Raw genomic sequence first — 72,089 nt, 5'->3', positions numbered from 1 at the left:
AGAATTGGCAAAACAATACGGTAATGTTGATTTGATTGCAAACACCGATGAACGATATATAAATTACTCTGTAAATTCTGGATACGGGTATGAATTTGATGGTGACAAACCTAGAAAGTTCATAAAATTCTCTTTCGTAGACACGTTTAGATTCATGGCGTCATCTATCGAAAAATTAGCGAAAAATTTAAAGAAAGAAGACTTCAAACATACAAATCATTTTATACAGGATGGAAGAATATTGAATGAAATTATAGAAAGACAGCCAAATGACGAAGAAGAAATCTTTAAAATTCTATCTGGAAAAGGCATATTTCCTTACGAATTTATCGATAGTATTGAAAAACTTGATTACACAGAACAGCTGAAAATTCAAGATTTCTATTCACTTTTGACAGACGAGAGCATATCTGAGAAAGATTATCAACACTACTTGAGCGTTTGGAACAAATTAAAAGAGAAAAATCTTGGAAATTACTCTGATCTCTATAACATTCAAGATGTTCTATTGCTCGCTGATATCTTTGAAAATGTTAGGAATATTTGTTTGAATTGCTATAAACTTGATCCAGCACACTATCTAACAGCTCCCAGTCTTGCATGGGACGCTATGTTAAAATTAACGAAGATAGAATTACAATTAATTAACGATTATAACATGTATTTAATGATCGAAAAAGGTATTCGCGGAGGCATTTCTCAATGTATTAAACGATATGTTAAAGCAAATAACAAATATTTGAAAGATTTTGATAAGACAAAGCCCGAAAACTATTTACTCTATCTCGATGCAAACAACCTTTATGGGTATGGTCTTATGCAAAAACTGCCGTTTAGTGATATCAAGTGGATGGATCCTAAAACGTATACAAAAGAAGAGTGGAAAGAAACAATTTTGGAACTCACTGGTGACGAAAACTATGGCTATATTCTTGAAGTCGATCTTGGATATCCAACAAATTTACACGAACATCACAAGGATTTACCTCTTGCTCCAGAACATTTTTAAAAACAAACTTTGCACAACTCTACTGGATAAAACTGAATACGTTGTTCATTCGAGAAATTTGAAGTTCTATTTGGAATAAGGTATGATTTTGAAACATGTGAATAGAGTTATTGCATTCGATCAGAAGCCTTTTATGAAAGAATACATTGATTTTAACACAAACATGAGAACCAAAGCTACAAGCGACTTTGAAAAGGACTTTTATAAGCTGATGAACAACTCAGTTTTTGGAAAATCTATGGAAAATGTGAGAAACAGATGTGATATTAAGCTTGGAAATGAAGAATTTTCAATGAAACAAGCTAAGAAAACAAATTTCAAATGCTTTAACATCTTTGACGACAACTGTATAGCGAGTCACATGTACAAACAAAAGGTTAAATTTAACAAACCGATTTACATAGGATTTTCAGTTCTCGACCTCTCAAAATTGCTAATGTACGAGTTTTATTACAACAAATTAAAGAAGTTTGATCCAGATTTGAATCTGTGTTACATGGATACAGACAGTTATTTTCTAGAATTGAAACGAGATCCTTTTAAAATTATTAAAGAAAATATAGATGACTTTGATACAAGCGATTTTCCAAAAGATCACGACTGTTTCACTACTAAAAATAAGAAGGTAATAGGGAAATTCAAAGATGAGTTAAATAGCGAAGTTTTAGAAGAATTTTGTGGTTTAAGGTCTAAGATGTACTCGTACAAATATCTAGACAAAAATCCAGTTAGGTGTAAAGGAATTAAGAGAAGCGTTGTAAATAAAACAATAAATATCGAAAACTTGAAGAGATGTTTGTTCGAAGATAAAGAAGAATTTAGGGAGATGACTGTAATAAAAAGCTATAAACATGAATTGTACACAGTTACCATAAACAAGCTGGCACTGAACGCTAAAGATGATAAGAGAATCGTTCTAGAAAATAAGATCGATACAGTACCTTATGGCTATAAAAATGAAGCAAAATCTGATATATTAGATGAGTTAAATAAACTTGGAAACTTTGACATGTAAATGGAAGATGATTTGATTCACTGCCACAAATGCAAGAAAAAAACGAAAAATATAGATTCTAAAATCGTTCAAACTCAAAACGGGTTGTATAGAATTGCAGCAAAATGTTCAAAATGTAAGACAAATAAGAGTAAATTTATAAAGAATCCAAATGAAAAAACAAGTAAAGAAAGAATCTAAGAATAAGGAAGAAATCGAGATTGAAGCTAGAGAAATTCATGCACCGGTACGAAAAAAGTTTAAAAAGAGAAAAATTATAACATTAGGAATTGACGATTTATGGGCAGCAGATTTAGTTATAATGTCTAACTATTCAGATCAAAATGATGGATTTAAGTATATGTTAAATGTTATTGATACTTTCTCAAAATATGCTTGGTCAAGAGCTATCAAAAGAAAAAACGGCAAGGATATTTCAAAAGCTTTCGAAGATATAGTAAAAGATGCCATAAGGATCAATCACAAACCTCCAAACTTACTTCATACAGATAAGGGTTTAGAGTTTAAAAATAAAGAATTTAACGATGTTTTGAGAAAATACAACATTAAGATTTATCATACTGAAAACGAAGAGAAATCAAGTATTGTAGAGAGATATAACAGAACTCAAAATGAGAGAATGAAAGTAATTTTTGAGATTAATAAAAACTTTAAATGGATCGATATTCTTCAAAAAATCGTAAAGAAATATAACGATACTGTTCATAGCACAATCAAAATGAAGCCTAAAGACGTAGATAAAGATGCAGAAAAAGAGTTATTAGAGTCGGTTTTTAAGTATGTTCCACCAGAAATTCACACGAAAACTAAATTTAAAGTCAATGATCATGTAAGAATTGTTAGTAAAAAACAAACATTTTCGAACAAATATAAGAACAATTGGTCAAGAGAAATCTTTGTGATTTATCAAATTAATAACACAGATCCTGTAACTTATAGTATAAAAGATTTAAATAATGAAGAAATAACCGGAAAGTTTTATGAATATGAATTGAGAAAGTCAAAGATTTTTTCTATATAAATGGAGGCCCAAAAGAAATGTTCAATGTGCAAAGAATTAAAAGGTTTTGAAGAATTTTATAAAGATAAGAGTAGAAAAGATGGAATTATTTATAATTGTAAAGATTGTTATAGGAAGTATCATAAAGAGCTGTATGATAAAATAGAAAAATTAACTTTGGAAGAGAAAGAATGTCTTAAATGTAAAGAAACTAAAAAAATTTCAGAGTTTAATAGTGATCACTATAGTAGAGATAAGAAAGACTCATATTGTAAAGATTGTGTAAAGAAGAATCACCATAGATTATATTATGAAGATACTCAATGTGAATGTGGAAGAACTATAAAATGGTTAAATAATTATCAAAAACATTTACAAACAAAATATCATAATTCAAGAGTTTAACATTTTCATCGTGTAATAATTTGTTCTATATAAATGGAGTCTCAAAAGAAATGTACAAAGTGTCAAGAAGAGAATAGAAAAGACTGTTATTGTAAGGAATTATATGATAAAATGAACAAATTAACTTTAGAAGAGAAAAAGTGTTACTTTTGTAAAGAAATTAAAAATATTTCTGAATTTAATAACTGGCAGTATAGTAAAGATAGAAAAGATGCTTTTTGCAAAGATTGTGCTAAAAAAATTTTCAGCGAAAGTTATAAAAACGAAATGCCTTGTGAATATGAAAAAAAAAATTCTACGATGGTTACCTAGTTATGCTAAACATTTACAAACAAAATATAATAAATCGAGAGTTTTTAGTAAAATTTAGAAACATTTTCATCGTGTAATTTAGATATTCTATAAATCAGTCGAGATTCTGCCATATTTGTAGTAAAATGATTTCCGTTGTATAAAATATTCAAAGATTCTTTCATTTGGTTATAGAGATTTATACTATTTGGATCTCCATGTCTTAATAAAATTTCCATTTCTGGGTAATCAATTTCAAGTTCTTTCAATCTTTTCGGTATTTCTCTCTTTTGAGCTCTGATAACGTAATAAGGCCATTCCCACATGTGATTCTTCTTAATTAACACAAAAACATGGTGTTTTTTCTTATCAAAATCTTTACAAACAAGATCTGGTTTCATTAAGTCAATTTTTACACTTTGTTTTGCAATTATTTCCGTTTTGATTTCATCTTTAATTTGCAAGTGCTTAACTTTGTCCTCTAAATATTTAATCTTGTTTTCAAGTTTGTACACACCAAATTTACGAATGCTTGGTAAAACATCTCTCGTAACCCATTGTTGAAAGCTTTTTGCTTCTATTTTATGAGATCTTAAAATTAACGAATAAAGTCCTGATTCATTAATGAAAATAGTATCTTTGTGAATATTTGCGAGGTGGCCCTCGAGGGCTACCTTATCTTTTAGATAAAAGTATTGAGATTTGTCACCTTCATCGACATTATTTCTAATCGCTTTTTCTGTATTGTTATATTCCAATATTTCTGCAACATCTTTAGCCTTAAACCAAAATTCATTATTTTCGTCAACAATTGTTAAAATTTCTTTATTATTGAATTTTAGTTGATTATTTCTTAGATCTATGACTGACTCCATTTAGATAGAAAAATTTAACAAGCAATTTTTATTTTGAGAGACCTGGTTCATTAATAAAAACAGTACAGGGATGAAGATTGTTAAGGGGCCATTCGAATAGACCCTTGTTTTTTAAGTAAAAATATTGAATTTTGTCATCATCATCAACGTTTAATATGATTGCTTGTCTAGTGTTTTTCATATTCTAATATTTCTGCAACATCTTTCGCTTTAAACCAGATCACATTGTTTTCGTCTACAATAGTTAAGATATTCGTGTTATCGAATGTAAGTTGGTTATTGAGCAGATCCACAACTGACTCCATTTAGAAAGAAAAAATTTAACAAGCAATTATTTGAGTGTAAAGTCCAGATTCATTAATAAAAATTGAACTAGGATGTAATGTTTGTAAGAGTCGCGATTCGATACCCTTGTCAGAACGTATGTTTTTGAATATTTTCTCGGGGTCTATGGGATAGACTCCGGTGATTTATACATTTAAGGGCTATTTTCTCGTCATTATCGTCATTTTAATCTAATCGCCTCTCATCAATCTTAAATAAATTGTTGTTTTACTCTCATTATTTAATAAATTTCCCTCAGAGTCTTGAATAGTCAGAACGATTTTTTGAATTCTTTTAATATTTTTTCTAATTGGAATATAATCGATTTCATTCGGTTTTTCACTGATTTTTGATCCATAAGCAACATTTGGGAAAAAAGTGTACAAAATTTCAGATTCTTTGTGTAAATGTTCGGTATGATTTTCAAAACTAGGTTCAACGAGATTGCAGTGCACTTCAATTACATCGAACGGTCTAAATTTTGGCGTTTTATTTCCTAAATATACCTGATTTGGCTCAATAGTTTCTTGAACAAACCCTAACAAATCTACAATAATTGCTGAAAACATTATTCTTACTGGTGATTTTATTTGAATTTTATTAGAGAGATAATTTTTTTGCATTTCAAACTTGTTTTCGTCAAAGTTTAAAGATTTATCTGATTGTTTGAATGTTTTCAGATAATTTTTAAGGGAATTTTTTATTTGATCGAAAGTATAATATCCTTTGTTTAAACCATAATATTTTGTTATGTTCTTCTCACTAAATCCTATACAATAAGGAGAACTTTCACTAATATTTATTACAAAATTGTCAGAATAAAAACCGCTTAAACCGATAAAATAATTTGATTCTTCCTCTAAGTGTATAGGATGTTCCAAGTTTAAAACTAATTTAGAGCTTTCTGAAGTCAACTTGAACAGCTTCATTTTCGCAAGCGTTGCTTCAAGATGAAAATCTTCTATTTAAATGGAGAAATTTTTAAAGCAAAAAGATCAGATAAAACTTCAAACGTTTGAAGAAAATAAGAAAGATCAACCAATCAGATTGTTAATTGTTGGTTCAAGTGGATGTGGAAAAACAACTTTATTATTGAATTTTTATCTACAATAGGTTGATTCCTTATTCCAATTTGTATGTTTTTAGTAAATCTTTAGAACAAGACGCCTATAAAAAATTACAAGAAAGATTTGAAAATATTGAGAAGAACTTAAGTAAGAAAATATCATATTTTTATAATGCTTCTGAGGACATAGTTCCGTTAAGCGAATGTAAACCCAATTCGTTAATCGTTTTTGATGATTGTATTTTGGAAAATCAGGACGTTATTAAGGAATATTTCGTAATGTCTCGTCACAAAAACATATCTTGTATCTATCTTTCTCAATGCTTTTCAAAGGTTGATAAACAAGTTATTAAAAATAATTTGAATATGTTGTGTGTTTTTAAGCAAGACGATCACTATTCGAGAAAGATTTACAACAATTATGTGGGATCTGATATGAGTTTTAACCACTTTAATGAATTGTGTGATAAAATTTGGAAAGAAGACTATGGATTTTTAACTATTAATCTAACTTTGAAGCCTAAAAATGGAAAAATATTTGAATAAATTTTCTAACATAAATGCTGCTCAGTGGTCTCGATAAAATATTTGTTACAATTATTTTTATATTATCTTTACTTTTTATTTACATTATGAAAATAACAGAAAACGGTAAATCTGTTCACGTTCCACGTTCACGTTCCACGTTCACGTTCATGTTTCACGTTCATGTTTTACGTTCGTGTTTACGTTTCACGTTCATGTTTCACGTTCGTGTTTACGTTTCACGTTCGTGTTTCACGTTCGTGTTTCACGTTCCACGTTCACGTTTTACGTTCCGTGTTCACGTTTCGTGTTCACGTTTTTACGTTTCACGTTTCAAAATTTTCCTAAATAAATGGCGAACGTAACTTCAGAAGAAGCAAAAAAACTTGATCAAATAGAAAAGAAATTAATCAAAGAATTTAAAGAACAGATTCGAATTGATGAAAAAGAACAAGAATTTATTCAAAAAATTAATCAACCTGTAACATCTGCAATAAAAAATGTTGAGGGCAAAATTGAAAATGTTTTAAGCGATAATCAAAATTTGATGAATTTGGTTCCAGTTGTACGACAATTTGCTGATATTTCGATACCAGAATCTGAGTTTGAATTGCCAAAATTACCATCTTCAACACCATTTAGACCTCGAATCATTGAAGACTCTACCATAGTTGAACCAATAAGTCCTGGAACAACGGATATAATAATTGGTGAAATTGGTAAAAAATTTCTTTCTTCCTAGAGCAAAGGATGATAAATTTTGGTTTGTATTGGGACAGAAAAAAGAAAAGTTTTATGATTGGAAATTTGCCCGTGAATTTTGAGCATAATGATATCATTATTAATGAAAAACATATGAAGGAACTCAAGGTTTATGGAGATTATTAACAGGCACTGATGTTCCAAAAGACGGTTTATATTCTGAAGAAGACTTGAAAAAGTATACTGAAATTTTATGGAAATCTGATTCAATTTACAAAAATAATGATCCATCAACTAAGAAACCAAAGTCAAGTAAAGGTAAAAAATATCTCAATTTGATTAAACCAATTTGGGAAGAAAGAATCGAAGGATCAGGTGTGAGAAAATACAGTGATAATAAGATTGAATACAGATATATCGACGATTTGACAAAACTCGATGGAATTATTAATTATATTTATGCTCAAGAAAAGGCTGGAAACAACAATTTTTTGAACGAAAAGAAAGCGATTAAAGATTTTATTTCGAACAAACTTGACGAAATGATTGAAAAACCTGATGGAATTAAATATTTAAAACGAGTTTTGCCGGCAATAAGTTCATCTATGATTGAGGGTAGCGGACTTTTGAATGATTTTATCAACAATTTACCTTTTGAATTACACGTACCAACTTATCAGTATCTGGGGCCTGGCACAAAACTCGAAAAAAGACTAAAAAGAGGAGATCCTGGTATAAATAAATTAGATCAAGCTGCTATGGAACACGATATTTTTTATGCAAAACATAGAGACACAAATTCCAGACATATCGCAGATAAAGTTTTGCAAGATAAAGCAATGGATAGATTTTTATCAAAAGATGCTAGTTTAGGTGAAAGATTTGTTGCGCTTCCAACAGCTGGAGCAATGTTTTTGAAGAGAAAACTAGGAATGGGAATCGAAGAGAACTTGAAATTTTAACTATATAAATGGAGGTGAACGTAAACTTCAGCAAAAATCAGAAAGAAAAAATAAAATCCGCTTTTAAGAAGAAAATACCCGTTAGTATTCAATTTAAAATAGATCAACTAAAAAATGGCGAAGATAAGATATTTTTAACAAATAGACAATACAATAAACTCGAAAAACATAAGAAAAACAATAAAGGAACCAGAATAGAATTTTCTTATAATCAATTGAAAGAACTTAAAAATGGTGGACTTTTGAAAGATTTATTAGATTTTGGAGAAAATATTCCAGTTGTTAAAAATGTTGTTCCTTATGTTCGTAAAGCTGCTCCAATCGTTAAAAAAGATGTGATTCCTATTGTTCGAAACATTTTAAATTGGTTAGATAAAGAGTTGGAAGATGTTACAGGATCTGGATTAGATGAAAAAACTTTGAATTACGTGAAATCAAACATCGGAAAAAAAATTTGAACCCTTAACATTCGGAGAATTGGAAGAAATCTGCAAAAATATTAAACATTTTAGAGGAATCTTCATGAGAGATACATTACCTGAAAAAGTTAAGAAATTTGAATGTGGAATTGTGAATTTAGACTCGATTATGGGAAGTGGAACGCATTGGATTTGTTATTATAAAAATGATAAGAATACATGTTATTTTGATTCGTATGGAAGAATTGAGGACAAACCACCTATAGAATTGATTAAATATTTGAAAAAATCAAGCGTCTACTACAATGATTCTCAGATTCAAGACTATAAAGATCCCCCAATTTGTGGTCATTTATGTGTTTTTGTTTTGAATGAACTGAGTACTGGTAAAGATTTTAAAGAAGTTGTTAACAAATTATTACTTAATAAATATGGATTCACAAAATATTTTTGACGTATTTGGAACACAAATTATTCAAAATGTAGATAATAGTTTGAATTTTGATAGTTTGAGAAATGAGTTTGATAACAAGTTAGAAAATGTATTACAAAACCTTCCAGATTCAGATATGTTTGCTGTCGAGATTGAAGATTTTAAAGCAGAATATGATAACAAACTTGCAAATTTCATGAGTTCAAATGAAGTTGCTGATAAAATAAAAACATTGGAAAAAGAAGTTGATGATGGTGTAAAAAAATTATTTACCAATTTAATGTCTCATATCGAAAAAGCTGATGAAATTACTGAAGCGATCAAAGTTGAAAAGAATTATGTTAGTTTGGCTAATAAGAAAAGAATTGTCGGTGTTCGACCTGGTATTGACAAACATGATGTTGTTGTTAAAGAACAAATTTTAAAACCTCTAAAATTATCAGAAAACATCGATATTGTTGATTTACATGATCCGAATGTTAAAAATGCCTTAGATTTTAAAGGAAAAAGAATTAGCGGTGTTAGTAAAGGAATTAATCCATTTGATGTTGTTGTAATGATTCAATTAGAAGATCCTATTAAAATGTTTAATGAACTAAAACAAAATTATGAGAATCATAAACAGCATGTTAAAGATTTTACAACAGAAGTCTATGAAAAACTTGAAGAAAGAAGTAAAAGATCTATAGAAAATTGTGATGAAAAATTTACAAATTTTGAGGAAAATTTCAATCTATATAAAGGCGATCTTTATGGAAAAATAACAAACTTTTTGGAAGATTTCGCTAAATTTCAAGAGGGTTTAATGAAACCGATAGAAAAAATGGTGAAGTTTTTGAAAGAGTAGTTACTAATCAATCTTTACTTCATGATAAATTAATTAAACTAGAAGAAAACTTTGGCGAAATTAATGAAAAAGTTATAAAAAATAAGCAGTCTTTTGATAAGTTTAGTTTAGATGCCACAAAAACTTTTGAGAATATTGATCATAAACTCGTTGAATACAACGATTTATATCTCGATAAAGTAAATAAACTAGAAGAAAACTTTAATAAATTTAAAGAAGATGTCGATAAAACTTTTGAAAACATCGACAACAGATTTAATGGAGTAGGCGGCTATGATGACTAATTTTCCTTATATAAATGGCGCTCATATATTGTGTGAGATGTAAAGAGAAAACTGCCACAAACGATATAAAATACTATGCAAACATTAACGGAGTTAAGAGAATATCTGGAAAATGTGCTGAATGTAACGCTAAAAAGAGCCAATTTATAAAAACTTGATTTTGAAATTTTTTTTAATAAATAGAGATGGCGGGACATTACAGTGCTTTCGATCTTTTTATAATGCAACACGAAAGAGATTTGAAAAAAGAACATTGGGATGACATTTCTCAAAAATATGAATTATCCGAAGATATGATGAGATTATACGTAAACAAATTGAATTGGTATAACATTGCAAAATATCAAACTTTATCATCAGAGTTCATTCAAGAAAATATACATTATCAATTAAAAGATCATATGTCTGTTCTTTGTCTCTATCAACACTTGAGTATAAAGTTTTTGGATGAAAATAAAGATACAGTTGATTGGAACAATATTATAGATAGCGGTTACTATCCTGTGCAGATTTTATTGAAATATGTGACCGAGATCGCAAAATTTAAAGAAGAGAATCCTGAATATGACGAAGTAGATCATTAAAAATTACTCTAATCTTTTTAATTATTTTACTAAAATTTATATCTTTTCTTATAAAAACGTACATTAGATCGATGAAAAAATGATACACGATGTTTAAAATTTCTAAATTTTCTCTTATTAAATGGCGGACTACAGAAAATATGCTAGTGATATTGAAAGGGCGGAGTTTAAAAATTTCTATCCAATTAGTAAACAACATTTGAATGAACCGAATAAAAGAACTGAGTTTAATATTGATTTTGGAGATAACTTTTGCTCGTCTAACTTCCAGTTTTATATTTCTGGAACTTTAACAAAACAAGATGGTCAAGCATATCTTGGAACTGATAATGTTAGATTAATCGATAATTTTATACCGTTTTTATTTTCTAAGATTGAAGTAAGAAAACACAATAAATTGATAGAAGAAGTCGAAAACTGTGGCCAATTAAGCACAATTAAAGGAACTATTTCGTATTCAAAAAGTGATGTTATTTCTCAAACTTCTAATGGCTTTGAATCAGATTTTAAATTTGGTGTTTTTGAAGCAGCTGGAAATTTATCTCATTTTGGATTAGGATTTTTTGAAAATGTTACTATTCCGATCTATAAAGGAGGATTTTATCTAAGTTTTATAAGAGCAGAAGACGATGATGCGATTCTGAAGACTGCAACTGGAAATGTTATGCCTGTTGATGGAAAAATAACAATTACAGATTTTTTTATTAGAGTTCCAATGATTGATTATAAAACCACGAGTAAAATTAGGTTGATTGATGAAATTACAAAAAGTCAAAACATTATGTTTAATTTTCTAGATTGGCAATGTATTGAACAAAAAGGTATTTCCGGAACAACTTATTCGTTCGATATCACAAATATTTATAGAAATATCTTCAATCCCAAGTTCGTTATTATAGGTTTTCAAACAGGTAGACAGAATAATCAAGAAAAAAATCCTTCAAAGTTTGATAGTTTGGATGTAAAAAATATCAGAGTAAAATTGAACGGTTCTTATTATCCAGATGAATTACAAAATTTAAACATTTCAGGAGGTCTTTTCAGAATCATGTATCAGATGTATCAAGATTTTAAGAAAGTTTACTGTAATAATAAGGAAATGTATTACAATCCTAAAGAATTTTTAGCGAATAGACCTATTTATGTCATTGATACAACAAAGAGTTTGACAAATATTTCTGGTTCAAAGAACGATATAATTATCAATATGGATTTTCAAAAAGCTGTTACAAACTCGACATGTTATGTGGTTGTGGTTTCTGAGAAATTTTTAGCCTATGATGTGATTAAGAACGATATTAGAGAAATTCAGTAAAAATCGCGTTATTCGTCGGATAGTTTTAAAACTTTACAGAATTGTTAAAGACATTGATAAAAGTTTACATTTTAAATTGCATTAAAAAATTTTGAAAAATAGGGATGATATTAGGAAAAAAACTATTTCAAGGTCATGGACCGGAAGTGGTGATTTTAAAAAATACTTTAATATTTACTGATCCTATATACCAAATTTCATCAAAAAAGCTCCAATAGTTCTCGAGATATAAGAGTTTAAAGATAAGGGATGATTGGGGTAGATTTTGAAAATTTTGTTATTTTCATGAAATTTTAAGTTGAACTCGTTTGTTTTTGAAGTTTCAGATTTTTCCGATAAAATTTTTTATTTTTCTTTGAATATTAAGAAATAGGGGATGATTTCACCCTTATGGATAAGTTAAGTCGAAAGAGTTAAGTATTTACTATATGTGTACCAAATTTCGTTAAAATCGGTTGAGTGGTTTTTGAACAACAAGGTTTGAAATAAATATTGATATTCACTTATTTAATATACATTGGAAACTATAACAGTTCTAGGGAATTGAGACATTTCATTTTAACATGTTGGTAACACTACATCTCGTCTTCATCTCTTGCTGGGCGTTGGCCACGTATAGCTAGCCATGTGTGATCCTCCTCTATTTTAACGAAATTTAACAAGATATATCATTATTTAGAAGATTCTAATGTATTTGCAAGTTGAAGAAAGAAGATATAGACTTTATATGAAGTAAGAAGATTGTGTGATGTTCTGTGTTTCTTGTTAAAAGTGAAGTGAAGTGTTCCACTGGGCGTTGCCATTCATAGTGTTATTATATTTTATAAGTTACTTTTATATTTGGGACTCGAAGAAAGACGTTACAAGAAGATTGTGAATTTGTGTAGACATTCTAAACTGTGATAAAACATTGTGTGAAAATAGTGATGTAAAGTGTTCATTTGTAATACAGAATTAAGTGTTTTTACAGTGATTTCATTGTCTCACACGGCGTGAGAAAAGCAAGGTCATTGTTTGGTGTCACTACTGTCCTTGTACCACACACGGCGTGTGCAAAGCAAGGTCAAGCGTTAGTGACACAAACGCCTCTCACATGTTTCAATAAAATGAGATTCGAGGTCAAGCGTTAGTGGTACAAACGCTCACAGCAGACGTCACAAATCTACAGTTGATTGAAATAAAATATATGATACCTTTCTTCTTCTCCCATTCCCAATTTCTTAGAAGTTAAGTAGATATCGCAAAAACACGCACACTAACAACACTCATTTTGTATGTCTTTAACAATAATTGATGATGTTCATATTATTCTCTTTCATTCCTTCTAAAACTTCAAAAATATACTCTTTCGCCACTGAAAAATCCCGATTTCTCCCGTAATAATCTTTGTAATCATAGACAAAATATCCTAAATAGTTGTACAATAGAATGAAATTATTTCTATTTATCTCTGTTGTAGAAATGTAAACACAAACATTTGCGCTGAAAAATTTATATCTCGGCAGACTTAGTTCCATAATCTCCATTTATAAAAAAATCTTTTTGTTTAAATGGAAGAGTATAATGCCAACTGTTACAAGTGTTCTAATAGAGGAGAAATTATCGATAAAAGATATTTAGTTTGTAGAGGTTGTAATTTAATTTTGTTAGAAAGACCTAAACCTAAGAAATTTCGAAATAAATTAACACATTTGAATAACCTGCTTACAAAATTGCAATATGGAGACAAGAAGCAAACAAAATTTGTTACAGAATTTAGAAAACAGAATAAAAATTTTTACTTATCTCTTGGAAAATTATTTTCCTTTTCAAAGAATACATTAGGTTTGTAGGTATCGATACACACGTTTATTATGAAAAGATATTACCTGTATTTTTTCATTATCTGGATGTTGAATTTGTTTATGATTTTGAACCAGAAATCCTCGATGATTTTATAGTACATTTGGAGAAATTAAACGAAGAACCTCTTGAAAAGAATGCGGTTTTACTCACATTCTCCCCGACTTCTCGAGTGAAGGTTAGCGAATTTCATTTTTTTTCCGTCTTTAAATTTTTTCTATTTAAATGGAGTTCTTGAAGGAGTTAAATGATATTGGAGAATGTAAGTTTAAAGAGTATAAGAAGTTAAATGAATTGGAAGAAAGGAAGAAACATAGAATCTTGAATTTGGAGAAAATGAAAGATAAATTCGGGTTTACAATAATTGCCGAGTTGGAAGATTGTAAAGTACACTTGCCGAACAGATTTTTGACTGTTTTGGATGAGAAAAAGATTAAAGAATTAAACAAAAATGAAAAATTACACTTGGTTGTTACTGGAAAGAAGACTATAAAAGATAAAGACTGTGTTACAATTAACTTTGTAGAATAAAGATTTTTTATTAAGATTTTTTGATTTTTTCATTAAAACAGCTTATAAATGTAGAAGCAAACATTGAACAGTAAAACAGCTAAAGATTCGGTTATTTAACATTCGTGCTTTCCTGTTAGATTTTATTAGATTTGTTTATGGTTCAATGGACAGTATTTTACATTGATTTTCTGTCTGTCCCAAAAGTGGTCTAGAACCGGCATATTCATATCTACTTATATATATATATATATATATATATATATATATATATATATATATATATATATATATATATATATATATATATATATATATATAGAAAGAGGGAGAGAGAGTTCTGTTTCAAACCGTTTACGAATAACAATATATTCCATTGAAATTTTCGCCCGTTATGTAACACCCTGTATATGTTGGCTAGAATTTAATCGTAAAAGCGTGCAATACATTAACTCAACAAATACTATTCTACAGATTTATAAACTATGATATGAACAACTAGCAAAAGAGTGCATGAGAGTACAGGTCTTGCAACTGCCACCGATAGAGAAATAGATAGAATGTTGTATAAAAGCGGTACTACAGTGTATTCTATTGAAATTGAGAGATATTGAATGGTCGATGTGTAGAGCAAAACTCCACACTTTGTCGTATTATAAATTTCACAGATTAACAACCATGTTAGTAACAGGACAGCGTTAAACTTATAATTAGAGGTTTGAGTGTGGCCAGTGTTTCACAGCGTTACACCGCCAACAACTGTGGGTTTTGAACAGCAAAGTGGTAATTGCATTGGTGGTAAAGTTAGTTAGAGGATTACTCAATGAGTTCAGTTCAATTATACTTTTTTGGCTTTTACGGGATTTCTGAAATGAGTAGTTTATTAAATTGCAGTGAGAGCGTGTATTATATACAGTGCTTTTTAAACTGGTAGTCCACTATACATTTCACCCAATACGTATTTAATTCATGAACAAAAAAAGTCATAGAGGATGCCTATCGCTATTCCCTCCTAACTAGGGGTCAAGTGTTAGATGAGCAGGCTTGTGGATTATCTCAGTATTATTTGATTAATGGTTATACCGAGTAACTTTACTTGTCTGTAATTGCTCTTGACTAGTACTCAAGAGATTTCTATTTGCAGGCTGAAGGATCCTGTCACAATAACTAGTTGCCGTAGTGAATGACGACATGTCTGTACTACCTTCTGACTAGAAATATATAGATTAGAGAGGCGATATATAACTAGTAGCCACAGCAAATGACTTGAAATGTATGTAATTGGATTTTGAGGCGGCCTGGAGGATTCTGTCACTATAGAAGCCTAGTGAATGATTTGACCCGTCTATATTACCTCCTGACTAGTATTATGAGATTGGTGAGGCGAGCTGAAGGGTCCTGTTATTATAGTAGCCTAATGAATGATTTGACATATGTTACCTCCTGACTAGTATTCAAGAGATTGGTGAGGCGGGCTGGAGGATCCTATCACTATAATGGCTTGGCTTGTCTTGTCTATATTACCTCATAACTAGTATTCAAGAGATTGGTGAGGCGAGCTGGAGGATCATGTCATTATAGTAGCATAGTGAATGATTTGACGTGTCTATATTACCTCCTGACTATTGTTCAAGGTATTGGTATTGCAGTTTGGAGGCTAACTCTAGTAGCCATAGCAAATGACGACCTGTGTCAACTACCTTCTAAATTGATATCTATAGTTTGGATAGGCGGGTTGGAGTATTCTAACACTATGGCTAGAAGCTATAACCGATGACACCATTTGTCTAAAATCTCCAGGTTTGAGCTTTCTGATGGTGTTGCACTAAAACCCAACATGAATGAATATGAATATGAATGAATTGTGAAACAGATTGGACTGAGGATCCTGCAATATAATTCTTGGGTTTCGTCTTGTCTGTCTCTAAAACATCGTGATTAGGAATAAAGTGATTAATGAGGCTGGGTTGGGGTATTGCATCAAAACTCTTGGCAAAGTGGATCACCTGGCCTCAACGACTACTACCTCCTGACAGCGACTGGCGAGGCGGAGTTAGGGATTCACAGTCTGCCAGTGTGTAGCGCGGAGTTCGCCAGTGACCGTCTCGCTCGTCCCACTCGGCCGGCCGTCCTCAGTTCGCAGGTCAGTTTCTCTTTAACCTACCAATATGGAATAGAGAATAAAAACATAAACACCACATTTCTTAATGTAATGGGATGATATATATTTATATTGTATTAGAACACAATATTACATTTATTTATTAACAAATGTCATCCAAGAAAGGTTACTAACGTTTGGCGTGAATGAATGAATAGATATTTATTTCCAAATAATATAAATTAAAATAAATTTATGTCCTACATAAAAATAAAGAAAGTGTTCATTATATCTTAAACATAAAAAGACTAAATGTGTATATATATATATTTAGACGCTAATTTCTCTAAAAGGAATTCCCTTTAGGGAAATCAGCGTCTACATGGGCAAGTAAGCCTGTGTGTATATCCGAGCCATTATGGTGCCAATAATTGGAACGAATTTCAGAAAAAACCAAATAATTGTAATACATTAAATTTTTAAAGTTTTTAAAAAGTAAATACCTAAGAAATGAAATTAACAATAACATTTTAATAATGTTTTAGTGTATGATCTTCTAATGTTGATACTTTTTTGAAAAGCTGCAAAATGTTTTTGTACGTATTTGGTTGGTTTTACACTTAAAGATACAAACCCCAGTGATATAAACATTACTGTTATCAATGCCTTGCGACATAATTTACTGGCTGAAACTGTCGAAATATACTTATTTTTAAGCTCTAGAACAAAATAATGTCATTTATAGACTTTAAATTGGATTTTTTACAAACGGGCTGTAAATAAATGGTAATAAATTAATTAACTACCAAGCGGCTTTATATACATGTGAATAAATTATTATGGGTTACGAAACATTTATTAAAGATAGGCTTACGTTAATCTGTAAAACGAAGCACTTCATTAGAATAAATACTTTAAGTTAAGCAGAGCTAATTTTAATACGTGTCGGTATGATATGGGGTAACAGAAGGGTTAACAATATAACATTTGTTTTTCCTAAAATCATATTTTTCATAACTTGGTAGATTTAAAACCAACCGTAAGGCTAAACCTAAACGTTAAATCAGCTTCCCCTAACTATATAAAGGTCCTTATAGACGACTTTGTCTAACTAGTTCACCGATGATAACTATTTACAACATTTTACTAAACCCATATCAGCATTCCTACAGCGAGTGTTGCTGTTTAAGCAAAGCGCGTTTTCTTGTTGTCATACTTGAAGAAATAGTTCATTAATAACTTGTGAAGATCGAATCAAAATCGTTTCTTTTTTTGCAAATCAAATATTTTATTTATGTAACATAATACATGAGCTTGGTATTTTTGATAGGCGGATCTGTTAATTTACCCTTAGTGTGGAATAATACTTTTATTCTTTATAACTACTGATAAATTTTGTTTTTCGCTTTCCTTCATTTCGGGGAACTCCAAAACGGAAATTCCCACAAAAATCTCAAAGTCAGCTTTTATTACCATATTATTTTATTGTATTCATTTTATTTGGAGGAAAGTAAATTAGCAAGGGGAAATAGGTTATAAAATATCATGTGTTTTCTCACAATACGCGTTCATCAGCATTTCTCTTTTCTTCAAATTTGTGGATTTTATGCCGTTTTTAGATTATGCAGATAATATACGTGGAGGAGATTGAAGTTGTAAGAGAAAATACCGTATGAAAATACCAAGTGCATACTAAAGTTACATAAACATTTCGCTTTTCCTCAAGGAAACCCGCTAAAGTCAGATTTGACAACCGTAAACTTCAAAAGGACAAAAATATTGTTATCATGATTATTGACAAGATATAGTACACCACACCACGTTGCGTAACAGGATTGTCCGAGGTTGCATGCAACATTTCAAGTCTATCTGTAACAAAAAATTTAGTATTCAGATCTAGTCATCCTCGGTATTTTGACTCACGATACATTTTTGCTCATTAATGTAGATCACATTGCTATACTATTATGTGCTAGGTCTACTATGTCAAATATTAAGATTTGATATCATAACAGTCTGTTTGTTAACACATTCGTTTATTCTACGTTATTTTTCTATTATAATCATGAGGCCAATGTGAAACTGTTTCCAAACGCCCAGCCGAATCCCATGGAGTGACAATGCACGTTCATCACACTCATTGTGCCTATATATAAAATCAAGCTTCATACAGAATCTTCAGTTTATAGGTAAGTTCGTTCTCGAATATCATGTAGAGAGACAGGCCTACGGCTTCACTAAAAATTACCCAATGCATTTTTTTTTTGATGTATGCTTAACAATGTTATGTCTTAAGTTTCTTTTACATCTAAAGAGAAGGATTTGAAAGATATTAATCTGCGAAACGTATCGTACTGTTGTTGTAAATTGCAACAATGGCTAATGTCCGAAGTCCCGGTATTCTTTCAAATCATCCATCGCCAAAAATAACTTTAATGGAACAACTAAGATAGTGCTTAGCTTCCCAAGAGGGATAGACATATGACGCGATAGACTACATGGTATGGAATAAAATGTATTTGTAAATTCTAAAAAAATTTTTAAGAAAATCAAACTTTAAGCAGCTATTCAATTACTAAGAAGAGTGATATTTCGTTTTTCTCTCGTAAATTCAATGAAGCGTAGGAATGGCCCTTAGCAAGAGTTTTGAAGAGGCGAAATATCAAATACATCGTTAACATATCATGGAATAAATCAATTTGAAACATTCACGAAAGCAGATTATAGCCATTGCTTTAAGTGGTCAACTTATCACTCTTCAATCTATGTATTATTATTTGGGAAAACATCGAGGTACATGTATACTTACTATTCAATTGCAAAATTAGCATACCCAGCATGGGCCTTCCGTGTACAAGGCGGCACAAGAATGATGAGTTCTGAACGAGTTTCTCTACACAAAGATGTTTGCCAAAAGGCGATGCTAATTTTCTATACTCTTTACGCCACATCATTAATCAAGACATGGCCGGAGCCAGGGGGCGTGTCTCCGACAACACCGCCGTCTGGCCCGCCCACGTGGTCTTTGCTCTGTGCAATTGTAGATTCCGGTTTATAGATAGATTCGGCACACTAAAATACATTTCAATACAGAGCACTACGTTTACTTTTAATAATTATTTAAAATAGATGTTTGAAACAGAATGTCAATAGACTGAAAATGTATAAGTGTGCAACTGCTGGATAATGGAATACCTCTTTACCTGATTAAATTGCCTTGACGCTAGGTCTTCCACGTAATCTTTGATATTTGAAGATTTCTTGTTTTTAATTTATTTGACACACTACAATACATTTCAAAGTAGAGTAATACGTTTACTTTAAATTCATATTTAAAACAGATATTTGATGAACAGAATTCCAATAGATTGAACATTTATAAGTATGCACCTGCAGGACAGTTGAATACCTCTTTACCTTGATTAAACCGCCTTGCCGATAGGTCTTCCACGTGGTCTTCGCTCTAGTTCAATTGTAGATTACAGTTTATAAACAGATTCGACATACTACGAGATTCGCAGACGTAACGTTTAATATTTACTAATCAATTCAAATCACCTATTTGGATTTCAAATTTGACAACATGATTTACAAATTGTTCCTTTACTTAAATAAACTCCTACAACAATAGCTCATTGTCATTACGCACAACTTGGTGTTCAAGACGCATGTTGTTTCTCCAAGGCATTTCGAAGCATTTGTAATATTTGGTGGAAGTTAAAATATGAAATAAAAAGTATTTGCGTTTTTGCTTGTAAATACGAGTTTAGTCCGTGGATTTTCAATTTATTTATCAGTTAAAGCTCTTTAAATTATAATTTAGTTACCATCAGTTGTAATAAAGGCATATTTCATTTCATTTCAGTTGGCTTTTATTGTAAAGATAATATTCGTACAGATGATTCTAAAAATGCATTACTCAATTAAATTACAACAGTTTGTGTAAAAAAGACTTTTACTTATGGAAATAGCCAACTTCACTAAAGGTCACGATCTTATAGCTAGCTGATAATTTGAATTGTAATTAGGTAAACGGACGCTGGCTTGGTGTTATATTTATTACTGCGCAATGATCTCTTATTTATAATTATGTTACGTGATCTAACAGCCCATTTACCAACTGATTTCTTACCTATAAAAACATAATATAATGTATGTAACTCACGGTTTGACCAAGAACAATGATAACCCATATTACACTCTCCATTATTTTTGAAGTATTGCCAACCACTCGTTTATATCGACCCGTCTTGAACAAACGACCTCGTTGAGACTTCTTTTTCGTTTATTTGTAATGGAAACAATCCTTTTAATTGCGAAGAGAAGGTATAATGGGTATTATCTCCTAAGCGGTCCCACACGTCTGGAATACATTTGAGAAGTAATAATTTTCGAAACATGAAAACTTAATTTATTCGGACCAGTATAAATTATTCGCATTAACTATTCAGGTGGGTCCAGAACACGTGATTATTCACAGTTATGAGTCCTGACAAGGATAAGAACGTCTGATGTCATCCACAATCATTATACAATGGTGCTTTATATTCAGTGCTCAATCCGTTCCTAACCTTACGCCCTCATCACCAAAAACGTTTTAATGTCGTTAGGAAGGAACTGTTGGGTATTCGAGAAACTCATTACAACGAGTTATATCTTCTTAAAGCATTTTATTGTACGAACAGAAAAAAGGCGTTGCTTGGTGTGGCACTGGCATAAAGAATCTTAGTGTGACGTGGTGTGACAAAGAAAATTTTTCGTAGTATGGTATAACGTGGAATAGCGTAGTGTAGCGTGTTTGACGTGGTGTGTCAAGGGAATAGTTAGCGTAGTATGGTATGGCGTGGACTAGCGTAGTGTGGCGTGTTGTGACGTGGTTTGTAAGGGAATAGTTTTGCTTAGTATGGTATAGCGTGGAGTAGCGTAGTGTGGCGTTTTGTGACAAGGAAAGGCTTTGCATAGTATGCTATGACGTGGAATAGCGTAGTGTAGCGTGTTTGACGTGGTGTGTCAGGGAATAGTTTAGCGTAGTATGGTATGGCGTGGAATAGCGTAGTGTGGTGTGTTGTGACAAGGAAAGGCTTTGCGTAGTATGCTATGACGTGGAATAGCGTAGTGTAGCGTGTTTGACGTGGTGTGTCAGGGAATAGTTTAGCGTAGTATGGTATAGTGTGGAATAGCGTAGTGTGGCGTGTTGTGACAAGGAAAGGCTTTGCGTAGTATGCTATGACGTGGAATAGCGTAGTGTAGCGTGTTTGACGTGGTGTTTCAGGGAATAGTTTAGCGTAGTATGGTATGGCGTGGAATAGCGTAGTGTGGTGTGTTGTGACAAGGAAAGGCTTTGCGTAGTATGCAATGACGTGGAATAGCGTAGTGTAGCGTGTTTGACGTGGTGTTTCAGGGAATAGTTTAGCGTAGTATGGTATGGCGTGGAATAGCGTAGTGTGGCGTGTTGTGACAAGGAAAGGGTTTTGCGTAGTATGCAATGACATGGAATAGCGTAGTGTAGCGTGTTTGACGTGGTGTTTCAGGGAATGGTTTAGCGTAGTATGGTATGGCGTGGACTATCGTAGTGTGGCGTGTTGTGGCGTGGTGTGACAAGGAACAGTTTTGCGTAGGTGTGGAGTAGCGTAGGGAAGTTATTGCGATACGGTGTGATGTGAAATGACGTGGAGTGTTGTGGTGTGGACAAATAACAACCTCCAGCTCAATTTTTTAAGCATCTTCACTTCAAATATTCTTAAAAGCCAAGAATCAGTATTTCACGTTTAATCTCACAGTTGACTTAAAGTTGTGAAACAAAATTGGTATTTTACAAGCAATCAATTAAACAAATAAAGAATGTAGGTACAACCTAATATGTACCTCTTGAACTGGTAACAAACCATTTTTGGCACTCGAAGTACAATTCCAAAAATATTATTCTATAACTTACTCGAAAACCGTACTAAGCAAATATTATACTGTACTTTAAAAATAATGTTTAAGTCTACTGTTTAATGTTACTTGTAGCTGTTATTGTGTTGGACGTTTTTGACACTGTATAAAGCACGACCTAACATCACCTTAAATTTATATGTTTATGAACAAACAACTGAAAGAACTTGTCATATTCATAAGTAAATATGTGGTCATGGTTTTCCCGCACGAATTAATTAATACTTATTATTACACTTTTTAGTGAGTTAAATTAAACATTACAACATATTTCTTAAGGAATGACACTAGTTTTCAACACTTGTTCATCCCGTATAATTTACGCAAGCACTCAATAAAACGCCTGAAATATTAAAACAAATAGAAATATTTTTAATCTTTTGAAAAATTGAATTTTTACGTATAAGACTTATTTTTTTTATTTTATATAAATATTTTCTGATGTGACTAATTTCAAACGAAATTTTTGGTTATATAAACTTCTACGTGATAACTTTAAGATTACACATAACATGATTATCCATTTAGATTATTACCACTTAGGAAATCCATAAAGCGACCACGAAATAGTTCTCATAAAGGTATTTCAAATATCTCCATCTTTCTTAATCTCCTCATTACTTTATTTAAAGCTTTTTTTAACGTGAGCCGTGCTGTCAAATAGTTACAAAATTATGTTTCATCTTTACATTTATGTTTATTTTTTAATGTAATTTTAATTCAGGTTTTTAAACAAATTTTGTTTTCATTGTGAGTTATAGTCAGACAAACTGTGCATACCCCAAGTGAAAAGTTAGGTTGCACATACTGCAGACTTGTGTTTGGCCAGTGAGGTCCGGAAAGCTGAACTAAGCTAAGCTACAACACTACGAGATTAGCGAGCAATGCGTTGGAAGCTGAAGATTTTGTGTACCCTGGGAACATTCCGGTCGCATAAAGGGAATGTCCTTGGATACACTTGTCGGGAACTAAGCTAAGCTACAACACTACGAGATTAGCGAGCAATGCGTTGGAAGCTGAAGATTTTGTGTACCCTGGGAACATTCCGGTCGCATAAAGGGCATGTCCTTGGATACACTTGTCGGGAACTAAGCTAAGCTACAACACTACGAGATTAGCGAGCAATGCGTTGGAAGCTGAAGATTTTGTGTACCCTGGGAACATTCCGGTCGCATAAAGGGAATGTCCTTGGATACACTTGTCGGGAACTAAGCTAAGCTACAACACTACGAGATTAGCGAGCAATGCGTTGGAAGCTGAAGATTTTGTGTACCCTGGGAACATTCCGGTCGCATAAAGGGAATGTCCTTGGATACACTTGTCGGGAACTAAGCTAAGCTACAACACTACGAGATTAGCGAGCAATGCGTTGGAAGCTGAAGATTTTGTGTACCCTGGGAACATTCCGGTCGCATAAAGGGCATGTCCTTGGATACACTTGTCGGGAACTAAGCTAAGCTACAACACTACGAGATTAGCGAGCAATGCGTTGGAAGCTGAAGATTTTGTGTACCCTGGGAACATTCCGGTCGCATAAAGGGAATGTCCTTGGATACACTTGTCGGGAACTAAGCTAAGCTACAACACTACGAGATTAGCGAGCAATGCGTTGGAAGCTGAAGATTTTGTGTACCCTGGGAACATTCCGGTCGCATAAAGGGAATGTCCTTGGATACACTTGTCGGGAACTAAGCTAAGCTACAACACTACGAGATTAGCGAGCAATGCGTTGGAAGCTGAAGATTTTGTGTACCCTGGGAACATTCCGGTCGCATAAAGGGCATGTCCTTGGATACACTTGTCGGGAACTAAGCTAAGCTACAACACTACGAGATTAGCGAGCAATGCGTTGGAAGCTGAAGATTTTGTGTACCCTGGGAACATTCCGGTCGCATAAAGGGAATGTCCTTGGATACACTTGTCGGGAACTAAGCTAAGCTACAACACTACGAGATTAGCGAGCAATGCGTTGGAAGCTGAAGATTTTGTGTACCCTGGGAACATTCCGGTCGCATAAAGGGAATGTCCTTGGATACACTTGTCGGGAACTAAGCTAAGCTACAACACTACGAGATTAGCGAGCAATGCGTTGGAAGCTGAAGATTTTGTGTACCCTGGGAACATTCCGGTCGCATAAAGGGAATGTCCTTGGATACACTTGTCGGGAACTAAGCTAAGCTACAACACTACGAGATTAGCGAGCAATGCGTTGGAAGCTGAAGATTTTGTGTACCCTGGGAACATTCCGGTCGCATAAAGGGAATGTCCTTGGATACACTTGTCGGGAACTAAGCTAAGCTACAACACTACGAGATTAGCGAGCAATGCGTTGGAAGCTGAAGATTTTGTGTACCCTGGGAACATTCCGGTCGCATAAAGGGAATGTCCTTGGATACACTTGTCGGGAACTAAGCTAAGCTACAACACTACGAGATTAGCGAGCAATGCGTTGGAAGCTGAAGATTTTGTGTACCCTGGGAACATTCCGGTCGCATAAAGGGAATGTCCTTGGATACACTTGTCGGGAACTAAGCTAAGCTACAACACTACGAGATTAGCGAGCAATGCGTTGGAAGCTGAAGATTTTGTGTACCCTGGGAACATTCCGGTCGCATAAAGGGAATGTCCTTGGATACACTTGTCGGGAACTAAGCTAAGCTACAACACTACGAGATTAGCGAGCAATGCGTTGGAAGCTGAAGATTTTGTGTACCCTGGGAACATTCCGGTCGCATAAAGGGAATGTCCTTGGATACACTTGTCGGGAACTAAGCTAAGCTACAACACTACGAGATTAGCGAGCAATGCGTTGGAAGCTGAAGAGTTTTGTGTACCCTGGGAACATTCCGGTCGCATAAAGGGAATGTCCTTGGATACACTTGTCGGGAACTAAGCTAAGCTACAACACTACGAGATTAGCGAGCAATGCGTTGGAAGCTGAAGATTTTGTGTACCCTGGGAACATTCCGGTCGCATAAAGGGAATGTCCTTGGATACACTTGTCGGGAACTAAGCTAAGCTACAACACTACGAGATTAGCGAGCAATGCGTTGGAAGCTGAAGAGTTTGTGTACCCTGGGAACATTCCGGTCGCATAAAGGGAATGTCCTTGGATACACTTGTCGGACTATAAATACAACACGTGTTATCAACTGTTGCCAACTGGTACAAGAGTTAACTTCTACTGTTGATCATCACTGGTGTTGCTAATGCTACTGATAAGTTACCACCTCACTTTCTACATCCAGTGTACTACAAACTGAAAACATAAAAAAACTTATACAATCTTATGATTATGAAATCAGGTCATGTTGAGTTCTCTCACTACGATGAATGTAACACAAATGCAATGGACTCTATCTGCAAACTATTTAAGTATAAATATCTAGCTGAGGATGGAGCCATTCTAGACTTTTCATATATTCTAATAAGATTAACATTGGAACTTTGGTAATTCATGGCTCAAAGACCTACGTATAGTCGGATACATTTCAAATCCGTAAAAAAACACATTTAGATACCAAGGCTTTCGATCGATATCAAAATAAGCTACAGGCTATAAATATAAAATAATTATTTTATGTACTTGCAGTTGCAGTAAAAAAATTCTTTTAGTAATACAGATTTTAAATTATCAAAACTATGCAGCTATATGAACAAGTATATTGTGTTTTATAATGTAATAAATTAGCATAATAATGTTTTTTACAATTATCAAAACCTTTGGAGCTATATGAACAATCATATTGTGTTTTATAATGTGATAAATTAGCAGAATATTGTATTATCCTACGCATTAAAAAAAATATTAAAAACACCAATTCTCGGCAGACATGCACTCAAGTGATATGGGTTATATGATTAAATTACGTGACAGTGCACAATTCAGATGGATTGGACAATATCCATTAAAGGCACTTAGTGCTACACCTACTGTATCTGCAGTGTCTGTGTACTAAGGTATCATCCACTCTATTTCAATTAGACGTATAAAAAATCAGGCCTAGTTCACATGAGGTAATTGTGAATTAAATATATGTTGCTCTGTTCATTTGTTGATTTGTAAGCAAGTGATGTGCTAGTATTAATAAATAAGAAAGAGTGCTAAAAACTCATAACTAATTGACAATTTTATCTACGAGTCCTTCAGTAACATTTAAGTCATAATACTAGTCTCGGTGGGTTTTCTTTTCAAAAGCGCTTAATTGTACGATTCAGAATGGACATTATACCTCTTTTGGGACCCAACGTTAAACTTCTATATATTGGTATTGTTATGTGCATATTATTTCCGATAGAACAGTTTCATATACAAAATGAGAAACACAAAAATATTAATACACAATATTAGTTAAGAACTGAAGGTAAAGATGTAAGTCAACTGTTTAAGAAATCTCTGCTTTTTAATACAACTATTAAGAACCTAAACTTAATTTCGGTTCTTCAAATTGTATGTTTCCTGCATTTTTGTGAATACACTTTAAAAAAAGTGTAGAATTTTAGTTCTATAACAACTATGTTGGAACACAACATACTAGGCGTTGCTTAACAATCTTCGTTGACATTTCATTCAAAATATCCAATAGTTCTATACTTCATTTCATTATCCAGAAGGCGTTCGCTACGGACAGATGTGTGTCTAACAGTCATATAGAAAAGACAGTTTTACATCCTCTGGCAGTCAAAAGAGAAAGTAATTACGTTAACCTGCTGAATGATAGGCTTCAATGATGATCAGCCACAAATTGCATGTTTGGGCATGTATTGTCATAGAACTCGTTCTTGTCTACTCAGAAATGAAGTTGATTAGTCTACAGATGAGATAACTTCTCATATAGAGTGTTTCATGTCTATATCATGAAATATTCACATTTTTATTCATTAGCCTGGGTTTCTTAGCTGTGTTTAAATTAAAAAACGCCTACACATGATGATACCTTAAGATATTTTGGCGTGCATTGTAATAAATAAATGTTACATGTGTTAATATATTATATTCACAAAATATCGTATGTTTGCATCAGTGTACAGATTTATTTATACTGCTATTTTCTCGTAATCATAGATACCTGAATGACGCTCAGTCAAATCTCTTGAAGTGACATGCGTCCTAATCTAAGGCAGTGTTGTTTATTAAAAAAATTAATCTTTATGCAGAAATTAATTTTTTCCAGCCCTCGAGTTATAGGCTTCACTAATGCTTAGCCAATTATAATATGGCACATAAATTTGTAAGTTACACTTCCTTATCATACTAGCAGTAAATTTCAAACATTCTCTTGTACAGTGAAAGACTCTTGTTGGACGCTGAAGTCTGTCTCGTATTATTTGGCGTTGATGCCTGAAAGCAGTCGTTTATAACCTTGTTTACAGACTAGAGGTCCGGTATTCTTGCTCCAGAAGCTGTAATTGATAAAAGCTGGACCAATCTGCAAGTCTAATACGGCGGAGTTGCCCACCGCCCTATCAGAATAGGCCCCTAGGCTCTCGCGGTCTGCGGACAAGGTACTGGCTGACTCGTCAGCTGCAGGCCCACTTCACCACAGTGTTTATGTACTTTCAAATGTTAAACCAAAACTGGCACAGTCAGTTGTGTACAGGAACAGACAAATAAGAGGGCTAAGCTGTGTCGTGATTGGCTGAAGCTTATCTGATCACTAATCAAACTGACTTATCAACGATCAGCCTTCTTTATAACAGACTGACAAGGTGTCGATAATTTTCATTCATTAAATCACTATATAGTTTCATTCACCTGTATTTACACATCACTAGTCCTCCGAGTTTCCGTTGAACTTTTGCATACTGAAGATAGCTAGAGAGCCATACTTCCTACAGAAACAGCATACCAGAAATAATTTTAAATTTTAATTGTGTTAACAATATTTCAAAGTCGTTTGAAATGTATCAGATATAAAATAATAATAACATGCAAATATCCCTGTGTCTTATTTATTTATTTCTGTATTTTCAGTCGCATATCCAATATTTAACAATTTACAAAGTAAATGGAAAATTGTAAAGTATTAAGAAAATATATAAAAATATTAACCATGTTTATGAGAACATTGTAAAAGTTAAAGTATATAACAAAAGGTAAACATTAAATACAGCCATAAAAATACAACATGACCTACAAAATTATCACTAATAACAATGAAACATAAATATATCTATAAATACAGAGAATTCTATAATATACGAAGCTAAAATCAATAACAGTTTACGAAATAAACATTATATCAACACGACTAGTTGACAAAACGAACTATCAAAAAATCTGCAACAAGGTAACAGTAAACAATAATAATAAACTTACCAGCAAATGAGTAAATGAATAAATAAGACAATATACAGATTGTTCAATAAACGACTTAAAAGATAGTAGTCTCTAATGTATTTCGAATACGCATGAACTTACTGGGTTAACTCCTTCACTGCAATGATCGTCAGTCTGTCAGTAGTCTGTAAAAATATTCAAACCCATAAAATTTAAAATAATAATTGCGAAAATGGTATTCTGCAACGTAATGGTATTATCTCCATGTAACATTTTTACTGAGAAAATATTATAATTAATTACAGCGATCTCTCATAAGTGTAATATTAAAAGTAACAGAAGGAAAAGATAGTTTGGTAATACTTCTAAAAGTAGCATGAGACCTCCTACAACACGATTAATTTTTTTCTAATTTACTAGTACGTCCTTGGGCATTTAAACATGTCGTTTACATACTCCTAAAAAAACGATGTTCCTCACGAAAGAGGTTAATTCGGATTATTTAAAATCAAGCAAAACACAAGTAAATTATATTAAATAAAGCGGTTTAATGGGATACAATCTTCAATAATAAGCAACAAAATTTAACCTATAAAACATATCTTACACACGTGTGAGAACCGGTAATATTGTCACGTGCCACTAACTCACGTTCAACAGACGTGTAATCAAGGCAGCAGCGGTACAGTGGCGCGGTGCGGCGGTATCATTTGGAGTTACTTCACTAAAAAACATATGTGTCATTATTATTATATTTTGCAACACCACTGGTTACATGATGAACACAATTTATTGCTCAAATTTCCAAAGCCCTACCAAGACTAAGCCGAGCTGAGTGTTAGCAAAAATAACTTTTTCTGAGTTTGTCTGTCTGCACTATTTCTTGATAGTTTGTCTGCAGTAAATAATGATATAATAATGTTGGTGCAGACGTGTTGATAGAACTAACAAGATAATATGTTTGTTGTGGTGTGTCAGATGTCTTCAGCAACCTGTCATGCAGTTGGCGGGATGTCTGGCTCTGGTAGTGGCGGTTCTGGCAGTCATCGTCCACTCCTGGAGGTTTGACCACAGTAAGTATTAGCATCTGTATTACAGTATTACACAACACATAATACTTCCCAGCTCCGCTAGCACTGGTAGTGGCGGTTCTGGCAGTCATTGTCCACTCCTGGAGGTTTGACCACAGTAAGTATTAGCATCTGTATTACAGTATTACACAACACATAATACTTCCCAGCTCCGCTAGCACTGGTAGTGGCGGTTCTGGCAGTCATTGTCCACTCCTGGAGGTTTGACCACAGTAAGTATTAGCATCTGTATTACCGTATTACACAACACATAATACTTCCCAGCTCTGCTAGCACTGGTAGTGGCGGTTCTGGCAGTCATTGTCCACTCCTGGAGGTTTGACCACAGTAAGTATTAGCATCTGTATTACCGTATTACACAACACATAATACTTCCCAGCTCCGCTAGCACTGGTAGTGGCGGTTCTGGCAGTCATTGTCCACTTCTGGAGGTTTGACCACAGTAAGTATTAGCATCTGTATTACCGTATTACACAACACATAATACTTCCCAGCTCCGCTAGCACTGGTAGTGGCGGTTCTGGCAGTCATTGTCCACTCCTGGAGGTTTGACCACAGTAAGTATTAGCATCTGTATTACAGTATTACACAACACATAATACTTCCCAGCTCCGCTAGCACTGGTAGTGGCGGTTCTGGCAGTCATTGTCCACTCCTGGAGGTTTGACCACAGTAAGTATTAGCATCTGTATTACAGTATTACACAACACATAATACTTCCCAGCTCCGCTAGCACAGGTAGTGGCGGTTCTGGCAGTCATTGTCCACTCCTGGAGGTTTGACCACAGTAAGTATTAGCATCTGTATTACAGTATTACACAACACATAATACTTCCCAGCTCCGCTAACACTGGTAGTGGCGGTTCTGGCAGTCATTGTCCACTCCTGGAGGTTTGACCACAGTAAGTATTAACATCTGTATTACAGTATTACACAACACATAATACTTCCCAGCTCCGCTAGCACTGGTAGTGGCGGTTCTGGCAGTCATTGTCCACTCCTGGAGGTTTGACCACAGTAAGTATTAGCATCTGTATTACCGTATTACACAACACATAATACTTCCCAGCTCCGCTAGCACAGGTAGTGGCGGTTCTGGCAGTCATTGTCCACTCCTGGAGGTTTGACCACAGTAAGTATTAACATCTGTATTACAGTATTACACAACACATAATACTTCCCAGCTCCGCTAGCACAGGTAGTGGCGGTTCTGGCAGTCATTGTCCACTCCTGGAGGTTTGACCACAGTAAGTATTAGCATCTGTATTACCGTATTACACAACACATAATACTTCCCAGCTCTGCTAGCACAGGTCCTTTTACATTTAGAATATAATTATACATGTGGCAAGCATTCGACCTGCTTTTCAGTTCATAGTAGAGTATAATCGTTTTCCAAACGATTATAATCTGCATTAATTGGGAGCTCAGCTTAGTTCACTTAAAATAATTGCATAGAACTGATTTTATACCTTTGTGGAAATTGTATAATATTCATCGGTTCTTTTATTTTACGATATTCTCCGTTGTGAAAAATGTAATATAAAGTATAAAATTGTTTAAATTAATAAAAAAAAATTGAAAAATCTGTACCGAAAAAAGATATTTACCAGTTATCATAGTTTTTATTAATGTAACATTGATTAAAATCCACAAATGCTTCATTTTATTTTAGGATCATAATTTTATGTTAACCATTTATTTGGAAGCTTCATTGAGTCATTTGTACCTTCTAACCACATGGTTAGAATGGCAATCTTGAATTAATGCATTTTAACTTTTAATAAAGTGCATTAATGTGTTTGCTTAATACACTACAATTCACTGGTTTTACTTCATTGTTACCTAAACTTCCATGTTTATTTAATCAAAAGCTACTATTTATGTGAATGTGCCTGTAAGATGTAAAATGAACGAATGAAATCTATAAAATATAATACACTGTTAGAATCCCAGGGTTAGTAATGCCAGTGTTTTGCATACTTTGAAGACTATATATAATATACAATATTTTATTCAACAATTTAATCAGAGTTAAATAGTTATTATAATTTTATTAGATTGTTATAACAGTTCCTTCGTTAAGTCATCACACTGGGGAGACTTTTCTGATTTTTGTCCAGGGTTTTTTTGCCAAACGATCGTGATCGGGACAACACTCTTCGTGGCACAGAGGCGGAGGTTGCTCCAAGAAAATGATTTAACACAGAATTCTCTGTAACACTGTTCACTGCGACATCCGATGGGTACACCTAGGATTACCATTTGCGAGTCATTAACTAGCCTGCGTATTAATCAGTGAGGGTGTTTTGGACTCTCCTGTTTTAGCTCGTCCGGTACATCAACGATAAAAACAGTGCAATGTCGTTTATCCGGATTTTTAGCAACCAGAATTCCGGACAAATGAAATTCCGGATAAACCTGGAATACGGTGGAACACAATAGATTTTGTTCTTCCAATATAAAATTTAATGAGAGTTAAAGTGTCATTTTATTTACAAATATTAATTGTGTAGATCTGAATATAATTTCGAATAAAATGAAACTGTATTTACGGTTTTGTAAAAAAAACGCTTGATAAACTTGATTGAACTGCTTTCGGAATATAAGGTCACATAACCGTTTCAAGACCACCACCGCCCCTGATGAAGTGTCGGACTGTGGATCAAATTAAACTATCAGCCGGTCTAACTACGCTGTGACTTCAGAACACCTCATGACACCTTTCTGGCTGATCATTATCAGAATCTTTTCACTATTGTATGTTGAAAACCAAGATGCTGTCACATCTCCTACATAGGTTACAGCACCGATGCTACTGTCAGTGAAAAGACGATCAGTTATATCTAACACAATTACAATTCTGGGCTATCGTGGTCTACAAAAACGGAGGTAATTTGTTATTATGTTTCACACATTATTCTGAACGCCGAACATGCTTTAATGAATTACAAAAATCACTGGAAAATTCAACAGAATGTCTTTTTTGTTCAAATTTGGGTTCTCTTATCTATATAAAACCGTTTCGGGTAAAACAGAGTTGCAGATAAATAAGATGTGAATAAACGAGAGTACACAATATATATAACGGAGGTTGAAGGCTGTGGTTAAAAAATCTTAGATATTGATGTTAATTTATACATATTATGTGAAATTTAACCAAAAACAAAAAAATTATGGTTGCCTGTAAAGTCGGTTTTACGGGCGAAGATTGTACGTGACAACGTCTTTTTCTCTGTAGAATATTTATTGATATGAATATTATTAAATTGCACAATAGGAACAAGGAATTGAATGAAAATAAGAATTGCACAAATTTTAACTATAGAAATATATTTTGTTTACTAAAACATTGTACATAATTTGAAATTAATTAAAATTTGTTATTGTAAATGGTAAAGTTGAATAAAACATTTACTAAAATTGGAATTTGAAATTCTTGCTAAACACAGTTAAATTCTAACTCCGCGCGTGGTGATTGGTCGGTTTAGTTCGTTTGTTTGGTCGCACTGTTATGACAGGTTAGAGGTTATAATTTGTTATTTTAAATGTTTGACTAGCAATACGCGCTGTTTCTTCTCAATCGACTGAATTACGATTGATTGCAGAGTGATTTAAACTAATAATTTACTTAACACTATCAACATTTGTCAATAGTATGACATAACCTATAAACTCAGTTTCTCAACTTTTGTGTCAATCTAACAATTAATCAATCAATCATAGTTTACGATAATGAAATATCAGTGTACAATTATTTACCTTTATTGTTGTAGTTGTTGTAAATGACGAATCTAAGCACTCCACATTTTCACGAATAAACATAGTTATCTGCTTTATCCCGTGCGGCGGACCCACAGTTATCTGCTTTATCCCGTGCGGATCCCGTGCGGCGGACCCACTGGACGGGTATCGTAACGTTACCGGGCGTTACACTTTTTCATGAGTGACTCCGAGCCGCAACCTAATTTAAGACGTTGTCACGTCAAAACAGTTTGAATTTAACATCGATGTCTAACATTTTTTTAACCACAGCCTTCAACCTCCGTTAGGATCTCCATTTTCGTAAATACGAGAAAGAGTGTTTTTGACTGAGTGTGAATTTGAATTTGAAGTTTACCCCACTCAAAAGCGGAGACAGTTTACAGATGAAGTAAATGGCTTAATAAGTAATACAGAATTTATCTCATTGAGAGAGCAGATAATAACTTGTTAAAAATAAATCGCGTTATGATTTTATGAGATACATTAAACGAAATCAAGTTCCACAACGATAGCTATTCACACAAGGCCTTCTAGCTGCGGGTCATCTTATACGGGGATATAGTACATTATAATAAACCTATGTGAACTGAAAATCTCAGATTTTTTATACCTGACTGAGTTAAAAACCACTTCCGGCCCAAGTGAGGTGGTATCCGTTACATAAATTGGCCTGTCAACCACGCTGCCAAAATCCCGCAAGCTGAGTATTTATTAGCGTACACCCACACTTCGGTATAATATCGCCCACAGAGCGGGTCAAACTTGTTAAAAGATAAATCCTGTTATGATTTAACTTTGCGTTATTTAGCTATTTAATAGTTAACAAGGCGAGAACGTCTTCTCAATATTAAGTAATAATACAGTAAATTATAAATTTATTGAGTTCTCAACCTTTTTTTTTTTTTTTTTATGACTAAAGCCAGTAACGAAGTTACACTTCTTGCTTCACCCTTCTGACGTAACCCTTCTGGCTGAATCTAATTAATTCGGGGTTGTTTCAGCAAGCAGATCGGTAGTAGTATCTCGTGGTCAACATTCGTGATCTACATTCGTGATCAATATTCGTAATAAATATTCGAAGGAACCAGCTTGCATGCAGTTGAGCGAAGTTAAAGAAAAACATTTTTATGAAAAATTATTTGGAATTTTAGGTGTTCTGGAGTTTTAGGACTGTATTATCTAAAGACTATGCAAGTCAGCCAGCGATGTTGTGTGCTTGCAAAATTTAAGTATTTAACTGGGTGTTATAATAAATTATTATTATCAGCTCTGAAAGATATTATTTATTTATTAGTGTACTTTGGTATAATATCATCAAGGGGTCAGGTAAAGATGAACCCTGTCACGATGACATGATATAAAGTAAGCGAAAGCCAGTTTCCCCATAAGACTGAAATAAGTTTAAATTGTGTGAAGCATAAGGCTTATCGTAGATTCAAGACTGATTTCAGCTAAAGGAGCTCTTAAGACATCTAAAACAACCTAAAGTACTTTGAAATGCTGATCAAATTTGCTGGAGCAGCACAATATTGGTGGAAGGAAAAGTTTCCTCGTAAATGATCGGTTTTATCAGGTACTCATCCGTAATACTAAAGACAAATAGACACTTAAACGAGGTCGTATGACAACTCCAGCTCCAAATTTTACATGTTATTGAAATAATATTGTTTTTTTTTATGCCAAAGAATCTTCATTATGAATTAATTATAAAATTTAACTTCAAATAGAAACTCTCAACACACAATTTGAGTTGGATTCGGTGATATCATAATAAAATATTCAAGCCCATTTCAGTTTTAAGCATAACATATTTTTGTGTAAAGCTTTGTCAACATTAATGGCGGAGAAAATACAATGCGTTAGGAGAGGTCACACAACAGGTTTCACTTAGGCAACATGCCAAATTACAAGTCTAGAGCTGGGTACATGTGTTGCAGATGAATTTCTGAAATATTCTCGTTAGTACCATCATGGGTACATATACGACCAATGTAAGCATATTGACTAACGCTCAGCCAAATTTCATGGAGTAACAAGCACGATCATTGAACTCGATGTTACCTTTACATAAATACGTTTCATTCCAAATCTGTAGGTCAGTTCGTTCTTCAGATACCGCATGGATAGAAAGACAGAAATAAAATTAATTTTTCTATCGTCTCGGGCTATAGGCTTCGCTGACGCTCAGCCAAGATCATCTATAATAATTCCCTTCAAATTAACTTTCAGTTCCTGTGATTGATTTTTAATTGCGTTTCCAACTGGAGTAATCATTCATTATTCGTGAATAGATCACTGAGCAGCCTTCCATTATGTAGGCAGCAATCTCACCGCTGCGTCGTAATGGAAGTTGCGTTTCGCTCATTTGTGGCGCCTTATAAATTGTGTAATAGAAGTCTATTAGGAGGAAGGCTGTACTATAAATTAGAACACGCAGTTATACATTTTCTCCTACATAATTTGCCCGTGTACAATGTTGGCATCATCTTTGTCGACGACGGATTGCGTGTTAAAATAATGTGAGAAATAAAATGTGTCCAGTATCACCTATCAATCACAGAGACACAATACTTATATATTTTCTTAATTATAAATTCCGCCGAAATTTTACATCCTCTTCTAACTTCTGCTGCTTTCTGCGCCCATGATTTTCGTGCTTGAAGCTGTTTTCAAAATTACGCGTACCTCCTGTGATTTTTGCAGTAAACCTTGCTTTGTAATAAGATCGATGTACTTTCACTACGCAAACTTCACGTAAAATGCATATAAAACTGTGCAAGAGATAATATTTAGGTTGTAGACTTGTGCAAACACGTATCAATCGATGTCTGTATAAGTGATGTAAGCTTTATCCTAGCAGGTTAAATATTGTATTAGATAATAGCAACAAATATTTGTGACCCTTCGATACCTGCTCAAGGCGATCAAGGCTGTTCTCTTGCTTCTTCCAGTAGTATGACATTTAATACCCACCGCAGTTAATGAGAATACTTGTCTAACAATAAAAATAAATTAAATATAGCGGAATAATCCTAAAACAGTAACATTGCTTTGAAATCCCAAGAAAGGTGCACATTTTCAGCTCGTTGGCGGTGTGGAAATATTTATCGATTACAAAAATAAAACAATTTTTAAATACACATACATTAAAAGCACAACATAAATATCATAAGATCCCAAAATATCAAAAAGGTTTTAAATAATAATAATATTAAAGAAAAAAGAAAACAACCCAAGTATGGAACTCTACATTCAACTGCACCAGTCCCTAAAAATATTACCGGTTAGAAGAAAGATCCTTGAGGCATTCCCAAATTCTTAGCAATGTCCTGTGCTCGTATCTATAAGAATTGATGTTCCCCTTGTATAAACTTATCCTCGGTCTAGGTAGATGTTCAATAAAACAATGTCGGATGGTCATTACAATTTTCAATAAGATTGTTTACCACTACGATACTTAATTTTGACCTGTTCACATCTGCATCTAGTTACTACCAAAACTTGTACAGGGCAGTGGGAGGTCAGAAAGATTTACATCCCAGGATGGATTCGGAATGTAAGGGCTTCGGAATGTACAACGAAAGCGATTCAAATATAGCAGTTTCTGGTGATTTATACCAATTGAGGGATGCTTCAAGACGAGTCTCAGACATACGACCCAGACATTAAGGGCTGTAGAGGCAAGTGGACTACTCAAATCTAAGATATCATTTGTAACTGATCACTGCCTTACGAATGGGAATATATTGGAATGGGAAACAGATTTTAAGTGTCACAATGCTAAAAATATATTAAGATAACTATCCGTAAGTTCTAAAGTCGTATTATTTATATTCAGTGTTGAATTTTCCCTAAAAAGCACTATATAAAATATCTATCAGTATTCACGGATAATGTTTAAAATGTGTGTTTAAACATGTATTTATACTAGGTCATTAAAATCTATATTTTATAGTGAAACATCATTATTTGAGACGAGTATTTTCTAACTTTAGCCACATGATAAAAACGTAGCCTTAGCCATTGCCTTGATTATGACAAGTTACATTTACTTCAATCGGGAAACAAAATTAATATTTTCTAGAATATATTACTGTGGTTATTTTAATTAATTTTATTTTTATTTGATATTAATTTAGTTGTTTATTTATGAGATACAATTTATCCATTATAGTTCTATCAATATTTCTGAGATGATGAATTTTTTATTTAGTTCTTTTCGAGTATCATGTCATACATCAGTAAATCTTAATAACTTAGAAAAACTGGAATATTTTCAACATTTCTCTGCTTTATAGTAAAGTAGAAAGTAATATTTATAATATCTATACAGGGTAATCGGACGTAATATTAATATTTAATATTTATATTTATAAAAATTGTGTTTCACAGTGAATTTTAAAATAGGGTTCCAACTTTCGGGCTATGTTTTAGCAAATTGAAAAAAAGGTTCCTTTGTATGTATTGTATGTTTGTATACATTCAGTATGTATTCTAGCTGTGCAATTTTTTCTAAGTATCGATTAAAACTATTAAATTTAAAATTGTGAATATGTGCTACAGGTACTAATAAAGGGCTGCTACTGAAAAAATAATAATTGTTTTTTTTTATTAAAACATAAAATAATATGTCTACAAATAAGTGACAGCTAATTCTTGGTTTAAATCGAAGGGACTACTTTGGCATAGTGAAATTTTAAACCAGTTAACTGGGAATGTCATTAATCATTACGTAGAGCTTGTATTACAAGCGTTTTCAAAAAAAATTAAATTTGTAAAGATATAACAAATTATTTGGTCACCAGTACATTATATACTTGAACAGCCAATCAGTAAGGCCTATATCATATTATAACATAGTAATATATAAACAATAATAATGTGAACAACAGGTAAATTACTAACTATGAAATATAACAATATTATAATTGTGACATTCCATTTTTAAATCAAATAAAAGTATTTACAAAATCGTAAATAATAATAAAAGTAAAAACTCTAAAAAATGTATACATACATAAACTAGTGAGTGTAAATAAATAAGCTAAATGTTTAAGAAACAACACTGAATGAAAACGATAACGGTGAAAATTAGTAGCAAGCACGTAGCGTTCCGCTTCTGCTAAATTTATGATGCCCCCTCCCCCCACCCTACTTGTATGACTCGTGAACAATCTGGCTTCAGACCTGGTTGTAATTGCTATTACCAGGTCCTATCTTATTATATACTATAGATTTGAAAGAACACTAACATAAGTAGTTTGTTGAAAGTGTCCTCGTCAACCACCCCAGGTGGTTGACGAGAGTTGGTTTGAAAAGATAATATGATTTCAGACCTTTGCCATCGGTATATGGTACAACTTGTGAAACTACATTTACAAGTGTTATACATTTTGTAACATATAACGATGGAAAATGGCAAAAATCCTAACATCAGTAGCCATTTCAGACTAATCACCATCCTAATGATATGGGAAATGCCTCCTCTTGTTATGTGTGAAGGGAGATCTTTCTGCGCAAGTAGTCTTTCAATTTCACTAAATGTGGGGAAAATAGTCCAAACCCATTTTAAAATCCACAGCTTTACCCCTAGGCTACGGTGAAGGTCGATGTCTCGATCCTTCTATAGAAGCTTTTCTTCACACATTTCTTTTACAGCTTTTAATAATTGTATTGAACGGACGATTAGTCAAGGTTTACCTGGAATTAAGCATATTGGTTTCAAAGAAAATGCTCTTACATAGCTAGCTAGCTAGACAGTTTCAATCTCTCACATAGTACTGACGGAAAAACGTTACAAAACATAGGAATATTCTTGGAAAGTTTCTAAGTTTAAATTTAAAAAAAATATTCGCTTGAAGAATACTTAAGCGTATACGAAGGTTTCATCGATTCTGGGGTGTAAATTGTGAAGGAGTACACAAAGACAGGTTTAGTCAATGACCAAATATTTTCAGCTATATTAAAATAGAAACAATGTGTGCTTGCTCTCAGCTTAATCTGTGTTGTTTTTTTATAAAACTAGAGTTTATACTTACGAAGGAAATATAATTACGTAACACAACATGTGCTCTTCATCGGTTTTTGTTACTATTATCTATGGAAACTTGGAGAACTGCGGTTTGTTTTTAATGTCTGATCTAGTCTCTCGTTTCTGTTGACGGTACTTATTAATTTCGACATGACAGTATTCTTAAATAGTTTTTTTTGCGTTTAGTTCTTTTTATCTATTTCCTTTAAAAATCTAACGTGATTTTTTAAGCTCGCTGATTTTTTAAGCTTAAGTGAAATCGGTTTTACGTCAAATGACTGTCAAATTAAGTTAAAAGCAGGCTGATGAATATTAGATTGCATAAATGTAAATATAAGGTTAGATAATTTGAGGCATATGAAACTCTTTACAGTGTTTTCACACTGAACTGTTCACACAAGATCTGTTGGCTCACCACCGCAACATCAAGTCAGACTTACATCGCAGTCCATTAGGAACCTTACATTTCGAATTTTGGTTAACGGTAAATATATCTGGGACAGGCTAATCTCTAGAAGACTACTGTAAGTACTTACAAGCAGCCTCTAGAAGCCTTTGATTACAGGGATCTCCTAGTTCCTATAATCCCCCCAACCATTGTACTCGGTCGGACAGAGCTTAGCCTCCTAGCTCTAATCCAGAGCCAGTTGCATTCAATATATAGAAATATTCACATTTGTGTGTGTGTGTGTGTGTGTGTGTGTGTGTGTGTGTGTGTGTGTGTGTGTGTGTGTGTGTGTGTGTGTGTGTGTGTGTGTGTGCTTGCGCGCGCATAGATGTATTATATACAGGTTTCAGATTTTTTAGGATTTCATTTTATGAATTAAAAATAAAATGATATTTTAATTATTTTTAACTTTAATTTATTCTTAGATTTTTTTATTTCCAAATTGCGCATTGTTATTGATGATTTTTAGGACTTGCATTGTGTTGTCTGCACCAATAAATGAAATGAAACTAAACAAAATAGCTTCAGGGACATCTTATCACTGAATATGCTAGTATACCATTTCTTGGCCATGCTAACTTCTAGAAAACCGTCAAGTGAATCACGTGGTATCGAAAAAACGTCTAGACTCTGCATGTCGAACAGATACTGCAGCACCTAGAGTCTCAAAACGTCTAGATACATGAATAACCTTGTGTCGTGCATCCCAACAAACAATGAGCCACATTGTCCCGTGAAAACGTATGCTCTCTAAAAGACCGTCAAGTGAACCACGTGGTCTTACAAAAACGTCTAGACTCTGCAGTATAACATCTCTCGGCCAGGCTAACCTCTAGATGACCACGTTCTACAAATCTTATGGCCTACCAAGATTGAACAGCTATAGGAACCTCTAAATTCTATAATCCTTCGGGCATAGAAGGGATTCTCCAGGTTCCTGGAATTTCCTGAACATAACGACCACTGGAGTCATGAAATGGCTTGGTAGATGTACTCGTATTGCGATACATGTAACTGTCAGACGTTTCTGACTTCCAGTATCCATTTCTTAATGCACCATCAATGCATCTGGAACTGAAAATTATGTCAGTATTAATTACATTCTAGACTTCACTAATACAGTAATTAAAGAGCTTAAAGCTGGTGGTCTAACAGCTGTCCCTATTCAAGCGGTTAATCGTTCTGCACGAGCTAACCGAAAAGACCGCAACGTCTAGCAAACAAGGTTTACAGTTCACCTTGATTACGAGTGGGATAAACCAATCTGGGAGACCACAACGAAACCGAGACAGTCGTGGTAGTCATTCCACTTTATACTAGCTACTTGCTTTTCTCAAATTATTTACATTAAAAGTATTTTCACACAAGGAAAATTTTTAAGAAGTCAATAAAGCCATTGTATTTTTAATTATACCACGTTGAGAACATAAATCATTTACAGGTAAAAATCATAATCAAGTTAAGTATAAATCTACGACTGCCGCACTCAGATTATCCGGAAGATTGTTACATAATCTTCATAAATCATGACCAGCATTCCAGACCCACACAGTGAACAATGAGAACATTACGCTGCCTTGTATGCACGACATATTTCCTAATTTCTCACTTATTTATACCATCAGAAACATTCAGAATAAAATACTCTTAGTATCCCCGTGTAGCTTGGATACTCTCATAAACCTTATTTAATGATAGATTTCAAGATAGTCACGTTTCACATTAAATGTGTGTAAGATACCTCCACTACTGCGCAACGACCTAAAATAGACACTTTTAAACAACAAGCAATTGTAAATTAAATAATGTTTCTACATCTCCTAACGTTACAATTAGGCATCCGTTAAAAGCTATTGAGGTGGGTTGTATAATGTTTAAGTAATTTACAACAAATTTTGTCACTATAACTATTTACAAAATTTTGAGGTTTTCAAAAGGCGATATTAATAACTTTTTTATATTATGAAATATTAAAAATGTAACAGTTTATATCAAATAAAATGTTTTCGTTATTTGTATTCGACGAATTTAAGTTTCTAAATTTATTTTTGTGTGTTCCTCTTGTAAATTTTAAACACATACTACAGGGCTCTATCCCCATGGCTTTCAGAATTACAATTTTAATCTTATGAGAGTATTTTTGTTTCCTTTAAAAGATCTGATTACGCTTATAGCTTGCTCAGACAGATATTCTCAATCCACAAGCCAACAATATCTGCTGATTGCTTATAAGATGTAAACTTATCGACGGTAGATCGCAAATCCAGATGTATTGTAAGCAGTTCTCTCGGGCGAATTAGACCACTTACCGTCATACGGAATTCGACCTTCAAACTTGAATGATAATAGTATACGAGTACTTGGCCTAAGGACTTGCCAAAAAGTAGTTGATTACTCAGTTGATTACTCAGCTTCGTTCAATACAAATTTTCAAGATAACAACAGTAGTACTTAGGCAATGAAAAGATAGGGTTTAAAACATTTAACTAGCTTAAACAACAAAAATCCTAATCTTATTTTATGTCATTTTTCAAATATTTCAAAGATAATTGTTTTAAATTTATCAGCTATCCGATAGCAAAATGTATTTTGTTATACAGTAAGTCTCAAGATTATGACCGCTCAGCGTTTTGAAAAATACGTAATGATACGAAGTTATATTACCAATGCAGATAAACATGACTGCCATGTAATACGTAAGTTATTCCATATAACTATATATTATTCCAATACGGCCGTTATTTATGTAAAATCCACCTTTCACTAAATGTGCTGGAAGGAATTTTTCAAATAAAATATGAATGAATATGTCCATTACTGAAATGATTTAAACCTTCACCAACAAATTACTAAAACAAAATTAACTAAAAAGTTGTAATAAAAACATTAGGTCATACAAGGTTCTATCTGATTGGAAACGCTTTCTATATACGACATACAATAATGATTACTTAAAGCAGTCTGGAAACAAAGAAGAAAACCGATAATTTTTAAACAAGATTGTTTTAAACTGATACTTCTATGGTCGCTTTAATAATATAAGATATATAAATTATACCATTAGCTGCAACTAGTAGTGGCTGGAATTATCTCCACAGAATATAATATGCATTTGGACCATTAGTGCATTTTTAAGGAAATAAAAAATGTTATATACGGGGTATAAATAACGGTAAATAAATTCTGTAAAGCTGACACCTTGAATAACAATCGATTTTGAAGGAGTTAATAAAGAACTAATCTAAAGACTCCGTAATTATAAAAATATTGAACAATAATAGAAGAGGTTATAGAAATTTTGAAGCTAGTAGAACTTTGTTATTTATTGAAATCGTCTCCTTTTTATCGTACTCCATTTCATATGGCTGATAGCAACGAGAAAATCGTAGAATAACAGATTGAGTAGAGTTATATGACATTTTAATATGTTGCTTAACTGTCCTCAAGATACCGCAAGAACGATTTGACTGAGCGTCATTAAAGCCAGGCGCTCAGACAGAGTAGACAGAACAATTCCAGTGTTTCCTTCAAGTATATATGACCATTTATTTACTGTATAATTGCCTGTCTGTCATTATGCTTGCAAGAATACAATAAGCCAGACTTGAAACTTTGCATGTAATATCAGTAAAGCCGATACTTGGTATGGCATACGTACAGATGAATGAAATAACGTATTATACCTTGTAATAAGTAATAATAATCTTCAGTAATTGATAGTAGTTTTATTTAGCTAGAACCTTCCACCAGCACATGAAAAGACATCTAAACGTCAGAACTATTGAAAGATTGTGTCAAAAGCAGACCTGAGACCCATCTGTAACCCTTGGGGAAAATGTGACAATGACATGTCTATTAATCTTATTTGAAATATCATTTTTACCGTAAAACTTACCAAAGTCACTACCGATAAATCCACTCCTTAATAAGTTTTTGTAATGCCGTACATTTAATATAATTGTTCAAACTATTATTTTATATATATATATATATATATATATATATATATATATATATATAATGTACATGTAAATGCAATATATAAAAAACAAACTTTGTTAAGAATTTTAATGTATAAACTAGAATTAAATAGCCCTATTTTAAATCAATTTAAAAAACGTGTTGTAAGTATTAGACATAAACTAAGTCTGAGATTCTCTTTTAAGCAGATAACTAAGTTATCACATTGTATTACATCGCTGATGGTACTTAAATTCCATCTAACTTGGTAAACTAACTTTACTCGGTCAAAACTTTCATCTCAACTTTATTTGCCTGGTTTCCAAGTACTTGTAGCCCTAATTTCCTTCCATTTGTAAATATTTCCTAGTAAAGTGCTTTACCCGATCGTATTTGCGTACAATATTTTAAAACCCGAAGATTATTAGCTTTTAACAATCTTCCAGGGAGCAGAAAACATTTTCCAATCAAATAACTACTTTGCACAAAAAGTTATATTAAATTAACGTATTAATGACTCAATATAAATAAATTTAATAATGATTAATTGCTTGAAGATTTTAAACAATTATTTTTATAGAATATGGATTAAAATATGCCCACCTATACTTATACAGTAATGGTGTTTGTGTGAAATGACGATCATGCAAAATTATAGAAGTATAATCCTTCGAATTTGATTGCTTTTGTAGATACTGTTAACTAAATATATTGTTCAGACAAATTTGGTAGAAGAAGTGTAATGGCTCTTCTATTGATGATTTAGATTCACACATTTTATATTTTATAGAGGAGGCTATTGTTCTGAGGTTGAATCAAATGTATTTCAATTTAATAGATTAATAGGATTTTGGACATTTGCCACGTCTGAGCCTGTTCTAAGTCTTGAGCCCAGTTCTCCTCGGCTCACTTTGTGTATTTATATACAGGGTGAATATAAATTCAGGCCCCCCTCCCCCCTACTACTTTTTCTCTAGGTAATATAAGGAGATATCATTTGGGTAGTGGTGCAATATGAAAGGAAGTTTCATTTTATGATATTGAAATTTTTTTTGTCCCCCAAAAATACGAAATTTTGGGGGCAACCCAAACATTTCAAATGTAAACCCCTATCAAGTGACCCCTCATTTTAAAGAGCATGAAAAAACTTAAATAGTAGTGAAAACCAAGAGATTGCTATCTCTTTCCTAATCCGAAATAATAGCACAGTATATACCAAAACAATTTTAATAACTTCCACGTCACGAAGTCAAATCAAATGTTCAAACTGAAGCCCTCCTACTATTTGGGCAGTGTGAGACAAGCGTAGGGTGAACGCCTCTCTGATGTTTATGAAAGTCTGAGGTGGTATTTGGTTGCAAGAATTAATAATCCTGTTTTCTTAAATCTTCAATGTTTGCTACTGGTGTTTTGTAAATTGCAGATTTTATGTGACCCCATAGAAAAAAGTCCATGGGTGTAAGGTCCGGGAGACCGTGCAGGCCATTCTATTACACCACGCCTACCAATCCACTGACCACGTAGCTGAGTTCCCAGGAAATGTCGTACAGCACGATGATAATGTGATGGGCACCATCTTGCTGGAAATGAACGAGTTCTTCTTCAAATTCATGTTGATTCTACCTAATAACAGTATTTATTGCAGGAAAAATTGATTCTTGTAAACATTTCCAAATACAGTTGACCATTGAGATTTCCATTAATAAAAAATGGTCCTATAATGTGATTCCCAAAAATCCCGGCCCAAACATTAACTTTTTCTGGGTACTGCGTGCGAGAGTTCACGGAAAACATGGGGATTTTCTGTGTCCCAGTACCTGCAGTTGTGTTTGTTCACATCTCCATTGACGAAAAAAAACTGCATTCATCCACTAAATACAACGTTTCGAACAAACAATGGATGAGCAGAAATTAGTGCTTCCATTTCGTCACAAAATTGTAGACGACGGTCTGGATCGTCTTCGTTTAACTAATGGATAAGCTTAATTTTACAGGCGTGAAATTTATTTTTTTTTTAGTAACTTTACCACAGACATTTGGGAAACATCACAAAGATTTGCTGCTAATCTGGTGGACTGCTGCGGATCTTCAACAAATTGAGCAACATATTTCGAACTGTTTGTCACCACCTAAAGGAGGCCGACCCTGAGCGTGGGGCATCTTTGATGGAACCAAATTCTCGGAACTTATTTACTAAAGTTCTTAAGTATTTCCTTGTCACAGGTCTATCAGGATGTGCCAAATTAAACAGCCTTTCTGCCTCATGATAATTTTCATTCGAAGCCCCGAAAGTAAATATCATTTCTACTTTATCTTCGTGGACTACGTGCCATTTTTACTCGTATCAGTATTAGTTAGATAATATTATTTAAAACTCACAATGCGAAAGTGCATCTAAATAAATTATTGTAATAACACTAAAAACACATATAACCTTCTCAAAAATACTTCACGGAACAGTAAAACCACACAATACCACTGGATAATAATGTTCTACTAAGATAATAACTACTCGCTACCTTGGCTTGACAAGGTTCCAACTAATATTTTTATGAAAATTGAGTTTATTTTGCAATTATTCTATTTAAAAAAAACTCTCTCTTTCTAATGCACTAACTCTCATTGTCGTATGTTTCATAATAATAAAGATACGAAAGTGGACAATGTTCCAGCTGCATGATCAGCTGTTGGTGTCAGCTCTACTGTCTATTTTTATAAATAAATAAAATGCATCAGCTGACTCATACTGCTTATTGTGTTCTGACGATTTATTTACATTGAGGTTATGTATACTGATGATAGTCCAGTTGATTTTGATGTGAATATTTCTTAATTTTTGAAATTAAAAAATGGCACAGAGTGATTTAGAAAGTATTCATCCAGTGATTTATTTGGAGAAATAAAAAAAAATATCATAAAGAAAGTATTACTTTCTGACTTAGAGAATGTCATTAAATGTCCCAGAGCATCTATAAGTTCATTTTTTCTATACAAGAAAGTTATATGTGTACAATATGACAGCTTACAGTGTAACATTGTGCTATATGGAATGAGACAATGGCTGGAAGGAGTGGGAAAAACATTGCAAGCGCAAAAAATATTCTTCTGGGAAAAGTTTTTTGTGCACAATATTTAAATAAATAAAAATAGCCTTAAATGGTTTCTGTTTACTTTACATCCTTCTGGAAATTCCTATCCCAAAAAGTTGAGAAATTATAGTTTTGATAAGCTTTTAACTGCAAAATTGCATATCCAGAAATCATTTAATTACTTAACTTAAATAATTTTATTTTACTAGTGGACAGGTGTAGCTATTGACCCTCAAGAACAAACCTACTGAAAATTACGCAATAATTACAATTAATGTACGTTTTTGTACAATATCAAAACTTTGAACGAGATTTTCTCAAAATAAGCAAAAAATGGACTAGTTTTTACTAACTGTACTTCGAACCGGGAAAAAGCCCAGTCACTCATTTGACAATAAACTCCTTATCAGTTTACTTTCTAATATTGGATTCTTCAATCCATTGCATGCCTCACTCATTGAGAACACAAAACAACCAATAAAGCTGTTTCACGCAGATGGAAACTGTACCCAAACAAAATAAATTTAGGTGTAAAGACTTAATTACAATTTTTATTGGCTATGTTGTTGGAAAAGAGATAGCGATCTCTGGTTTTCACCACTATTTAAGTTTTTTTCATGCTCTTTAAAATGAGGGGTCACTTGATAGGGGTTTAACATTTGAAAATTTTTTGGGTTGCCCCCCAAAATTTCGCATTTTTGGGGGACCAAAAGAATTTTCTCAATGTCATAAAATGAAACTTCCTTTCCACATTGCACCACTACCCAAAGGATATCTCCTTATATTACCTATAGAAGAAAATAGAGGGGGGTCCTGACTTTATATTCACCCTGTATGTATATGTAAGTTGTTGGTTATGGCTGGCGCAGAAGGCACTGACTGTGCTGTTTGAGAGCGCTCAGCATATCCTCTTCGGAGTGGCAAGGAAATTCTTTATTCTTGCAAGTTAGAGGAAGTAATTGTGGAAATTTTTTTACCTTTTCAAGTTTTATTGTTATTTCTTTTTTAATTTTCCCTCTAACATGCTGGCGTAAGTTTCTTTCTCCTATTGACGAGGTCCAGGAGAGGAGCTCTTGCCTCCTGCTGCTCTCTCATCATGGGTGGTCGCAGACAGTTTCCAGGGGTTTCCTGCTCTGCTGGAAAGCTGGCCTCCATGATCAGTTTAACACCACTAGACAACATTTGTGATACCCTGATATTTTTTATTTATTTACTTATTTATTTTATTATTGTTGCCAGTTATTATAGTTTATATTTTGTTATTTAGTTTTAAATTCAGTTTAAATGCTATTTAGTGTTGTTTCTTGGTTTTCATTAGGAGCCCGCCCTTAGCAGAAGGATACCGGGTAGAATTGGCAGTTCTTGTTTTAAATTATGGATGTTCCTAATTGATTATGCAGGTGCACCTGAGACACATGAACGACATATTATGTTAACTGTAGGAATGATTTTTTTTTTAATTCTTTGGCCACAATTGTCATTTCGACAGAGAAGTTCTTATCGGTTAAAGAATTTTTTGTTCCTACTCTGTGGTGGTGACTGCGAATTAAAAAATTAATCTGAGCGCGCTATCCACGGTGTTTTTTCGTTTTTCCTTCTAGATTTAATTCTGATCCGCCATCCCGTTCGCCACCATGGGGGCTCGCTTCCTAATTGTGTATTTTGGATGTGCGAACGGAGATTTGCGGTTACACCGTTATATGTTACAAAATAAAGCAACGTTTCAAGGATTGAAATCTAGCCTCTTAGCCAAGTAAGATAATAGTCAGTACCATAGAAGGAAAAGAAAATAAAGATAATAATAAGAGACAGAAAAGAGTCAAACGCCTAAAAACTGCTTGGGACAGGAGAAAATGGATCCAGGTGTTCACACTGCTTAGGATTCAAGTCAAGAGCACGAGAATTCAATAGCACTACCACACGTTACAACAACACGGGCGAGTATTGAATACTGTAACATCATTTAACTTAAAACTACCATAGAACAAAGAATATTTCAATTTGCTTCACTATTTTATTCAGATATGATCCCATATCATACAAAATGATCACAATTACAATATTGTTTCCCTGTCATTACAGTCGTAGTATTGTAAGACTTACTCCAAGTATTGTCACAGAGCCTAGAATATATGGCGACAGACTACCTCGCAGAGTGTTGCTGCCCTCCCAGAGGCAGGTCCAAAGGAAGATCATCGTGTACCACAACTTCTTTCGCACCCGGGTCGACCCCAAAGCTTCCGACATGCTGGCCCTGGTAAGTGTCTCTTACACTGGTATTGGTCGTAAATCTCATCTTCACACCAAACATTAGGATAATTAATTTATTGCTGTAATAGATTAGTGTTTACATCTACATATATTGGGTTTTCTTGCTAATACTTGACTCAGCTATAATGTGTGTATACCTTGTGACAAACTTTTTCTCTCACCCAAGTCATTCGAATACAACAGGCGTATACTCAATTGTTAAAAAATACATCGGTTATGATTGCTTTTTATTGTGTTGCGTTTAGTCTTTAGAGGATATACAAACACCTTTTTAAGGGGTTGTATTCAATAGTTTTTTTCAACAATAATCACACTAGTCCCGGCGTATGGGCCGCAAACCCAAAAGTATTTCAAGCTAAAACATTTCTAATAATAACATATTTGGTTTTTTAAAACATAATTTTCTTTTGCAGTGCTTCAAATTCAATAAAAATGTAATTCTTGGCAATTATGAAATTATTTTTTTTCCCCGTCCTTTAGTAGAACAACTTTCGTAAATCATACAAACAACACTTGGAGAGATTCACGAATGTATTTGGCCTCGGGCACAAACACATGAAATTTCGCCTCAGGGTGTAGGTATTACTATCTGACTTGTAATAGGCTATTGGAAATGACAATAGTTAAAATTTTTATTTAAGTACTCCAGGAGTTATTACTTGGCAGTTTTTAAAATAAATTATGACTAGATATTAAAAAGATTTAGCCGCTTCGAATGGATAAGAAATTAATAACAACGTTAGAATCTTTTGAAAGAATATTCAGCTCATTTCGACCTGTAGTTGTATAAGAATGGTCAAAAAGTATTGCTCAATGATGGTACACAAGACATGCTGGTATGTCTGGCAATGTATTAATTGACTCTGACAACTATCAAAGCAATTTTTAATATAATAATATAGACTCAAATAATAACTAACTCTTGAATTTGTCTTCTATGGCACGTATTTTAGACGTTCCTTTAGATTTTGTATTAACTTATTCACTGAATAAATACTAATTTTTAGAAAGGACATTCAAAGTGCAATTAGCTGCAATAATATTTTAAGTATCGTTGCCGACTCGGGAGAACCTCAAGGCTCATACTTGGCCCTTTTTTCTTTAAATTTATCACAGGTAAGTTTATCTTAGGTTGGGACGATGCTTCTACAATCTATTTAGTGGTCACTAGAGTGGTATTTCATGTACCTCTTCAATCATCTATTACAAAGGGGGACTAATCCTTCATTGTTCATTGTATGTGTTTGGAGGCAGGTGTATCAAGTAATACTACATCATGCAGGTTGTTGATGTTTACTTTGAGTTCCAATCTGATTTTTTTCTAAACAAGTAAGCAGCGTTGTTTCGAAAACTAGTAGAAACTTGGGCCGTTTTATGTTAATCCCGCAATGATACAAATACTGGGTCGAATGGCATATACCATCTTGTATTAGAAGATTTAACTTCCTGCTCTTCAGTTTATGGTACTGAGGTAAAACGTTTGCTTTCCTACAAGAATCTGTATTGTCACAATCTATGTAGAGAAAATATAGATTTAAGGGTACATATAATTTTCTTTTTCTTTCAAGGGACCTCGTCACTGTTTCGTCTTTTGGGCTATATAACTCAGTAATTAAATGAACGGTATCTAAAAACACAACTTTGTAAGTGGTTTTTTTATAGCGCCTTTTTCAAGTGTAAAAATTATATTTGATCTATATAACTATAATAACATTTACATTTTTCGACACATGTGTTACAGGAGGACCTCAGGTCTGCTTTTGACACTTAATTTTCCAAGAAATCTATTGTTTATAGGTCTTCATAAATTGCCGGTGGAAGAGTCTAGCTATATAAATAAATTACTATCAAGTATTGAAGAGTATTGTTACTTGTTAATTATTGCAAGGTAGGAATACGCCGCGTCACGTGTCTAGTAAAGACTTCGCTATGGTTACATACAAAATATCAAGTATATCAGTGACATGCATCTTTATCATATGGAATAGCATTCATATTTCACATGACATCATGTATATGTCTTGAGTGATTGATGTTTTTTTTTTAATATTATTTTTCATTAGAAAAAACTTAATAAATATTTTCTACATCCAATATTTACTTCAAAATATAAAATAATTTGAAATTATTTGTAATTAATATGACAAAGTAGCAGTACGCCACATCACCTGTTACGTAATAGACTTCGCTGATGTAACATGGAAAATATGACTACGAGTATACCTCACTTCATTAGGCTGATGTATTACAATATCATACGTTAAAACTTTATGTGATTTTACTCAATTTGTTTATAAATTTTACAATTTTCTCATTGGCATTACGGATACCCATAAGACCAATGACAAATTTTCTTAAACCCTTAGGCAAATCTCGTCGAATGACGCATCATCTTCTAACTCTATGTTGCCTAGATAGAAATGAAGCTTTATGCAAAATTTCCTATTAGTTTTATTTTTAGATTAAGTTATCCGAAGGATATCATGCGGTTAGATAGAGAAAAACTTTGAACTTTTGAGTAATGGGCTTGACAAACGCTCAGCTTATTAGTAAAAAAATTATAACTTAGGTTTTTATTTTCAGGATAAAAATAACTACAAAATGAAAGCAATATCTTTTGGAATTCGATAGGCAAATGCTCAAATCGTAGTTTAGTTTTTTGAACAATACCATCTACATTCGAGCAAGTAATAAAACGGATTTTGGAGACTGAGAAAACATGATCAATGCAGAGAAAATAAACTTTTTTTTCTAAGAATATTTGTTTTGACAGACAAGAGATATTGTGGATCTTAAGACTTACAATGAGATACAATCGAATTGCAACTACTGTTCCAGACTTCGGGACTTGCGAACATGTTCATCTGCACCAATCGAGTGTCTTGGTACATCACGTACTCAATACTTTCAATGCTGAGTTTTAGACTGATGGACTCGCCACTACTGTTCCAGACTTCGGGACTTGCGAACATGTTCATCTGCACCAATCGAGTGTCTTGGTACATCACGTACTCAATATTTTCAATGTTGAGTTTTAGACTGATGGACTCGCCACTACTGTTCCAGACTTCGCGACATGCGAACATGTTCATCTGCACCAATCGAGTGTCTTGGTACATCACGTACTCAATACTTTCAAAGCTGAGTTTTAGACTGATGGACTCGCCACTACTGTTCCAGACTTCGGGACTTGCGAACATGTTCATCTGCACCAATCGAGTGTCTTGGTACATCACGTACTCAATACTTTCAATGCTGAGTTTTAGACTGATGGACTCGCCACTACTGTTCCAGACTTCGGGACTTGCGAACATGTTCATCTGCACCAATCGAGTGTCTTGGTACATCACGTACTCAATACTTTCAATGTTGAGTTTTAGACTGATGGACTCGCCACTACTGTTCCAGACTTCGCGACTTGCGAACAAGTTCATCTGCACCAATCGAGTGTCTTGGTACATCACGTACTCAATGCTTTCAATGTTGAGTTTTAGACTGATGGACTCGCCACTACTGTTCCAGACTTCGCGACTTGCGAACATGTTCATCTGCACCAATCGAGTGTCTTGGTACATCACGTACTCAGTACTTTCAATGCTGAGTTTTAGACTGATGGACTCGCCACTACTGTTCCAGACTTCGGGACTTGCGAACATGTTCATCTGCACCAATCGAGTGTCTTGGTACATCACGTACTCAATACTTTCAATGCTGAGTTTTAGACTGATGGACTCGCCACTACTGTTCCAGACTTCGGTACTTGCGAACATGTTCATCTGCACCAATCGAGTGTCTTGGTACATCACGTACTCAATACTTTCAATGCTGAGTTTTAGACTGATGGACTCGCCACTACTGTTCCAGACTTCGGGACTTGCGAACATGTTCATCTGCACCAATCGAGTGTCTTGGTACATCACGTACTCAATACTTTCAATGCTGAGTTTTAGACTGATGGACTCGCCACTACTGTTCCAGACTTCGCGACTTGCGAACATGTTCATCTGCACCAATCGAGTGTCTTGGTACATCACGTACTCAATACTTTCAATCCTGAGTTTTAGACTGATGGACTCGCCACTACTGTTCCAGACTTCGCGACTTGCGAACATGTTCATCTGCACCAATCGAGTGTCTTGGTACATCACGTACTCAATACTTTCAATGCTGAGTTTTAGACTGATGGACTCGCCACTACTGTTCCAGACTTCGGGACTTGCGAACATGTTCATCTGCACCAATAGAGTGTCTTGGTACATCACGTACTCAATACTTTCAATGTTGAGTTTTAGACTGATGGACTCGCCACTACTGTTCCAGACTTCGGGACTTGCGAACATGTTCATCTGCACCAATAGAGTGTCTTGGTACATCACGTACTCAATACTTTCAATGTTGAGTTTTAGACTGATGGACTCGCCACTACTGTTCCAGACTTGGCACAGAGAAGCGGCGAGATCTGCCCAGGCGTGGGCAAACCGCTGTAAGCTGCTCGCCCACGACTCCATCTCAGGCCGCTGGATAGATGACTTCGGGTCTTGCGGGCAGAACATCTTCATCAGCACCCACCGAGTGCCTTGGTAACCTACTTACAACACGATACTACAGGATACAAGCGACACATTTGTAGTATTTCAGTGGATGTAACATTTTTCTACGAACTGTAATGCACTCTTGTAATTAGAGATTGAAACATTTTTATTTCTGTTCTCTGTGGAGACCAGCATAAAATCAATGATGTGAACAGATACCCTGAACACCTTGGGGTTGGATTGATTTCACCCAAAATTGACTTATATATTCCCATAGAACAATAATAACCAAGGATAGCTTATAACAGGCTTTCGAGCCAAAGAGGAGCAGTCCCTTTAAAAACTGTTTTATACGCAAATATTATAGTAGTTTTGATATACTTCGATGTCCAGATTCATTTGGATTGCACTGCATGGCTACTAAGAGGCCGGACAGACTTCCTCTGTAGTCTAGGTATCTCTGGGTTTGTTTTGAGCTTCTTCGTTGCCGCCATTCTTTTGAATCTCTTCAGACGGGTTACTCCAGATTCTAGGAGTTCATAGTTCAGACACTAGACTAACATTGAGATTAAATGTTGCTAAATTCAATCATTTCTTTTCGCCTTAATTGAGAAGAGTCATCTCCAGCGAATAGAATGTAAACCGGATCTGCCAATAATAATCTTTGGCTGTGGATAAGTTTTAAAAGGACTGTGATTTCTTGTGATTGATTGGAGATGGACCAACCAACGATCACCTATGGGTTCTAGCTACGGTATATAACATTTAATGTATTTAAAATAGTATTTATTTCCAAGTATGTTTCGTATCACATAATAATGTTGAAGACCAGATATAGTACCTGCTACTAGTAGAAGTGTTTGTTTGTGTTTTTTATTGCAAAGTTCATGACTATGTTAAACCGATTGAAAAGCATTTCCATTTAAGAAATTAATAGATTCAGTTATCTTCTGCATTTTTCTCAGTCAAAGAAATCACAAGCCTACGATCGCACTGAATGTCACAGACCGAGTTCCTTTCTAATCCCATATTCTGTGTTCATGTCCAGGTTCTTTGCCATCAAGACATGGTTCTTGGAGCGGCACAACTTCACGTACGGCTCCAGGGGCAACTCGCTAATGAAGGTGGGCCACTACACACAGCTGGTGTGGGCGGCCACACACAAGGTGGGGTGTGGCTTCTCCGAGTGTGGCGGCCACAAGAAGTACTTCAGCTACGTCTGCAACTACTGTCCCATGTAACACATTGTAACTATATTCTGTATTCTATATTCAGTTTTAAGAATCTAGCATTACCTTCTAGTTTCTGCGTTATCTTTATTGTAAACCAGAACTCCTGTCATAGTTACAGTTTCTTAAGCAGCTCCATATATTCGATGTGACTTACCTAGGGATTTTTCGCATACCGAAATAACTATTTAAACTCTACAAGAAAACTACATTGAAGTCATATATCACTGTTCTAAAGTTTTTCTATATATATATGTGTGTGTGTGTGTGTGTGTGTGTGTGTGTGTGTGTGTGTGTGTGTGTGTGTGTGTGTGTGTGTGTGTGTGTGTGTGTGTGTGTGTGTGTGTGCGCGCGCGCGTGTGTGTGTGTGTGTGTGTGTGTGTGTGTGTGTGTGTGTGTGTGTGTGTGTGTGTGTGTGTGTGTGTGTGTGTGTGTGTGTGTGTGTGTGTGTGTGTGTGTGTGTGTGTGTGTGTGTGTGATATATATAATCATAAAATTACTAAGTTAGTTTTTTGCAATTATATTTTATATTGTACACAGACAAATACCTGTTGAATGAAAAATTTAGTTTTTATTCTACTAACAATGATAGAAGGACTTATATTGCCTTAAATTTATAAGATCTTGTAGTTAATATAGAGAAACAGGAAGTTGGGATTAAAAGTTAGTTCAATTTATGGTCCAATTTTGTAATACACAAATAATTGTACATTTGGGGATGGTTAATACTGTAGTAAAGTACGATAGAAAATTGATGAGAAATTGCACTACGACAAGTACATATTATTGTAGGGTTACGAAAAACTAACGCCAGGACCAAGAATTATAAGACTCAAATAACCAAACGTCCCTTAGTTACCACTGAACCAGCGTTAGTACACTATTTATACTAATTAGGAACTTGGTACATTTTGGTATTAGTAAAACAAATTAACTTTAATTAACTATATTTTAGTATAACATGTGTTTTTAATAAAAATCTGATTTCGGTAAACTGGGGTTAAAACGTACTGGCTTTCAGCAATTCACATCTACTTCAAAAGGAGTGGGGAGGGTAGCAAAGATTTTAATTGACTGAAGATCAATAAATTGGGGATCAATGTATCTCATATTCTGCTTGGAAGCTGGCAGTTTATGATAAAGCCAATTAATCTTCAATCGTTCATATCGATTGTTGATATCATTTGTGATATCGATTGGTCATATACGTTGCTTTGAGATTCAGCCAGTCATTATACACACCCATATCTTCCACTTATCTGTTATAAGTTGAGTGAGGTTCTGAAAATGCAGGAACTATTATAAAAAGTCAATTCAAACCGCCTGTTGCAGAGGCAACCACCTGGAGAGGCTAGGTCAGCCGTACAGCCGCGGTAAGCCGTGCAGTGGCTGTGCCAAGGACTGCAACCGACGAAGACTCTGCACCAACTCCTGTTGGGCCGCTGACCTCTGGGCCAACTGCCAGGAGCTGTATCGTACTTGGCCCAACTGGCTGTGCCGCTCCCAACACACCAGCCAAGGCCGACAGCGCAGAGACAATTGTAAGGCGACGTGCACCTGCGCTGGCAAGATCAAGTGACTCGTTGATCATCACTTGGCACTCTTTGGTCACAACACTAATCTTTACTGTTCTGGTTCCAGTTATAACACTCATAGCAATATCTGTTAGAGTTCCCACACATAGATTTTACGCAAACCACTTTATTAAATCAGCAATGTAAGTGGACATTTACCACAGTTTTAATCTTGATCAAGTGTCCAAAAATCCTAAAAAATAAAGTTAAATGTACAAAAAATTTAATAATTCTATTAAAAATAGTTTTTTTTATTTGTTGTGTGCTTGACTGATATCTGAGGATATTTTAACACATGAGGAAAAGGATGGCTTCACTCTAAACGTATTATTACATGTTTTTATAATTATAACTGCGTAAAATGATCCCAACACTGTTTTCCTTTAAACCATTCATTCATTGCCACTGACAAACTTCAAATAAAGAAATGTGTGGCTGAGACAACAACTTGATACATTTTCCATTCAAACTGATTATATTAAACAGTGTGTCCCAGAAATCTAAGCATAAAGGCATATCACGTTGCTTAGGTGAAGATTTAACCACCACGAACATGGATCTATGCCGATTAATTCTCCTCATCTTTCTGTCTGTATTTGTGGAAAAAAATATAAAATCTTACCAAACTCTCTTCAAATGTTTATATTACCAAGGTATTACTGGACAAATGTTATTATATTGATATCTTTTAAACGGCAATTCCAGAATGTATTATGCATTTTAATTTTATAATACAACAAAACAAAATTTTTAAATATGGAGCTGTCGTTTATTCAATTCTTGAGCTGAGCACTACGTGATGTAACTTTTTCGAGAATTTACGGAACACCCCGTATAATGAAAGAGTGATACAAATATCTTCATTCCTCACAACCCTTATTATTTTATCTAATACTTCTAAACACGCAAATGTTTCTACAATTTTATGGAAGAAAATAGATCAATGTGAGAAAAGTAAATTTTTAATCACAGTTTCTATACTTCTCGAGATCTATGACAAGTTTTGGAAACTTGTAGAAATTTCATGTCAAAAAATAAAACAACATTAACTTTGAGTGAAAACCGTTGGAAATTGTTAAATTAATAGGTCCATGGATCTAATTTTTATCATATTCGTTCATATAAAAAAAGTATTTTTCATGTCCGATGCCTTGGTATTTCACTACTGGTTTTAACAAATTGCAATCAACGAAAATAGTGTTAACGTTTTATTTTTTTTTACATATTATATAAGTATACATTAATACTTGGCACTCTTATTTTCTTTCCTTAATGTCACTTAAAAATTACAAACCAATGGCATCTGTACAATAAAAAGGAAGACTAGAATGTTACAAGCTTTCTCTTTCAATTTGTTATTTGTATTCGTTAACAATAAAAGTCACAAAGCTCCCTATTTTAGGAAACATCATTGTGTTTTATAACGACAAATGAATGTTTTATTACAATAAAAATGAGAGTATGACAGGAAATTATTTATAACTATGTTAGATTTTAAGAAATCTATATCTCAAAAGAGAATTTTTCTTTAACCATCCAGAACAATTGCATTGGATTTTAAAAACAGTTATGATATAAAAATCTTTACATATTTGGTTTGAGTTTGAATAAAGCTGGTATTTTCCTTAGAAGTATATAAGGAAATAAAATACAATTATACTCGAGATTTAAACAGCGGGATAGTTTTCTTAGATAACTTTTGAATTTGAATACAGTAAAATTTAATGTAGAGGGGTATTTCTCAGGTTATTTTATAGGAAAAAATTATATGAAAAACAGAGGATTCTTACTTTTTTTACCGAGTATTGAGAGTATTTTCTACATGAAACACCGAGTTAATACATTTATTATCTTTTAAGACATACTCTTTACTCTCTCCAAGGAGGTTTCCCTTCTGGCTGGGTTGTACCTTGCTGCTGAATCTACGCAGGGGACAGCAAAAACCAATGTGTCACTGAAATCTGGACAGCCTTATGTATGTCCAGGAGCGGCATATCACTAACCGCAAAATGTATAGATATTTGGGTAATAGTTGATCCATACAGCAGTTAACTGCTAAAGGACTGTTGGGGTGTGTGATGATCCTTTAGTGTTAAAGGGTATTCCCAGCTTTTCCTAATTCAATATTTAGACATTAGAATTTAACGATTTATGAACAATATGTGAGAGAGAGACAGAGAGAGAGAGAGAGAGAGAGAGAGAGAGAGAGAGAGAGAGAGAGAGAGAGAGAGAGAGAGACACCAATTTGACACCAATTTTTTTATTTTACCTGCCCCGGTTTAGACCAAAGGTCCACTCTTCCACCGGGACAGGCACCAAAACATTACAACACAGAACATAGGTCGTGGTCTTACAAACGTTTGACCTTACAAACATGATTTATACATTGTACAAAGAATACATTGTTAATTATATATCTAGTTAAATATATATATATATTTTTTGAAAATCAAAATATACTATCATGTTTCTTACGTAAATATAATTCCAACACTTCATTTCATTACATTTTAAATACAATCTACAATACAAACACATAATATAAAGAAGAAAACAATTATAATCCAAATACACTTCAATCTATATTAACAACTCAAATATAGCCTTATTTTATTACACTGTTTATCTTAAGCATGTTTTCATAAAAACATTTTTATTTTCTAACCCTATTCACTATATTTTAAAAGCAATAAACGTCTTATATTTTTCACAAATATTCTTTCATTTTGCTCTTCTTTTAATGTTTGTTCTAGTGTATTTAATAATCTAATTGATTGGACACGAAAAGATTTAGAATATATCACCGTTCTATGGATTGGAAATTGCAAGATATGATCACCAAATCTTGTTTGTCTCAAATAAACATCTTGCATTCTAACAAATTTTTCATACAAATATTCTGGCGTTTTATATTTCAAAGTCTTAAAAGCTAAACTCAATATACTTAACTCCCTCCGTTCTTTAATCTTTAGCCAATTCAACTCTTTATAATACCTAGTTACATGATCATCCAATCGTAGATTGAAAATATACCTAATGCAAGCATTTTGTGCAACTTGTAACCTATTACTTAGTTCGTCATTTATATCACAATATGCTGACATAGCATAATCAAAATGTGGGAAAATCAATGACACAAGCTGTTTTTTGTATGAGTTGGTGGCTTGAAACATAAACGTTTGAATTGATACAAACTTTGGATACAAAAAGAGAGAGAGAGAGAGAGAGAGAGAGAGAGAGAGAGAGAGAGAGAGAGAGGTATATATTATAAGCCATCTACTATAATCCAAAAGGTCTATATTAGTAGGTGCAATACCGCAAACCCAACATCAAACGATCAACCGACCCACAAATGGTAACCGATCAAACATGGCGTGAATTTGCAATTTAAATTTAATCAAGTTCATGTTCATGGCAGTTTGAATAATTTATTATTCAAAAGAAAACTAGAACAATCGATAATTATTACTGATTCCCATTACAATGGCACAATCTAGGAATGAAATGGCAGTGATTCAAGCATCGTTAGTTTATTATTGACAGTGCTTAATTGAAAATTCAAGCCATATAATAACGACTGCCATTTCCGGCTTGGCCGTCCGTTTTAAGTCGGATTTTTGGCGTATTACTCTTAACGATAACAAATTATGCTTACATTTAAGATTTTATTTTGAGATTATCAAAATTTATAATCAAAATTTCATACAATTGTTTTCTTTTTATTAATTGAATAAGATGCATAATATGCAAGTGTTAATAAGTCATAAGTTAAAATTTTTTCTGACAGGCAATAACGTTCCGATCTCCCGGGAAAATATTCAAAAATGCAGATGTCACGGCTCTGTTTTAACGGAAAAATTATACACAGAACTTGACATGGTGACAGTTAATGAGCTCATTAACAGTACTGGTTTCAGCGAAATCAATCTCCAAACAAATCTAACGACAACGTTGAATGAACTTTTTTCTGCAATGATCACTTGTAGTTTTCAGTCAAAATTTCATGTGGGACGAAATAAGATAAAAGAAGTTGACTTAGCAAAATTATTTGCAATATAAGTTGATCGAGGATTTACTTGGAATGAATGAATGAATGAATGGATGTTTATTCCATCAACTATACATAAAATACACTTAAAATTAATGACAATACAGAATTGTTTTGAAAACAATAGTTTACTAGTTATCTAGCTAAGATATTACTTAAATAATTAATAAGGAATAAAGCCTGCATGGGCATTCAGCCTGCATTCAGCAGCATTCAGTTGATCTTCCGCCACGATAACTTAACATGAAGAACTTGATATCTTTAATAGCATTTAATAAATAGAATGTGCTAGAATTTTGAACATAAAATTTATAATTTAAAATAAAAGAAAAATACACGATTTAATATGAGAACTGGCTTATTATGTTTAGTAAAAAAATAATTCAGTGTTAGTTTATCTATAATAATGCAACGGCATTATATATATATATATATAAAGTATTCAGCGAATATATACATATATATATAAGCAAAATTTTAGTTATTTTTTAATTAAGACGTGGTCATGAATTTAATATTGTTGATTCTGGAACGGCGATTAAATTGTGGTGTTGTTGGAACAGCCACAATTCAATTACTAAGTCAATATTTAACCGCAAACTGCTCACAAAATATTACAAGAGGTGTTTTTGTTATTTGTTTATATTGCCACCATGTTGGAGCCACACGTCATGAAATTCAATAATGCATTTAAGTTAGCGTTATTTAATCAATTCATTCGTTTTAGCACCACTGGTAAAAGTTCAGATTTAAAAACACTGGATATTTTTGTTAATTTATCTTTAACCAAGTATGACTACTGAAATTAAGTCAAAGTCAAATGCAATATCAGAAGCACCGATTTATTATACTAAATACTCTTTAAATTAATTAAGTTTAAGCTATGTGTTAAATCAATGTTATCCTTTGCGTTTAAAAATTATGTATATAAAAATTAAATTCGTGAACACAAACACATACACACCGGTAAGATCACAAGTACACATACACATAGAAACAACACACAGAAAAATTAAATTACTATTCACACATTATTTCATTAGATATCAATTTAATTTAATTACAAACCAATGATATATGTTCTAAAGACATTTTAAGAAGTCCATAACACGTAATATGTGTACATATTTAAAATAAATAAATATTTGTTTTACTTTCATTTTTTGAGATATATCACTAACATAAGCTTTAGTTTGACTATTTATATCAATTCGCTTTGTACTGTGTACACAGACGATTCCGTGTTTCTTAAGATCAATAGAGATAATTCTTATTAGAAATAAATCGATCGTCAGCCATAGCATCGTCGAATTTTTAGTGGGGGGGCGGGAAATTGGAGGGTATTGAAAGGTTAAAAACATAAACGATAATTATTTTTAACCGGATCAGATTTGTCTTAGCATTACCCACTTGCTGTTTGACACGTAAATAATACTCCACCATAAAGATGGGAAAACACATCAACAGACTGAAACTCCCTCTTTTTAGAGTCTGTATGTTAAGCTGAGTTTTAATATTATTGAATATTATCGAAAAAAAACATCGCTTTCTTTATTAACCCTGTTGATACCCCTCTATTTCGACCTCCTACAAATTGGCTCTTGGCTCATGGACTAGTAAATATTAAGATAGGGTATGTTGCCACCCAAACAAATTGTAATATCTTAAAGTATATCAGTAAATCAATTTTAAATACAGTAGAGTGCGTAAAGATGTTTAGTATTCAAGTTAACTTATAACATTTAAAACATTCAATACTTTATTCTTTATAAACCCTCCATCCCAAAAATGCGTTCTAAAAATTAGTTAATATAAAATTGTATGTGAAGTAAATGAAGGTAAAGAGTGACCGGCGACTTTTCAAGTGATGTAATTTTTTAATTCAATGCAACTATTGTTCTAAATTAGTGGACACTCATTCCCCACAATTAGGCGGGTCGATACAATGGGCGAGTAGTGATTTAGGTCACCAGAATTTGGGTCCAAAGGTTGCGCAGATCCTATATATGACTGTTATCACTACTAAAGAACTTGTACTGTTCCGACTCTTCTCTTTATCTTGATAAGAACCTCGCACAGGCCAGTGACCCACGAGGATGGGCAGATTAACGTGTAAAGGGGCTCTCCCTAAACTGTTATATCCCTCACAACTCCTCTTCTTCTGTTTTACATTGGTACAATGTAATGTTTTACTACCTATTATTTCAATATTGGTTATGACTTTTTAAAGTGTAATGCGTTATTAGAATGAGTATTAACTAATATTAAATATCATCACCTCCATTCCCGGCTCCCGACATAATTTTCGTCCGACGCCGAAATGTTCCAAGTGACACATATTGTGGTTCACTTAACTTTCGTTTAAAATCGATATCGAAAAGTCGTTCAACTACATAACATCGCTGGAGTTTTTTGCTATGCCATAACATCTGAGTTTTACTTCACATATAAAATAAAGAATAAATAAATAAAAGTATTCCAACATAAAAAGTACACACAACGTAGATATGCTAGGAAGAATTGATTCAATCTAAATGCTGAGTTTAGCTCATGTTCTCCTTCCTCTTAGTGCAGCTTCCGGGATCTGACTCCACCGTGTTTAGAGATTGTGTCTAAAACGTCTAGGTCTACTCCATTCTGTACTTGGTGAGAGAATAATGTCTCTTCACCTAGATTACACTATATTTTTAGTCTAGATGTCTCTGATGTCGAAACGATGTAGAGTGCACTTAAACATTCGTTGTCATCGCCATTATTTAGACGAAAATAACTCCAGATTTCAGGAGTCAAGTCTATGACAGCGTCAGTTTCCAGACGATACACCTTAGTGTACAATACAATTCAATTCGCGTTCCTCTTAAGGAACGTGAATTGAAGATTAATTCAACATTCACAGAAAAGTTAAATTTAGCAAAGAAAAAATGTAATTTAATTACTGACCACTTTTGCAAGTAATGTGGTCAGTGTACAACCAATTTAAAAATAAATTTAAAAGGATTTCCTATCAGATTCAAGTCTATAGATGCGTAATGCTATTAGCACTGATGACGCTGCATTATTCATTAACACAACTGAAATACTTCTCTTTTGAACAATCTTCCTGTTATATTCTAAAAAATTAAGGACTGAAAGCAAAACAATACTCACAAGTAAAATAAATATTCAATTTTGCCAGTTACTAGTTCGTTATTTATTTAAGAGGTCATTTCGTTACATCTCAAAGCATAAGCATCGTTTAAAGACTACGTCACTATAAGAATAAATGAAACTAAATTATATGTTGTTAAATTAAACGTTACGAAACCGTGATCTGCTTCTCCACCGTCTGAAAATCCTGTTAGTCTACTGCCATACAGTTCTACAGGGTTTTTACGAACCCTCCGGTGATCTTTTGCAGATTTATTTACCGAGTCAAGACAATTTAAAAATAAAATGTAAACATAGATCATCAGTATTTATTTTAGCCCTTGTCTCTATTCGTATGTGTGTTAGACTTTTTATCTCAGGAATTAGTGATGATAAAACATTCTAATTTGGCACAATTATTGTTCTTTCATTCTCAATTCAAGATTAAATTAATATTAGATTATCTACGATTATCTAATTACGTTTAATATGGCGGATGGTTGAAATTTGTAATGCTAATGTACTCAATACTAAGATTATAACAATTAACAAAAAAATTAAAACTGTTAAATATAATTAGAAATATATTATACCTACATCATAAAGATCGAATATAATCTAGTTATAGTTATACAGTGACAGTTTTCAGTCACTTTAGTTATCTGATGGTATACAACTGTTAATTATGTGCCTTACGATAAATTTAATTGTATCAAACGATGAAAAATCTAATCTAAGAAATCGTTTCATATTCTAACCCTTTCTATACCCTCCCATTTCGACCTCCTGCAAAACTAGCGTGGCTGACTATCGATTTTAGAAACAATCCTCCATCGATTTCAAGGAAATCCAGGGTTGTTTCCTTACACGATGCACAATGGCTCTCATCTTCTGCACTATTAGCGTAGTCTACCAAATAGGCAAGCTGTTGAAAGCTGTTTCAATTCATGCAAACAGAAAACCCAATATTCTGCGCCATTCTTAGTTATTGCAGAGTGGGTTGGAGGATTGAGGGAGGTTGAGACATCGACTGGATACATATGGGAATCTAACACTACATACCTAGCCATACCCATCAATTCCCTCCTTCTTCAGTTTTTATTTCTAGTGACCTTTGGACTTTGGAGCGGACCGTACTCATTCGACCAGCGACAGGGATAGATCATTAAGGATTTTTAGGGTGGAGGGGGGTATGTCGCCTCCTCCCCCTCGTCATGCTTCAGGCTTGTTGGTGCGATCTGTAACTTCAGGGCTTCATTGTCTGAGTGACAACCATCTCCAGGACTTTTATATAATCTATTTCATTACACTGATGAGGTTCGTGGGTTGCATGCTGTTAGGACTAATAATTTTCCGAGTTTCCTCCGTTCAATTTTATGGACATTTGCTTTAGCTGTTGATTGAGTGAATGAGAAGTTGGAAATATTAACTATACGAGTGGTAATCAGAGGAAAGTTCCGTAATTAAGGGGCTTATATAAATAAATTGGTATGATTATTTATTTAAGCTTTTATAAAAAAAATCTGTTTAACAATGAAATATTAACAGTAAATTTTAAACAAATTTCCTATAAACTCACTTTTTTAATATTTTACATTATTTAAAATCTAAATATTACGAACACAATGCGTGTTTTACCCAGTATTTAAATTATATAAAATACTCATGGTGTGATAATATTGTTTCAGAATAAATATAAATCACAAATGGTATGCTACGGTTATAATAAATTATTGTTCATTATGCCAAATGTAGCGATTCTTAGAAAACTATAATATGTTTTGTTTAAAATTAATAATTATTCACTTTTTGAATATTTTATATAGAAATTGCAAGATCTATAATGATAATTTCACATTTAGATTATTGTTAAACATATATTTTCATTCAACAGCTGTTAACTTGCCCTAAGACATATGTTTTAGCTCTATATTTATACATTATAAGCTTGTTCATGTACGAAGCTTTGAAACCTACGCGAACGATTTTTATTAAAAGTGTCTGAAGTTCGTTCCTCTTAGACAGAAAATTAATTTCCTCCAAACGTATTATTTCAACGTAATAACACCGAGGGTGTTCAAAATATTTTCACCTTCATGCATTACAAATTGAAATAGTTTTATAATAACGAATACATAATGTTGTTTAACAAACAAAATTAAATAAAGGATTAATATTGGCCCAAGTCAATTATTATTGTTATTTACTAACTATATTTTTTAGCTGAAAACTTAAAATTTTATGACTTTAATTTTTCATTCAGTTCTTTTAAGACTGTTTTGTTAGGAATATATTTAAACAATACTTGTTCACTTGTTATCACAAAGACAGTTTGCCGCGCTTTGTGACGCATTAGGTTTACTTTAAGGTACACTGATAACAAAGGTTTCTTTTGACTATTTCTTTGACGTGTACAGTGTAACAGTTCATTTCTCTGTTAGCATTAGACTTTAATTTTAATGATAACATTTTCGGAATGCGCTAATTTTGACGAGGATTTGTATAAATTTTAGATTTCTTCAATATTAAAATTAATTATAGTGTACAAAAGTTCCTTTGCTGGTAATCTGGTAATCTAAGTGAAACCCTTTCTTCGCTCAGCAACACACTATTCAGATTCCTTTAGCAAATATACATTCTTAGTAATGTATTTAATTTGTTATATCTTATAAAAAGAGAGGCTGATCTCTCATTTTAGCTTCATCTTGCCCGTCTTCATGGCCCACTAGCCTGCACAAGGTTTATATCAAACATATTGAGGAGATTCGACACAGTACAAAGTGAGTACTGATAAAAAGTGCAAAGATCACAGACAAGAGTTGAACATGCGCTATCTCTAACTCAAACACAGAGTCCGACTTGCGCAACCTCATTTCCCGCACCGGTAACCTAAAGGTACATTTCTAGCTTTAGGGCTCGAACACCTTTAAAGGAGGGTTTCAAGCAATTCTTCTCCTTGACTAATAAAATCACCCTTTCACTAATATTCACCACTTTAATTATTTAAAAAGTGAGAACAAGACAATTTTAAATAGTAACCCGTTTACTATATATCCTTCCTGAACGGATTGTATGACTAAGTACATTTGCAATTATTGTTTTTTACAACCACACAAACACATAACGATGTCTAAGGATACTAATGCTATACTATTTACGTTAAATTTTCACAAAATAAACCAGACCTAATTTGAATTTTCAAAACTTTTGAACTTTATACTGTTGTCTAATTGTAGTTATAACTAGCAGTTACCTGTGGTCCGCACACAATTCCGTAGATTTGGCACCACAACATATGTTACACTACAGTGTCTCTTATATCTGCACTGCTGGCAGTTACACACTGTTTTGAACGTAATTTTGTAGGCGTTGAACCTGTATGACCATTACTAGTTCGATGGAATTCTATTTCCGACGCCAATGTTGAGTTTACCTTCTTTACACGTTCAAGAAAATATGTTAAGAAGTGTATATTTATAATCATTGCAATTTACTCCAATCAAATTATTTTTGTTCCATAGCTGATTTTGCCTCTTTTCCGAACAAGAAAATATATATACATACCAGATCAACGAAGCCTACTCTTGTCAAAGTCAACTAATTTAGGTTTCATAAACCTTTAAATGTAAAGTAAAAGTTAGACTACAATGTCTCATATCTGCACTGCTTTGAAGACGTTGCACGTTTATGACCACTGTTGGTTCGAATAAAGTCTATTTCCGACGAAAATTTTGAGCTTGCCTTGTTACCAGGTTTTAAGAAAATTTATAAACAAGAGTACATTTATTGCCATTGTAATTTAAATTGTTCTTAATATGTTTTGTTCAATGCCTGACTTTGCCTTCTTTCCCGATTCAAAATATATACGTATCACAGATCAGAGAAGCCTACTTATGTCAAAAGTTAACTAAAATGTGTTTTATATGATATAATATAATGTAAAATAATAAGTACATTACCAGTGACATTATGCGTTTGTTTCTTTACAAACTGAACAATAATGTTAATATTTTAGAACATTTGGAGCTGGAATTGGTACACTAGTTCAAAAGAATAGTCCGGAGATCTTTCATCTAGGATAGTTCTTGCCTACTGCTCGAAAGTGAGTCTTCGGAGTCAAATTCTGATTCCAAATTGTGATGTTATGTTTGAGGACATTTTCTAATGTAGCTGAGTACTTAACAACCGCTGAAATCTAAAACGGTGTGAATAATGGTCATTCCTTTGAGAATGAACTCACTCTAAATATAAACAAATGGAAAATAATAAACAATGTTAACACAAAACAGTTGATTATATTAGACATGCTCTTTTAATTAATATATCATAACTTTAGAGACAAAATTGGGAGTTTTTTCCACTATAAAGACTAATGCGGTGTATCCCGGAGAGATTTACGGAATAATAATGGGCCCACGTTCATCCCAGAGGCCGTAAGTATGTTCATGTAAAATTTAAGGATATAATCGGTTCAATAGTGTAGCCTACACTTGAAATAAAAACAAACAAAAAAGCACTTTCGCATTTATAATATTATTAGAAGTAATATGTATTGTGATGGTAAATTAAACCCTGAAACACTTTTTAATATCTAAAAAAGCGTTTTTATTGAAAAGGTAATTGATGAAGGTAAGGCTTTTCAATCCTGACCTTCCTTTTTGAATAAGTTATATATGTTTATAGTTGTCAGTAATAAAACTATTTCAAACATATGTAGGTCATTAAGGATAATACGTAATTTCATTACATTATATTTTATCGTCTGGACGTCTTACGTTCTATTTTAAAGTAAATGATAAACTAAAACAACGAATTACTACGATCATTAGTAGTAGCTTACAATAGATTTAAAACAGCATAGGTCTGTCTTCGTGCCACCTGTAATATTGCATCAGGCAAGGAAACATTATACCAGATGCTCTACAATTATGCCGCATCCGGTTGCCACAGTGACGTATCTCGGCTGCCCATCGCCCGGTTCATTGTGGCTGGCCAATAGTATTGTTATATTTCAACAGTTTTCCTGTCTTAGAACAAATCATGTAATTAAACTGAATATCGGTATTATATTTTATTATCTTTTCTTAGAAAGTTCAAAAAATAATATTGCCGATGAGCTTTATTTTAATAAAAGCAGTTTTTAACTGCAGTTTATTTCTTATAAAAATCTTAAATTAACTAAAAGTAAACTATAGTGACAGATTCATGCGTATTAAAGTTATAACATTGTATAAAAATTCAATATAATGAGATATTGATGATCGGTATTACACACAAATAAAATAAAATACTATCCCATGGTATGGTGCACAGTTATGGGCACAGAAAACATAAAACACAGATGTTTTACTAGAGCAGATTTCACAGCGCCATCTTTCAGTCCTAGAAACGATTAGTAGCGAACTCTGTTGGCTGGTCCTAGTAATTATATCAGATGGGGTATCTAAAACATTTTTATTGTTTTTTGTTATGACAAAATATAAAGGATGTATATCATCTTGTACCACCCCCCCCCCCCGCTGTACCCTCTTCCAGTAACTGTAATATGAAGGTGTATTCTCACTACAATATTTATCATTTCTTATACAATGTATATTCTTATAATGTAGGGAAGGCATCATTCGTTGTGAAAGTTAAAATATTTATCATTTCTTATACAATGTATATCCTTATAATGTAGGTATAGTGGGAAGGCATCATTCGTTGTGAAAGTTGGGTTTACCTCTAGTTCACACCCGCTTATTGCAGCGTCTGGAATAATCCCATCCCATCATTACATCTTCGTTGTAGAAAACTCGGTTGCTTCACCGTGCTTAGAGATCGTGTCTAAAACATCGTAGTGCACTCATTTGTGCATCTGGTGATACAATAAGAATGCCTCTTCAGGTAGATTACACTATATTTTGTAATCTAGGTGTCCTCAGACGTCGGATTGGCGTTCATTCTTTCATTCTGAACTTCTTCGTTACCGACTCTCTTCAGACGAACATGTCTCCAGATTCCAGAAGTCAACTCTGTGACATCGTCAGATCTCAGGCGCTGCACGAAGAGGAAGGTGAACTGGAGCTAAACTGAACATTCACTTCAATATTTGTTCCATGGGTCAAAAGACCGAAAAACTAAGTGAAAACAGTGGTTGATAAATCATTACATTACTGTTTGTCTGAATGTATTTTTTACTAACGTTGGGTATAACCACAACCTTAGACGTATGAGAATAGCCCTAGACTTAGGATTCACTTTATGGTCATGTATGTCTCATCAGTGTGAAGAGCAGTAAGTGATGATGTCCTATATCTGTATCACTTGCAAAATTTGGCGTACGAGACACCATGGATGATTACTTACCGAACGTAGAATTTTATCAATGGAGTTTGAATAAGAATAAGTAAAGTCTCCATGTTCATAACAAAAACAATGTTCACTGACGAGGCATATTCTATCAGTGGTTTTACCATATTATACTACATGCAATACAATAAGATATAAACTATAACAATGTTTGTCCTCATGCAAATCCCGTTTTAATTTAAGCAGCAGATTATCAATAAATATTTTCTGTCAATGTGGAGGCCTCAACAGTGAAATAATAGGAAACTAGGTACTGCTAATGCTCCTAAATTATTCGACACATTTTTATTTAGAGACATACTTCGAGATTTACACATTTAAGTGAGCCAGGTCAAGTAAACTCATACTTATTGCACGTGACTGATTATGGCTAAATTATATGCAAACATTTGTTTGTTATCTACCAGCAGCATGGAATTGGTCATGGTGAATCTATAGTTTGGTTCTTAAGGTTCCCAGGACCTTATACCATTACATTTTTTCTTATGGGAACAGAGAAAGACACTTTTTATGCTATTTCTGCCAATGACGAAATGAATTTAGTGGTAAGAATTAACAAAGTTTCAGCCGTCATTTAATTTCTTAGATCACTGTTCTTGGATTGCTTTGATGAATCAATTGAAGTGGGAGATCAAATACATAAGCACCCATAAACATCGCTGAAAAGTCAAACTCATAACATTGAAAATAAATTAGCACACTCCAAATAGCTTTTCAGCTGTTTTATTATCTCACTGGGGTAAACGAACATGCATGATTACACTACACTTGCTATAATTATTTTGTTTTTTATTTGATTTCAAACTAAAAAGTACCCTTCTAGCTTTTATAAAATTTTCAAAAAAATGTGTTTTTACACAATGTATATTTTAAATGTTTTAGCTTAAATGTTTTAAATTGCCACTGTTTTGAAATTAAATAACCGTTTAAAACTCGCCCAACATTTACATTTGGTTAATTAGTAAAAATATATGATTTTAAAATAAATAAAAAAAATTTAAATTGAATAAAAAATATACAGACGGGCAGACAGACAACTAAAATAGATTAATTTCCATTTGCAACAGAACGTTACATCTCGTTAATCTGTGAGTCGCAAACGAATGGTGTGGACGCACAATCGACTGTGTTATTAAATCCTCGTTAGAGAAACGTGGTTCTGGGATTAAATTTTCGATTGCCTTCCATACATTTCAGTTCAATTAAAGGTATTTTATTTGCCCCAGACCCTGCATTCACGTACAAACTGTCATTTAAAATGCATTGTATAAACAGTATGGCTGATTTTTTAATATCTAGTTTCTTGAGGAGAATGGACTCTAATATAGTGAACCAAGCAATTTCTCCAAAAATCATCCCTTGGGAAAGTTAAGAAATATTTTCATCAAGGTTTAAGAACTGAATGTGCCGATATCCGTATGTCTGGGGTTCGATCATAAATTTTTTCAAATGAAAGCGAACGTAATGTTTAATAATTTATAGATTTTTGTAAGCCAAACTCTTAGGTACAACGAATTTTAATAATCTTTTCTCATTTTTAAATGTTAGTTGAAGAATTTTCAAATGTGGAATTAAAATACTATAACCGAAAGGTTTTAAATGCAGTTTAATTATTATACTTCATGGTGAGCCTATCAGAGGGAGAATAGTTACAGTCATTTACAAAAAAAACTTTCAATTTATGAAAAATTTAAATGTTGATTCAGGAACGTGAAATTTACTCATTAGCTTTTAAAAACAGATAGAAATTACAAGAATAATAAATGCAGGGGCCCAGTGAAATATTCTTTCGAATCAGATTTTATTCTTAATTGACCATGGCCAAGTGGTCTAAGACGTCGCACTCCC

The 72,089-nt window shown here is 33.4% G+C and overlaps 1 protein-coding gene across 1 annotated transcript; it reads left to right on the top strand.

The window, feature by feature from the left end:
* Positions 1-16,472: 16,472 nt before the first annotated feature.
* On the top strand, positions 16,473-57,347 carry LOC124370890 (cysteine-rich secretory protein 2-like). The gene is made up of 6 exons (XM_046829195.1): positions 16,473-16,551; positions 29,705-29,799; positions 49,231-49,367; positions 53,816-53,961; positions 54,962-55,150; positions 56,475-57,347. The coding sequence occupies exons 2-6, from the start codon at positions 29,724-29,726 to the stop codon at positions 56,719-56,721; spliced, it is 795 nt and encodes a 264-aa protein (XP_046685151.1). The 5' UTR covers positions 16,473-16,551; positions 29,705-29,723; the 3' UTR covers positions 56,722-57,347.
* Positions 57,348-72,089: the final 14,742 nt, after the last annotated feature.

The sequence above is a fragment of the Homalodisca vitripennis genome, unplaced genomic scaffold (assembly GCF_021130785.1).
Source record: "Homalodisca vitripennis isolate AUS2020 unplaced genomic scaffold, UT_GWSS_2.1 ScUCBcl_634;HRSCAF=3072, whole genome shotgun sequence".
In the NCBI taxonomy this organism is placed as follows: domain Eukaryota; kingdom Metazoa; phylum Arthropoda; class Insecta; order Hemiptera; family Cicadellidae; genus Homalodisca; species Homalodisca vitripennis.
This window is presented reverse-complemented; position numbering and strand designations above follow the sequence as displayed.

Excerpts from the sequence above, each read along its gene's own strand:
- LOC124370890 (XM_046829195.1), top strand. The coding sequence starts at position 29,724 with ATGCAGTTGGCGGGATGTCTGGCTCTGGTAGTGGCGGTTCTGGCAGTC. Across the intron at positions 29,800-49,230 it reads CTCCTGGAGGTTTGACCACA|AGCCTAGAATATATGGCGAC; the intron begins GTAAGTATTAGC and ends GTATTGTCACAG. Across the intron at positions 55,151-56,474 it reads GTCTGCAACTACTGTCCCAT|AGGCAACCACCTGGAGAGGC; the intron begins GTAACACATTGT and ends CGCCTGTTGCAG.